The sequence below is a fragment of the Egretta garzetta genome, unplaced genomic scaffold (assembly GCF_000687185.1).
Source record: "Egretta garzetta isolate BGI_Z169 unplaced genomic scaffold, ASM68718v1 scaffold546, whole genome shotgun sequence".
Lineage (NCBI taxonomy): Eukaryota > Metazoa > Chordata > Aves > Pelecaniformes > Ardeidae > Egretta > Egretta garzetta.
In genome coordinates, this window is record NW_009259986.1 from 118,326 (window position 1) to 188,924 (window position 70,599).

General features: G+C 38.5%; 4 protein-coding genes across 4 annotated transcripts in view; 1 reads left to right on the top strand and 3 right to left on the bottom strand.

Annotated features, from left to right (window-relative positions):
- Positions 1–1,075: 1,075 nt before the first annotated feature.
- CISD2 (CDGSH iron sulfur domain 2) lies at positions 1,076–7,341 on the top strand. The gene is made up of 3 exons (XM_035896024.1): positions 1,076–1,136; positions 5,095–5,306; positions 6,349–7,341. Exons 1-3 carry the CDS (start codon positions 1,076–1,078, stop codon positions 6,436–6,438), a joined length of 363 nt encoding a protein of 120 aa, XP_035751917.1. The 3' UTR covers positions 6,439–7,341.
- A 5,621-nt stretch (positions 7,342–12,962) lies between these two features.
- Positions 12,963–29,816, bottom strand: SLC9B2 (solute carrier family 9 member B2). Its single transcript, XM_009640524.2, has 12 exons — positions 29,766–29,816; positions 26,949–27,051; positions 25,242–25,425; positions 23,583–23,753; positions 20,719–20,861; positions 19,758–19,885; positions 18,672–18,847; positions 18,051–18,157; positions 16,916–17,065; positions 14,487–14,595; positions 14,128–14,264; positions 12,963–13,202 (listed from the first exon to the last, which is right to left on the bottom strand). The coding sequence occupies exons 2-12, from the start codon at positions 27,042–27,044 to the stop codon at positions 12,963–12,965; spliced, it is 1,641 nt and encodes a 546-aa protein (XP_009638819.1). The 5' UTR covers positions 27,045–27,051; positions 29,766–29,816.
- Positions 29,817–33,676: 3,860 nt separating this feature from the next.
- Positions 33,677–43,410, bottom strand: BDH2 (3-hydroxybutyrate dehydrogenase 2). The gene is made up of 9 exons (XM_009640525.1): positions 43,339–43,410; positions 41,731–41,809; positions 38,649–38,745; positions 38,023–38,131; positions 36,577–36,637; positions 35,821–35,934; positions 34,668–34,726; positions 34,389–34,481; positions 33,677–33,730 (listed from the first exon to the last, which is right to left on the bottom strand). The coding sequence occupies exons 1-9, from the start codon at positions 43,408–43,410 to the stop codon at positions 33,677–33,679; spliced, it is 738 nt and encodes a 245-aa protein (XP_009638820.1).
- A 4,630-nt stretch (positions 43,411–48,040) lies between these two features.
- Positions 48,041–70,599, bottom strand: part of CENPE (centromere protein E) — a 36,673-nt gene continuing 14,114 nt past the window's right edge. The window contains exons 19-44 of the mRNA XM_035896025.1: positions 70,536–70,599; positions 70,044–70,178; positions 69,253–69,430; positions 68,648–68,802; positions 67,289–67,603; positions 66,142–66,453; positions 65,786–65,944; positions 64,699–64,908; positions 63,783–64,067; positions 63,512–63,670; positions 62,386–62,607; positions 61,062–61,224; positions 60,639–60,856; positions 59,472–59,609; positions 58,377–58,577; positions 58,148–58,294; positions 56,437–56,649; positions 54,889–55,098; positions 54,179–54,388; positions 52,790–53,011; positions 52,019–52,222; positions 51,339–51,451; positions 50,759–50,850; positions 50,043–50,202; positions 49,338–49,600; positions 48,041–48,438 (exon numbers count right to left, since the gene is read on the bottom strand). The exon at positions 70,536–70,599 is cut by the window's right edge and continues 59 nt beyond it. Coding sequence (XP_035751918.1) covers positions 48,341–48,438; positions 49,338–49,600; positions 50,043–50,202; positions 50,759–50,850; positions 51,339–51,451; positions 52,019–52,222; positions 52,790–53,011; positions 54,179–54,388; positions 54,889–55,098; positions 56,437–56,649; positions 58,148–58,294; positions 58,377–58,577; positions 59,472–59,609; positions 60,639–60,856; positions 61,062–61,224; positions 62,386–62,607; positions 63,512–63,670; positions 63,783–64,067; positions 64,699–64,908; positions 65,786–65,944; positions 66,142–66,453; positions 67,289–67,603; positions 68,648–68,802; positions 69,253–69,430; positions 70,044–70,178; positions 70,536–70,599 — 4,846 coding nt within the window. The 3' untranslated portion in view covers positions 48,041–48,340. The remainder of the gene's footprint in view (positions 48,439–49,337; positions 49,601–50,042; positions 50,203–50,758; positions 50,851–51,338; positions 51,452–52,018; positions 52,223–52,789; positions 53,012–54,178; positions 54,389–54,888; positions 55,099–56,436; positions 56,650–58,147; positions 58,295–58,376; positions 58,578–59,471; positions 59,610–60,638; positions 60,857–61,061; positions 61,225–62,385; positions 62,608–63,511; positions 63,671–63,782; positions 64,068–64,698; positions 64,909–65,785; positions 65,945–66,141; positions 66,454–67,288; positions 67,604–68,647; positions 68,803–69,252; positions 69,431–70,043; positions 70,179–70,535) is intronic.

The window sequence follows — 70,599 nt, forward strand, 5'->3', positions numbered from 1 at the left end:
TTGACTGGTCTTGTGCTAAACACTCTAAAAAAAGGGAAACAGAGGTACTATTAAAAATACATCACTCTAGAGACAACATTTTGACACTTCTATTGGTTTGGTTTTTTTTTTCAACAGTCAGCTGGACTAAACTAATAATCTGCTGTCATTTATCTTCCTCTCGAGGTGGATATGAATGAAAATGGAGGAAAAAACAGTAAAACTGTACAAGGTGCTTAAAGTTATGGCATAGGGTAAATGCAGTGTGCTGCATTTCAAAAGGAAATTATAGGACACCACATCCTAGGCACCTAAATTAAGAAATGATACTGTCTTAGTGCTTATAAGTAATCGAAAGTCATTGAAACCTCATTACTCATTAAAGACGTTAGTACTTACCTGCACTCAGAGCTGCTGTCAGTCTAAAGTTTCATCTGAGAAAGCCAGGTTGCTTCAGTAAATGCCCCCTCTTCTATATCGTTGTGGTGTTTGTCTGTCCTGTCCTAAAGTCATAAGCTCTAAGACCAGGGGATTCCCAGTTCTGGGGGTTATTTTGCAGCAGCAGCTTGGAGGATCATATCTATTTAATTACTATTAGTGAAAGACTATCAGACAGTAGAGAAGATTAGAGTAATATTCTGTTTGGTGTTTACTACTACTACAAATTACAGAGGAGCATATTCTTTGGCAAATGACATATCAAACATGTCAAGCATTTTTCTTCTCTTCTTTATAGAATGTGAGAATTAATACTGATCTTAAAACATTTCAAATGCATTAGTATTTGTCCTTTGGTGGGATCTACTGAACTTAGTCGGGACCAGCACTATAAACGCTTGTTAGCATAGACCTTGTTTGCAAAGGCAGGCCAGAACCCAAACCTGGAACAATGCAGTGCTTTGCTGTTAGCTCTTTTATTGCTTCTGTAAGCCTTTGTTAGCTTCTAGGCAGATGCAACTTCAGTTCCTGTAGTGCACCAGTTGTAGAAACAACAGACCAAAAGTTTGAGGAGGATCCTTTTGTGTAGGACATTGTATAGTGCGCAGATTAAAAATCTTGAGACAGCTGTTGTCTGTTGTGACCTCACTAAATCACAATGGAAAACTGCTTGCTTGGAGAGAGGAGGACTATTAACATCCAGTGCAAAACTCCTGAAGGTAAAAGCTATGAGGGAGGAAGGAAAGAATGTTTGACCTTGGGTTTGAAAGTGGATATCTAAATTGTCGCGCTGCTGCTGCTCAGAAGCCTCTTTCAGTTTCTTGTCATAGCTGCTTTACCCTTCCCTTCTCAAGTTCACTGAAATGAACAGTGTTGTCTCATGCTGGCATTGCTTTTTATCCTGGTATGTGTCATTAGAACAGCATAGACGTTTGCCTCAAAATAGCATATGGTCAGAGTTTCAAGGTTTATGTAAGAATCTAGGTGCTAGTCTTCTTTCCATAAACATGATACAGTCCTGTGTGGGCTCTTACACTTGGCCTACATGTTAAGAGGGACTTTAATGTAACAAGCTGCTGGGCAGAAGAGGACAGTTTTGTGGATCATCTTTTTACAGTAGTGAGTGGAAAGAAGGGTGATACCATGATAACAGTCTTCAGAACAGATTTCAACAATGAATTTGCCATTTGCAGAATGGCTTGCTAACCTAAAGGCTTTGGCTTTTAGTTTGTTGAAAGTGTGCTATGTCACTAAAAGGACTGTCACCTCTCTGCTTTCATACCTGCTGAATAAGCTAATAGATGTATTAAAGTGGTGTGTTTAGCCTCTGTAGCAATGTCCAGATTTCCTTTCTGTAGCAGTGAGAACACTCTTAAGAGACCCAAGCAAATGACGGAAAATAGGGTAGAACTGCTTATTAGTTCTGAAGAGAATGTAATTGAGTAAGTAATCTGAATTTGCATGAAGAATTTCATTAGTTTAGAGATTATATGATCACTGTTCCAATCTTCATTTTGACTGGTAGCTAATACTTGTTAAAATTTTGGCTTGCAGTTGAGCTGTTACTGGAAGAAGCTGCTTTTGGGTCTGCATAGGTAATTTCCACAGAAATTAGCTAAAACGTAAGTCAAAGTGAAAGGCATGGAGTAGTTGGTGAAAGGCAAGCAGGGACCACTTGCTTTGATTTGACTGTCAGCGGCTGGCCAGTCCCTTTCTGTTCACCGTGTCCGTGTTTTTTTTTTTTTTTTTTTTTTTGGACTGTTGCTTTTGACTGAAAGTTAAGACAACCTCTCCTCTAAAAATGTAACTGTGGCCTATGGTCCATGGCCTCAGCTTCTTGGAATTCTCTGGGCATTCCTATTTCAGTGATGTTCCCGATACTTTCCAGGACTTCTCTTTGGGATTGGTCTCTGTCTAACACAAGTCAAGTTTGAAGACTTAACCTCTTCGATACTCTACTCTCCATTTCTGGCTCCAAAGACTGCCTCTTCCCATGCAGCAGAATGATAAAGAATCTCCAGAATCAATGTAATTGCTGAATTCTGAGTTATCAGCTGTGAAAATAAAGTCTTGTGAATTGCCTTACATCTGCTTCAGAAAGGTATGAATGGCTTCAAAAACACAGAGCAGCTTACAGTTGTAGGACAGTATCATTGCATTAATTTGGGTGAAGCTTTTCTCCCATCTCCACCCACAGAGTCCAAAGTTCTGTGACTTTTTTACTTTGTGACAGTATCTTCTCTTATGCCCTAGAAGCGTGGTGGTGTTGATTTTTCAATCTAAAAGTATGAGCTTCTGGCAGTCTTTTGGCAACGACAAGTTAGTTTATGATTAGTGTACACATTGGTGTAACTGGGGTCTTTCCAGAGACTCCCAGATGAGAAATATGTAAAGAAATCATTGGCTAGTGAGGGTAAAACTCTTCATCAGCAGTGAGCATGATACAAATATTGAATAATAACCATGATAAATAATATCCCTGTACTTCCTATTCCTTTGGTTTCTAATTTCCTTTCTCAGAGGTTACAGCTATCATGTTCCTGTTTCATTTGAATGAATCCAACTGGATATGAGTCTCCCATAGACGTGACTACTGTTGCGATTTTTTTGTTTGTTTGTTTTTGTATCAGGAGTTTCAAGCTGTATTGAGATGCCACTTTGCTGTTTAGTTGCTGGTCTATTTTAATGATGTTTAATTCTGATGGGAGACATTTTGTGTGTCAATCTTAGCCCAGTTGTATTCATCACACACTTGTTAAGTGCCCTTCTTCTGTTTATGATGCACCTGTTGGAATGTCTGTTCTGTCTTAGAGGTCAGAGTAGCTTTGTAGAGATCCACGTCTTTGCCAGCAGTCAGGTTAGATACTCAATTTGGAAATTTTTTTCAGTGACTGAATATTTTTCCTCTCTTCTAAAGTATATTCCAAGTCAGCCTTTCATGTAGGGTCAGAAAGTGCATTTTGATTCCTATTAATGGGGTGTTCTGGAACAGTAATGATAGAAAAGACAAACAGGCACGGCTGTCCACAAAACTCAGTATTTTGTATAACTGAAAACGTTTAAATATGTCAGTTAACATATTATTTAGGGCTTACAGCTTGTTGGGGGAACTGAGGAAAGGGCAACAGAGATTAGCTTATTGCAGTGACTCTTAGCAAATTATGTCAATTGTTGTGCATAGGGACCACTGCAAGTGGAGGTGTGGAAAGTCTACTGAAAGTTCTTGCAGTGCCTTTAGCGTTTATACAGTTGTGGTGTATTCCCAGATAAATGCAGTAGTGTGGTTTTCACTTCAAAGGCTATAGAAAGCTCAAAAAACATAGAACTAGTCCCAGAAAGTATTTTCATTACATGGTGTACTTCCAGAAAATTCAAATTATTAAGAAAAAGCCACTGTGTTCTAACGGGAAAAGTATTAGCATGAACATGTGCTCAGTTATTGCAAATAGATTTAAGCTAATTTCTGAGAGCTACATCCTTAGCCTGCTCTATTGCATTTCCTTTGGTGTATATCTTAATCTCAAAAAACAAACTGTAGAACAAAATTTTGCTATGTTCTGATCCTAAATAGTTTAAAAGAGGAACTTGATTACAGTGTCTTGTCTTACAAAGTGCTTGTGCAGCTATTTGTGCTCCAGCTCATTACACTTCTTTGTTTCTCATTTTAAAATATTTTTAAACTCTCTTCCGTTTCTGGATGAGTTTTTAGATTTAATGTATTCTCCAGAAATTTAGAAAAATGCTTCCTCCTTTACTGCACCATGGTACTTTAATTACACTGGAGTATTGTCACAGCATGTTTTGCTGGAAAAGTGGATCCACCTTTAATATATATATATATCTTATGCCAGGTGCTAATGAATTTCTTAAAAAGTCCTGTAAATCCTTCTCTTACCAGTATGTCTAGACGATTTATAATGATGTAGCATGGGAGCTAAGTCTGCAGAGGGTACTTGAATCTCTTACCTGTACTTAAAGGAAGTTCCTCAGCTTGGTAAAAGGCAATTTTCTGTGGCTTGACTTACCTGATCTTGGGACTCTCTCTGTGTATTGTAGAAACTGGTTGCAGATCCCTGAGCAAACAGAGCTCTGAAAAATAAAACCAAAAAGATTGGTGAAGGTTTTGCTATTGCTTATCTAATAATCTGCATAACTTCTACTAAAAGTTTCTAAAAGAACTTGGAACAAATAAGATGAGGAAAACTTCAAGAAGCTGAAAATCTGAGATATCCAATTTAAAATTGAATTATAAAATGTACTGAATAGTTCTTCATGTGCAGCATGTTAAGGTACCAGCACTGGGCATATAATCATGCCCAGTTTGCTAGTACACAGTGCTGGTTTACTTTGGGTGAGCAGAACCCCTGTAATTTTAGGGTTCCTCATTTCAGCACATCTTTTATTTGTTTTGGATTTATTCTCTTCCATTGAGTCATCTTCTAGAGTGTTAAACTTCAGATGAATTTCAAGGATTCAGATTTTTACCTTGGCTACAGTAAAACCCAGGTTTTAATCTGAGTCTTCTTAAGACTTACCCACAGAGTCTTGTTTGCCCTCAGAGCCTTGCTGACTAAGCAACCTCATTCCCTACCTTAAGCCTAAGTCATTTGAGAGTAGCTGATGCTGCACCATTCTGAAGTGGTGTCAAGAGCCAGTCTAAATTCCACCTGTCTTTAGTTTCAGAATGGCTGCGGTTATTGCCTTTCCTGGGTGTGCTGGCCTTGCTTGGTTACCTTGCTGTTCGTCCGTTCCTCCCCAAGAAGAAACAGCAAAAGGATAGCTTGATTAACCTCAAGATCCAGAAGGAAAATCCAAAAGTAGTGAATGAAATAAACATTGAAGATCTGTGCCTCACTAAAGCTTACTGCAGGTGTTGGCGTTCTAAGACGGTAAGACACTTTGTGCTACTTTAGGATTAGAGATTGAGACTTGCGTGTTTTTATCAGTGCTTCGGTGGGGAATTGCTACATGCTGACCTGTTGCTTTTCTCTAGAGGTGGAACATGTTCCTGGTTTTTGAGAATGGCACAGTTCTTATTTTTCTCCACTGTAAACCTATCTGCATGCAGAAAGAAACTGTAGAAACTTAGAAGAAACAGAGTAGGGTTTTTCTAGAAACACTTACAGAGTCACCACCTGCGAGTAGATTAAAACCAAGCAAGCCTTGTTTAATATTTGGAAATACATTGAAACTGATTAGAAGATAACTACTCTATTTTGCAAAAACAATGCTTAGAAAGTTGTTCGTACTAGAATGAAGGTAAGGCTGGACCTGTGCTGGCGAGGGAGAGCATATCCCCATGTGGTCTAGAGCAGCCAGTAGATGACTAGTTTGGATAGTCCATATCCCCCGACTCAATGAGATGTATGTGGGCGTTTTTCATGTACCCTCAATTTCTTTTGAATGTTCTGACTGCACTCTGGTTTTGTCCTCTCTGGACTGAATGCTTTCCTATCTTAACAAAAAAATCTGCCCTGGACCTAAGAAACCCTCTGAACTATTCTCCCTTCAGAATAATGACTTCAGCAAAGTATTTCTGTTTCCCTTAAAATGGTACTTTCTGGTTGCAAATCTATTAAGAGCACTTTTACTAGTTCCATAATAAACCTTAAACCATTTGTGGCTGCGATGGCTGCTTTGCTTGCTGTTCTTTCATGGAACTCTGTGTCCAAGAGCAGCAATTTTAGGACCTCACAAACTTAGTTACCTGTTAGCAGTGGGATTTGTGGGTTTGTTGGTTTTTTGTTTTTTTTTTTTCTTAGTGACATGTCCTGTGTCTGATAGGAGACAGGGAGTTTGATGTTGAAACGGGACATAGTAGGAGGAACTAGCAATGTTATCAAAGTGCTCTTGGCATAGGAAGAAGTATAAAAATCACCATGCAATTGCTGTACAGAGTTATACTAATTCCTCATATATGTTTTCTTCCAGTTCCCTGTCTGTGATGGCTCCCACAACAAGCACAATGAATTAACAGGAGATAATGTAGGTCCACTAATACTTAAGAAGAAAGAAGTATAGCAGGCACTTAATCCACTAGATCATGACTGATAAGTCTTTTTATACTGTTGTAGTTGCAAGGGACAGCATTTTATTATGTGATGGCTATGATTTAGTCTAATGATTGCTGTAGATTTCTTTTTGGAATAAACTGTGTTTAGACAGTGCTGAATCTGCCACTGTTTTGATACTTCATTCTGAGAAGAATTATGTCTGCTTTGTAAAACTGTAAAGTAACTATCTCTGTAAATAAGTCGTTTATTTCAACAATAAAATGACTTCCTACGATTAACCCTTTTTTGTATGAACATGCAATTATAAAACAATCACTGTTTCCAAGTGACAGAAGTACACCTTTCTGTTGATTTTGTTCTGCTAAGAAGCCATGTTTTGTAATGCTTTTCAGGAACAAATTTAAGTGCACTTAAGTGGGGGAAAAAGAGGTAATAAAATTCATCCTTTGTGAATATACCTAAGTGTATCACTGAGGGCAGGCAGCATAGCGATGTTAAGTTATCTAGGTGACGGTCTGGCCTGTGCTGGGCCTAAGTGGGAAGTTTGTTAGTCTCATGCAAAGCAGCCCAGCTCAGACAAACCCCACACAGCTGGGCAGTCTCATACCATGTCCTAGGCGGAGTGCTGCAGTTCCGGACCAACTAAACTACTGAGCAGGTCAGCCACTAACATTATCCCCGGGCCCCTGTGTTGGTTGTTTATGAGCTCTTGTAAGAAAACACAAATTTGCTCCTTGCAAGTTCACTTGCACTGCAGCTGCTACTTTTTGTAGCAGGGACTTTCACGGGAGGAATTGGTTAAATGACAGAACCAAGAAAGCAGAGCTGAGCTGTATTCTTGGCTTGCTACCCATTCAGAATGATTATTTGGGCAAGTCAGAACTTTGCTGTGGTATGGCTTAATTTCAGATGCAGGTAAATAATTGCTATCTATTTAACTGTTTGAATTCTAATTAAATCTTCTGAAGTACTTTTTTCTTCAGTGAAAAACTGTATCCGTCAGTTTAAAAATATAAATTTTACCTGTGCTGCAATTTTAGACAATTGTACTAAGGCAGATTTCAACTGTTCCTTAATGGCATTTCATTTGACCCATTGTTAGGCAGGTGGGAAGCCCCAGAGCGGTCTGCCATTGCAGCTGATCACCACAGTGCTGAAACAGAAAGCAAGTCAGGAAGCAGTTCTCACATAATGGCTCTCAAAGCAGCAGTAGAACTCAGGTAGATCGTTCCTCCTGCATTTGTAACAGTTGTAGTTCTAGGTACCTAAACCTCTTGCCTTGCAGCAAAAGATGGCAGATTAGGATGTGATTGTATGTTAAATGCCTGCTTTTATAAAGCATGTAGTAGAACCATGGTACAGTCTTTAATGTTTAAATGCTTCATGGTGGTCTTACCTTGATGGATGAGCAAACCATAAACATTATAGTATGATATAACATTTATAATAGAGGAAAATCCATAATGCTACTAAGTGTCTTATACTCAGCCTTCACTTACAAATGTGGTATATTGAACACCAAGCCCCAATTCTTGGGTTTAGTGAAGAAATTACTGTGAAATGCAAAAGCTTGTCTTTAGATTTTTTTTTTTCCACCCAGGCTTTACAATCCACAGCCTAGTGTAGCAGGCTATTATTATATACAACTCTGCATGTGCTTCCAGCTTTTACCAGGATACTTTTGCATTTAAATACTTTTATTTCCTCCTAAGTTGGAGAATTAAACTACATACATAAATCATATTTTCACTTCTGTTGCTCTACTCAGACAAACCCTGTTAAAGTAATACAGCAAAATTGGTTGTTTCCTCCACAAAACTCCTCTAAAGAAGAACAGTGATGTAAGGTTTAACCTCTTGACTCCATCTCTAGCAAGGCTTGATTATGTAATTAGTTTTTTTTCTCCCTGCTCACTGTCAGATGAGATTGCTGCTAAACTATCTACAAATGTGGCTGTGCAACAAACAGGTGGGTTTGGTTTGGTGTTATTATGTCTATAAGGGAATGGAACACATTTGTAGTATGGGCCTGCAACAGCAGCACTCGGTTACAGTTCCTTTGCAGAAAGGACATTTGAGTAATTTCCACAAGATAATAAAATGAAGATCACAAGCAAGGTAAACAACCATTTCCGTGCATTTCAAAATCTGTCATGGTAATGCTGCCTCATGGCCACAGAATTTTCTACAGAAAATCTCAAATGACTTACTAATCGGTTCAAATTATCTGCCTAAAGTCTATGGGGATAGCTAGCCAAGAACTGAAGTGTCTGCAGAGCCCTGTATCTCACCAGCGATTTAGGGAGTTGAACCAATTACCTGCTAGCATGTGCTTGGTAGTATCTTGCCACTGGATGACTTTTCTAACCTAATTTGGAAGCTCCACACAAAGGAGCATGTTTACCCCTAATGCCAATAAAGACCAGGACTAAGGCAGTAGACCAGGTCTTCACAGTCTTGATGCAAAATCAAGCTGAACTTGGCCCATCGTAACATGCCTTTTCTCTCTGTGAGAACAGTAATGTTTGCCTTTCTTTTGATTATGAATTTGAGCAACAGTTATAATAGACTACAAATAAACTTGTAAAACAAGTATGTTTAGAGAAAGATGTCTAACTTGTAGCAACTACTAGACAAAGTAAATGTAATTGAGATGCAGCTGTCAAAATTTGATCTCTTACATTCTGTTTATTTAAAAAGCAAAATGAAAAAACTGTATCATTCTCTGTTTTGTGGCAGTATTACGCTGTGAGTGTTTCAGTTAATTTTAGACTTCAATCTAAATTCCCTAAAATGATCAGTTTGGCTGAAAAAGGGGGAGAAAGGAGTGATTATAATTACATTATCACTGCATTCCCTGGCTTGTGCAACTCCCTGCTTCCAGATGGCCAATTTCGGTCTTTTCCCATATGCTGCCTGCTGTAACTCTGCCTGGTGCCTGCTGCCAGGAATGCGCTGTGCTGTCAGACCCTTCTGCTGCAGAGGTTCTTCCGAACCTTCTGGAACTGCACACACATACTGTGCTCAGTACTCTTCCACATTATTTATGTGATTATGTCTGCATGACAGCAGGACTCCTCTGGTTATAGTTTACTGCACATTGTGCTCTAATTTTATTTCCTGTACATAATAGACTTGCATGGCATGAAGATTTTATTGGCTTGAATTTATGCATTATTCATGAATGATTTCATGGCATTTGGTTAAAAGGGAGGTGGTTTTAAATGTCATGACTTCATGCGCACAAACTGATAAAAAGGTGAAATCATACCTCTCAAAGTTAACTGCTATTTAAAATCAGCTGAAATTATCACAATACTTATTTAAAAAAAACCAGTCTCATAGGCTCTTAGCCCCGATAGAACATTTCTTTTCATGACAACATGCATGTGTTTTGTTCCTTTCTGGAAGGCAAGGAGAAGAGCATTATAAAGCATTAATACTTCTCATTTTAGACCTGCAGCTCCATGTAATAGCTTCAATTTGATTCTTTTTGAAGATTTAATAAAAGCTTGGAGGAAGGAGTCTTGTGAGAAACATCCACATATGGTGGGCAGGAAAGGAAAACTGATTCAATTTCTTTTAGATTAGAGAGCAAGATGACACTTTTCATTGGTATGGCTATTCAAGCACTCAGAATGGTGGGAATGACCTAATGAATAAATTGAGAGTGCACTGAGGTTAAGGGAACATGATAAATCCAATTTATGAGACACTGTTACGATGGTGAGGAAGTATAAGAGGCTATCATGAACAGGGGCTGTTTGTCAGAGGTTTGCTTGCATACTTAAGGTTGTGTTCAAATTCCCAGGGCTATAATCCTTACACATCACACTTCTGTTATTGAACAGAATCCAAATTTGTCATAGTGATCCCTCCCTGCAGGAAGATTCTACTTTTTTAAAAACATTATGGAAAAAAAATTAACTATATAAAGCTGCTACTCCCGTAAGTTTTACTCAAGTAGAATTATTTTATAGACAGTCACTGATGAACTGAACACCATATTCCCTCATCTTATCAATAAGGTTTACAGTCAATTTCCAAACACAATAAGCTCCTATTAAAACTACCCCTATTAAAGTAACAGAGTGCTTCTGTTAGCCATGCAAAGAAGGCAGAACAGGCGCAGAAGTCAATGGCTGACACAATAACCACCAAGCACAGCACCTTAACCATTCATCAGTGTGCAGTTTGAAAGCATCTTCCGCTCTGGTGAAGACAAACATGAACTGAACTGAAGATTGTACATTCCCCATGAAGGCTGAGAAAACAGCAGTGTGTAGAGCAAGAAAAACGTCAGTGTACTTGACACTGTTCGGGAAAACTTACCAAAGAATTTCCTGGTATTTTTGTCACTGTGCTGGGAATTGCAGACTATGAACCTTAAATATTTCTCAGGAAGCTTTCTTCTTGGCTTGGAGAGGAAGGCATGTACAAAGGCGCACATAACTGAGCTGTAATTAGTCGGTATACAGAGGCATACATGAACACTCTGCAAATAATACATGTTTCACATGGTTTTCTTTTAAAAGTGTGTTTGTATTCTTACTAATGCCAAAAATATCTAGACACCAAATATATTCTATAGAGTATCCTGTCAAACGAGTTCAGTGAAACGTAGTGTAGAAATCTGCAAGGAGGCATTGTCCACCTTGATTATAGGCACAATCTAACATCCTTACTAAAACATAATGAAATAAAACTTCCAGTTTCTGAAGGATGCTGTACGGACTCCATGCCTCAGAATGCAGCTGGGAGTGACCTACTCGGAGCTAGTGACTTGTATAAAACATAGCAGAGTAAAGATTTGTTGGTATCTGTAAACGTTAATACCTATTAACTGATACCAAAGCTAAAGGCAAGAGCAGGATTTTGATCAAAAGAGGAGGTTTACTTCTGGCTTTAGGACAGTCAAAGAGAAGAGAAAAGAAAGTCTGGGAATGGGAAAATCAAATGTGAACTGTGTTGCAACTGACTGTGCAGGAGGCATCTATATTAAATAAAATGAAGAAAACCACATTTGAGCTTTTTGCTCCCCCTGGTGAAATGTTTTGGCAAGATATTCAACACGAGCATTGCCAGTCATTACCATGATCCACAGACACACACAACTGCTGTTTCTGGAAGACTCACAGGACCCGTGGGTACGCGTTGAGGGTGTTAGTGCTGTGTTCTGAACACTGCTTCCTTGTGACACCTGCCTTTTCACACAGCAGTCTTTCTGAAGGTAGGTGAGGTGAGGCTCCCTTGGCTTTGTACCGTCCTGTCAGCAGTGCATTTTTAAGGCTGTTCTTTTAAAGTCTATTAGTTTTCTGCATCTATCAGAGGCAAAAAATGCCCTGCCAAACCTGAGAGGCCTCCACTCTCCACAGTCAATCCAGTCAGCCACCTCTTGGAAAAATGAGCTCTAACTGGCTACATTTTTAGCAAATACTTGTTTTTCTTTGCTGCAGTTATCCAAATGCAGATGTGAGAAGGACCTGATCGTGGCATTTTCTCCACCAGATGAGTATTAACTTAGGACAAGGCAAAGAAGATCCCATCTTACCCATGAACCTTGATTTGAGAAGAGGTCTGCTGCTATTGCAGACTTTCCCAAAAGGAGCTGAGGAAGAAAGGGACGACTCACTGCCACCTTGGCTTTGCCCTGTCAGCAAACCCCACCTGAGCTCTCCCCTCTGTCCTACGATGGCCAGCTGCCTCAGTGGCTGAAGAGCTGGCTTTCCCTCCCTTGACATCATGTTGTGTGAAGGCTGAGGTACACAGGAGAAGAAGCAGCCATCCTAATCCCTTACAACCCTTTCCCAGTCCTTATAGCCTCTCCACAACCCTCACCCCATTTTCAACCTCAGTCCTTTTTCCTACCAGCACCAGCAACTGTATTACTGCTGTCCCTGATGGACCCAGCTGTCTCTTTCAGCACATAAACACCACTTCCTGTTTCTTGCTACAACCAAAGTTGACAGTCCCTTGAAGGCACAAAGGAGTGCATGAGCTGTGAGGAAGAACAGCAATAGGAAAAGGCAAGTTTTGGAGCCCAAATGAGGAAGGAGAGGGAATCGCCAACCTGTGGCAGGACTTGTTCACTGTGTGTCAGCAGTCTCTAATTCAGAAGTTGCATTCTTTGAGCTATTGAACTCGTCATCTCACAGCCCAGTTTCAACCATCAAAGTTACTCACATTAGTCTCCTTTTTCTTCTGTTTATATTCCACCTCATGACTCCACTCCATGCCTGAACAATTCTGATCTCTCCCTGGCCCCACACCCACACGTTTCAAGTAACTGTTGACTGCTAACTTCTCAGTGACTCACTGCCTGGCCAGCCTATTCACTGTATGTTCAGCTATTTAATCTCTTAAGGCACCATCAACACATAAAAATATTTTATAAAACTCCACCAGGGCTGCTTTTAAAACAGCAGATATAACGGATGCTTGTTTTGGTTTCCTCCAGAAAGATTACAGACACGCTGTGTTTACTTAACAGGAGTGTAAGAGCTGAAGGACCGTATTCCTGTAGTTGTCTGTCTTACGAAGGTTCACAGGCCTCTGCTTCTTCTCCAACCTCAGCACCCTCCTCATCTTCCTTGCTATTCGTCTGAGCCTTCTGCAAAAGTCTGGGCCCTGCCAAGCCAATAACCAGGGCTCCAATTGGAGCAGTGATCAAGATAGCCAAGAAAGCTACTGTCAGTACATCCATCCCATACTTTTCCAGTTGCTCATCCTGGTGACTTCTTGCTGTATCCAGGGCAAGGGAACCTATTGCAGCCTGCAGGAAAGAAAACATTGCTGAGATGGATCAAGTAACCTTTAGCACTGAAAGAGGGAAAAAAAGGGACTAATCATCAGTCAACATTGAACATAAATTTGACATTTTTAGTACATTCAATCCATTCATTTCTAGGCACTACATAGAAAAGTAAATGTTGTATTACACCTATGAGAACAATTTCACTTGGCTACACTTCAAATTTCCTAAGCTCGTGAATTTGTCTGGGTGGTTCCCTCCCGTGAAGAACATTGCTTAGCTGACATTTTACCCACTTTTTTGGAGAATGTGTGATTAATGAAATGGGCCAGTATACTGCATATTGCAGCTGTTAAAATGCCACATCTTGAGAACGTGACCTGAAAGCAGGCAACTAGCAGCAGCTTCTGAAACTTTAGTTCACAAATCTTGCAATAATCCTTGCCTGTTCTGATTATTAACTTTTGTTTGCACATAATCATGCCATTGAGGTGAAGTCTTGACTTAATGATCACTGAATAAAAGGAGCTGAAATGACCACAAACTCAAAACCCATTCTGAGCCTCTGGTGTGACTGTCCCTGCAGACACTTCATGTGGTATAGGAGGGAAACACTTTCACCTTTGTTTTGAGAGTTCTCAGAATCTGTGGGTAAAGGCATAATAACCTGCAATAGCTGAGAAATAGTTAAACTTCCTATGATATATGTACAATTCACTGTCATTGTTAAGAGTATAACCCAGGATTCAAGCAACGCACCTTCACATAGAACGCTCTCAAGCTTTTCAAGCAGACTCAGGGCAGTTAAGAATATGAACTGTCTGTATACTACACTCTGCTGCTATTGAGCCTGAACCTCTCCCTGTTTACTGCTGTGCTAGTTACAAGGAGCTTTGCTAAAGACAATAGATTTAGCCTGGAATGAAAATGATGTTGGACTGTTTACCTGGACAGTGGCTTTGGGAATCCATGCCAATGAGACAAATACTTTCTCCTTGAAATTAAACCCAGCAAAACACACCATCAGGAACGTTGCTATGATTCGCACGACAAGTGCAATGCCTAATGTAGCAATGCAGAGCCCTGCAACAAAGACAAACACTTCTCAGTACTTTTGTGCACAGGTGCCTGAGGGGAATCAGCCTCCTAAAACTGTAGCTTTACAGTGGGCTTGGTTTCTTTGGGTTTTTGTGGTGTGGTTTGGGGTTTTTTTGAGTCAGCTATAGTCTGCTTTGCTTTGGATTTCTTTATAGAGATTCTCTGGAAGCTAGTAATGAAAGGTGGATAATTAGTGAATGATCTTACCAACAGTTTCAGGCCTAAGAGATGTAACAGATACTTCTGCTCCAATTAACCCAAAAAGAAAAGGTTGAAAGATATTCCATGCAACTGCGACAATTTTTTCAACTTCTCTCTGCAATCAAAAAAAGATAATCTGTAAATTTACAAAAATATGGCCAAGTTGACACAACATTTAATTAATCAAAGGACAAACTGAAAATGTATCATAAAGATTGTCCAGAATTGCTCCTCCTTCTTTGACCTAAAGATTCAAAATCAGTCACGCACCTTTTGAAGGTGAGAATCTGTTTAGCTCTGCTAGTAAATAAATGCTTGCTATCTCAAGAAGAGAAATAAAAATCACTGATATTCAAATAGTAACCAAGCAGTTTGCAGACAAGAGGAGGAAAATAAAGTATAGTTGATTTTCGGTACTTAGGAAGACGTAATTTCAACGGTTTTGCCATGAAGTTTCTGAGCCTTTGGAAACTGCATGCTCAAACATGTTCTTCCATTTGTATCTGAGCAGAGTCAGACCCTCAGAAGTTTCACTCATGGCCTACCTCCACTCGCGTTGCACTCAATCAGAGGCCTGTCTCCCAATGAGCAGGAGCAAAGTTAGACTGAGCAAGTCTGAAATCCCATACTTGCAAAAAGTGTTGAACTTCCCAGTGCGATGTACTGTATAAGGGCAAAGCCATCTTTTCTCCTTGTGTTTACACCTAACAATTTTCCTAAAACAGCTGCTGCCAGGATAAACAGGAATCTTCCACTTATGTGAAGAGGTACACGTAGCATATCTAACAGGACTTCTTTTTTAATTGAGTTCTACAATAGCAAATGAACCTTCAGGATGGTGTGTGTTGAAAATGTAAAAGTGCAGTGCTCTGTCACTTAAAAATCCAGAGCCTAGACATGTCCTGGTCTTGGTGTTCTCTCTGGGACTGATCTGGCAACATCTCTTGCTCTTCAGTCAATGGAATGGTAGATGACTGCAACACAAAAACTTACATAATCTTAAAGAGAATGAGGGGAAAATATACAGACCTCTAAACATTTTTGTTTGCCTCATTTCTTCTGCTATCTCACCCTTTTCTTTTTTGGCAAAAAAAAAAAAAAAAATCCTCTTCCCAGACGTTAGCATTATTTCAGTCTGTTTACTGCCCATTTAACTGTTCCAGCAAGAGATACAGTGTTCCTTGTTCTCTGTGGACAGTATTTGCCAAGTGACTTCCACCAGGGAGGCAGTGGCCTTTGAGAAGCTCAGCACAAAAACCTTGATAATATATTGCATGTACGGTATGCAGACATCTCTGACTGTACCTGAATAAAAGAGAGCTAAGGCATTTGAAATCAACATCCTTAAGGCTAAGAAGCTTCATTCACTGATCAAAAGAATTTAAACTAAGCTTTTATAGACTGCATATACTTTTAAGGACCTTCCTTCTGAAATGGCTTAAAAGCTTTTCAATGGAGAGCTTTATCGGTTGTAATGTCCTTACGTTGTTAAGTCCCAAGATGAGTTTTTCTTCTTTTAAAATTGGACAACAGTGTAATACTTCAAATAGAAACCATGGTTTCTTTTCATTGTTTTAACAAACCTTGAGATCTTATTGAAGTCAGGGTCTAGATGGGGATAATAAAGTGGACTCTGCTATATCTGATCCCCTTTCCTTTCTCCTCTTCTCCCCTTCTCCTACTGCATGTCGCAAGGCTACAGCTGTGGAGAGAAAGATGCTCTCAAAACATTAAGTGTAAATGGTATCAAGCAAAAGAGGCAACGAGAGATGCCAAGGTACAGAAAAGCAGCAGGGCAGCAAAAGTAAGAGGAAGCAGGCTTAGTCGTTAAGAGAAAGTGACTAAAAAGCCGTCTTTTGTATGGTTTTTGTATGGCTTGATATCACCATTCATTGTGGGCACCCTGCTCTCTAATTTATTCAGAATACACTGGCTGGGATTTGGGAAAGATGAGAGAGGATGGTTAACTACTGTTTTCCATTTCACCCCCCCCAAAACCACAGGAAACAAAACCTTGGGGTATTCAGGTCACGTGCACAAATGTATTTTGGACACCAGTTTGTAAATCTTACCATAAAGTGGCTGTGTAAGGTCACAGACGCTCACAGAGATGGGCCATAAAGCTTTGGACTCCTAGTCAAGGCCCTTGACAACTAAATCTCCTTTACAGGGCTTAAGATGTCTAAGAAAAGCTTGTGAGCATTTCTCTGTCAGTATATAAGGCTCTGTATCGATATATACTCACATACATGGTAACTTTCTGTCATGGTAAATGTTAAAGACTTCCAAAATAAACACAAAGGTTTTTTTAATCCATACACCCCCTAAAGCTTCATAAATGCACCATTACCACTCGGGACAGAAATTCAAACTCCTGTCAAGCTGTACATTCAAAGGAGTTTTGATACGATATGCTTCTTTATGTAAACATTCACCTTTTCATCAGACCATCCCACACCTGCAACAAAAGCTAAGACTAATGTGCAGAGCCCTCCTGATCCAGGGAAGCCAAAGTGGATGCTGCCAAAAACAGCAAACATGGACAGCCCAAGTACAAAATATGACCTCTTCCATGCCAGAGATGCCTGCAGTCAAGGAAAGAGACAAACAAAAAAGCAAATTTCTTTTAGAAATGGAGGGAAAAGGTTACTTCTGTTAATTTTGAAAACAGCAATTTGAAAATAACAATTACCATTAGCCATTGTGAAAGCTTCAGCTCTGTGATAACAGGATTTTCTACCTGTACAGTAAAGTACTGGAACAGTTTATCCAAGGAGAGGTGAAATTCTTGCCACTAGATGTTTTCAAGGACAAGTCATACAAATGTTTGACAGGGATAGTCTAGTTTTATTTGATCTCACAGCAGACAGTTATATCTCTGCCATTGTTCCCCATTTCTATTTACGTCTGGCTCCTGTACCACACTTCTTATGTTATTTAATAAGAGGGAAATGTCATCTTGCTGAGGGCAATAGATGCTTTGCAAAATGACTTCAGTAGTCCAGAATGTATCTGTTTTCTTCTACAGTTTTCTGTTCACTTAATTGCCCCTTGACAGTAAATTCATCTACCACTTTATGTAAGTTTAATTTTTATTGAAAGTAACACATTCTAATTAGCATTAATATGCCCAATCACTTAAAGCCTACAAACTGTCACTTTACTTGTTTTTAATCTTAGGCCTACTGGAAATATCTTATAGAAGTAAATGTGTCACACATCAATCTAACTGATGATTATTTTACTGCTTGAAATAGGTATCAGACTCTTTCTCCTTTATGTGTGGACATTTCTACCACCTTCTGTGACAGCAGGATGGTGAGTTGGGTTCCAAACTCTGCATCAGGAAGGACCATGAGATCATACCTTGCTATTGTTGCTGTAAACAATTAATCACCTATAAAACATTCCCTCACTTGATAGGCTTTGCAACCTGGAAGCTGTTAGCACTGTACACAGCTTTCCTCAAAAGCGGCTTCACATGAAGCTTGGAAATCAGTAACTTCAGAATATCATCTCTTAGCAAAGAATATTTGTTTATAAAGAGGGGTTTTTTTACTGGGTTTTTACCTGATCATGGCTTGGGAAATATCGAACAAACATTCCCAGAATCCCCCCAGCTGCTATGCCAACAGCAACCTCCAGCACTCCACGGAGCACATTGTACAGAGTAGAACCTATTAGCAAAAGAAAAACAGGTTCAGTAAGCCACACACGGACCCTTCACACACAAACCACACTGTAGACCTGTAAGGGCAATTCCAGGACAGTGTCTGCTTTAAATTACCTGGAGGTAAAGGGGCTCAGGAGGAACCTCAACCCTGAAACAACTGGTGCAAGCTCATGCCCAGGAAGTGTGCCAGAGAAGCCAGAGAAAGAGCCACTGTGAGAACATTACCATGGAAATTGGAAAGCACTTATGTTGGGCATGCAGGGACCAGACTCAGCAGCTGAGGGAGCAGACAGGGAAAAATGTTCTTTGAAAGCTGATGTGACCCACAACTCAGAGCAGACAATGTTACATCAAGACTTTTGATCATGGGTAATTTCCCTCTCAATATTCAAATCCATACATGAACTTTATAAGGAGATGTCATTAAGTTACAAACCAGTCAGTCATAACAGAGCACACATTCCTCAAAATGTCACTGTTTGTTCTGGATTTCACCACGTACAGATTAATCAACATACCGGAAGAGAAAGCCATCCCAAGGCAAGTGTTGAAGCCTGTAATAGCCAGAATGTCATCGATACTGCCAGCTGCCATTAGCAAAGTTGGGACACCTTTCTCCACCCCATATCCCCCAGCTTGTAAAATCAGCATTGAGGGAACCACCACAGCAGGGGAGACCGCACCTAGAACAAAACTGAAAACACACAGGTTCAGCCTCTCTTCAAAAGAAAGCACTGAACTAAAAAACTTCAAAATGTTCTGACCCCAATTCTTTTAAAGTATAAATAAACAGACCTTTACATAAGGTATTTTCCTCACCTTTCCCTGCTAAGTATAAGCAGGGATGCTTCTATGCAGATTTGCAATCAGCTTTTACTTCCTGTCCAACTCAGTAGTATCAGAAGTAAAGGGCTCCACAGACTAAGACTTGAGTCTACACTGCAGGCCAGTTAAACTCCCTGATATATGCCTTGACTGTCCAATTTAGGAACTTGGTCAAGGCATGCTTATGACTCAGTAGCCCAGTTCCTTCTCGTAAAAATCAGCGTGTGGCAGAGGAGGAGAAGTTCATCCATCTTGCTCCAGCATATGGGTCATACCCATATACCAATACCCCCATTTAGATAGAACTAGATGGGAAAGGTTTCCTCTGCAAGGATATTACTCCAGAATATAACATGCCATATCCTTATTCTTGACTCATGACAGGAAGACTGTTGTGCATCTCTCTACGGCAAAATTCTGAATTCCAACATGAAGATTCTCCAAATTGTGGTATCATTTTCTGTCCCTAAAAGCCCCCTGTGTTGTGGTTAAAGACTCGGGGATTGCACCATCCTTGGTTTTTCTTCTACTGCCCAGATCACAAACACAGAAGAACAATGATGCAAGTACTTCTCCACAGCCTGGAAATGTGACCTTTAATTTAGCCACAGAGCCAGACATGAATGGTAAGCAAACAACCACAGGGGCTAAGCACAACTTCCTAACCAGCATTAAATTGAGGTCTCTGCTTGGCGCAGAGAAATAAGCGCACTTGGATCATATCACTGTAGCATGAAAACAGGCACCTTTGTCATATAGGTGAAAAGAGAGTATGTTACCCCAATATAAATCCCCACTGCCATGGCAAATGCATGAACAAGTAGGCAAGAACAGCAGCTGTGCATGTTTCTGAGATGCATGGTCCGAAAGAAAGCCGTAAACAGACTGCTTTGAGTTTCTTAAGAGCCTGCAATATAAAAGTACATTCAGACATTAGTATCAGTACCTTGGCTTTAGGGAGAGGAGATACATTTGTGATCTGATGTGGTTTATTAAAAGAATCCCCTCTGAGCTGCAGTACAGGATATGACAGCTTTACATGGGCTAAGCCAGAGATAGACTCAAGCATAACTGGATTTGGATATAAAATCTTGCCTTCATTAATTTACGGAACATCACGTTTCATCGTGTGCAGAGAAAGACTTTTTTTGTTCACAGGAGCGTTATAGGCTTTATTGTGATATGAAGCATTGTTTCTGTAGTGCAGCAGGACCCATCTTTGCAATTAATATATTTGCATTAAAACATAATTGATTCCAAAAAAAAGAAAAGAAAAAAAGTAAAAGACATGCAGGTTTGGATTTTTTGGCTGGTTAGGTTTTTTTTTATTGGTGTCAACACAAGCAACATTCTTTTTCAAGGACTGGGGATCCCTTCTGTTACTTGTTTTAGTTTGTCAGGGAGCTGACAGGAAGTGTAAACCTTTCCTGACAGACCACGATGGAGCATGAGTCCTCAAGATGTTCTGCTCACAAAATTCAGGAAATTTCTTTAAGGCGAGGGGAAAAATAGTCATAAAATCAGTTTTCTTCAGGTATTTTTTGGATTGCTTGCCTACTCTACAAATCTAACTGCCAATATTAACATATGACTATACAACAGAAACTATGCTTTCTGCAACACTCTTAATTTGCAGATCCTCTAAGACGGAACAGTTCAATATTTTTAACAGAACCAATTGTTCGATTTTTCTTGAGGGCTGCTGTATACTTTGCCTCCCACAAATGGCTGGCACCATACCTTTGGATCCAGGCCAAGTCCTGCTCGGGTCAAGATAATTGAAAGAGCAATGTTCCTCAGTGCTGCAGACCAGCGGAGGTTTATCTGGACGATGTCACTAATGAATGGGGTATTTCGGATTAGGAAACCAGCAAGTAGCATTCCTTAAATGAAAGCAAATAAGCTCCTGTCAAATGATTTGCTTTTATTACACTAAAAGCTTGCACGGAATTCTTAAAAATAGACACCATGCTATGTATTTATGAGAGACAAAGAAACAATTCATATTCTGAATTATTAGCCATATTGTAATGATAGGGACTGAGGCATGGAAAGAGACATGCTTAAAGCAATGAAAGTGGCCTAAAAACACAACAGGTCACCAGTGAATAAATTTTCAGGATACTGACACATAGTTTTAGTGTGAGTCAACAGAATTCAGCTTTGTTCACCAGGTGCAGGTCATACTTACCAGAAGCAAAGACACCTCTACATCCTTAAAGGTATTTTTCCTGTTAGCTTGTTTTAACGTGAAAAGAGGAAGATTGTCTAATATCACGTATTTATCTCGGAAGTTGGAAATTGTTAAAAATCCTCTTAGGTGTAAGAAATGCGGGAATCACAGGAACCATCATGCTAAGTTCATTGGGAAATATAATCTGAAACAGCTAATCACGGACTTTTCAAATGCTCTGGCAATATGACTTTTGTAAAGAGCGGAAAAAAAAGGGGAAAATTAGGAACTTGCTCTTAACCTCTATTTGAGCTACTTGCAAGATCCAACCTTTTGCAAATATTAGCAAAACTGTCTAATCAGAGACTTTCTGCAAAGCTATTGGAACTGTAGTTCTGGAAGGGTACAGAAAAGTACAGGAAAGGGTAAGTCTACAGATCTGCAGATTCACTGTAGGTCCTGATGATTCAAAGATACATTTTTGTGGCATAATTTTATATTAGCCACATTAAGAAACAGGAAACCAAAAAAAGACAAAAAGTAAACAAACGCTGTGTTTAGGTTGGTCCCAACTTAGTGTGAGCCTTGGCTGTGGACTTGATTTGCCCTGGAATGTACTAAACTTTTGGTCATTGTTCTTCCCACCACCTCCCACAAAAAAAACAGTGGCATAATTAATCTGCAGTACCTCATGACAATTATATCAGGCTAGCATAATGATCACATGCTCTTTTGCAATGTTTGCTTGAGGTCCAAGTCACCAGAGCTACTCCAGTCTAGAAATCTACTTAAAGCAAAAAACTACACCTCAAGGGATATCTTCACTGTTCTGCTCCATGTTGCCTGCTGCAGAACCCTCTCTGCAGTGTATACCTAAAATATACTATGTGACTTTTCCTGTAGTAATTTCACTCCTTTTTCCTTCAGACAGAGGCTCACTATAAGTTGCTTAAGTGCTCAGCCTCAACTGCACTTAGCACAAATGAATTAAAGGCACGTAAGAGTACAAGATTTGTAATTTTAGTGCAAAACAATATTCAAAGTTATTGTCTTTCCCTTCTTCTGACTCATAGATTTCTTCAATTTTCCTCAAAGACGGGGGATCTGAACAATGAACTCTGCCCTAAGCAACTCTACAGACACGTGCTGTCATGCTTAAGTTTCTGTTGTTTGGTATTACCTGTCTGACAAGCAGTGTCATGCTCAACTCACAACTTTTAGATACTGATGTAATTAAAAAAAGCAGAATCCATATGGTCAGAAACGTCTTTTTTTTTTTTTTTTTTTTTTTTTTTTTTTTTTTTTTGTTAAGGGGGATGTTTACTTAGAAAGGGCAGACTCCCCATGTGTTACATTCTGTGTTCATATTATTGCAGGTATGCATGCTATATGCAAAACTTCCCTCCCTCTCATTTGAATTTTTTCTCGCTGATGAAACTAAGCAGTGCAAGAATGCGCATGCTGCCTGGACAGAGCTGCACATGAAGCTATCCAACCCTTCTGTAGGTAGTGCTACTGTGTGAGGCACAACACCAGCTATGCAGGTTACAAAATCACATCCGTGCCTTACAGGCAGATATTTATAGCCCACTCTGCCATGAAGTTTTACTGCCTGTCAACGGCTTTACTTATTTAGGCACTAAGCATAGTAAGGGGGTAGTGTATGGCTGGTAAGGGAACCTGGAGGTTCATTTTTCAGCTTTGTTGACATCACAATATTGCACTGATCTAACCAAAACTTCCTGTAGGAAAGATGCCTGGAAAAAGGTTCTGATAATGTCAAAAATTAACGTCACTTTCATCTCCCATTTCTACTCTGTATCTTTATGTAAAATAACATTGCTTTTCATAACAACATCTTATTTTATGATTGATTCAAAATAACTCTCTTCAGAAGAATTATTCCTCGTGGTGAATTTATTTTCTCAGGTTTCCGTTATCTTGAGATAAAGGAAGGAGAAGAAAGAAATTGCTTTGGATTACCAGTAGTAGGGAATTCCTGTAGTGTTTTCTTCGGAAAACATTTTCATTGTGCGAAATACATGTGAAACAGCTTAGCAATAATTTCCTTATGAATTAATTATTCTACTGTACAGGTTAAGACTCCTGTTTAGTGACATTAAACCCAAGTTTTAAGTAACTGTGAGAGAGGGGACTGAAGTACAATAACCTTTGAATCTGTAGGCATACAGTCCTCTGGCCCCCAAAGAGGAGAGCCTCAGTAACATACAGGCTATTTCACTTGAGCCAAATTGGGGAATTTTGCACCTTCTCGGAGAGGACCAGATAAAAGGCTCTTGGAAAAGCTGTAGTTTTTGAGCATGACACAGTTTGTTTGCTCCCAATCCATACATATCTAGCATGCAGATATTACTTGACAGTTTAAACACCACAAATACGCAGGAAGAAAAGAAGGAAAAAGATGTCTTACCGAGAAGAGCAGGGAGAGGGGGTAGTGTTCGTATTTTAATGAGTCCAAAAATTTTACCTCCAATGACAGCAAAAAAATAAAGAAACAGAATTCCAAACAGGTTTCCACCTGGGAGACACTCAGTCCCAGTGATGGACCAAACCACAGCCCAAACCAGGACCACAATTGCAACTGGAACAAAAAAAGATATATTCATGTTTAATCATCTCTCAGGGACAACTTTCTTTGCTATTAGATCACATTTGGTTTTCTACTAAGGAAAAAGGTACCGTGCCTTTCAGAAATAAAATCACTTACCTTAAAAATTAGTTTAATCACAAAAACGTGTCTAATTTTTTATGCTCCCTAACTGGTGTTCTGATTTTACAGATGCTAAGATGCTTTAAAAAATGGTAACAGGAACATCATTAGGGTCCAAAAAGCACTGCTCGAGCCTTGAGCCACTGTGGAAAGCACTTAACAGGCCCCAAACTTAAAGCAGACTTTCACTGCCTTATCTTGCATTTGCTTATCATCCTTCAGCTACTTCAGAACTGCAGTAAGAACCTGCTGCTGTACAGCCTGGCATAGTTTTGAGCTAATGACTGCAGCTCCAGTCTAATTTTTAAAAGAATTTAAGTATCATTTTTTTGGCTGGATGTGCTTGTGCAATACATTTCTATCCCTGGGGAAAAAATGTGAAGGAGGTCATGTCTTTGGATAGCCTGAAGTAGTACAGATACCTCCCTTGATACAGCAATCAAAAAGTGATAATACACAGGAAAAAAAAAAAAGTCCTGAAAAATATTATGAGAACATTAAGTGAAAATATTGTAAAATATGTGAAAATATTGTGCTCCTTCCAGGTTCCCAAATCTGTCCCTACAATTATTTAGAAAAACAGGCATGCATAGATATAAAAGCAGAAGTCTGAAGGAGAGGAAAAATTATGTTAAAAAATCCCCATTCTCATAATCATAAGAAAATGTATTGCATTTTCAAATTGGATTATTCTTAATCTTATTTGAGGTTGATGGGTGGGAAAGGGAAGACCAGTAGGTTTCCAAACACAAAAGCATAAGTATCCCAAGTGAGAGAGAATGGAGGCTGTGGAAGCAGTCAAAGCCACAGCAAGTACCTTTTGTTAGGAAAACTCTAAAATAACTGGTTAGCCAGGCATTCTTGTCTGTGAGCCTTCAGTGCAGGGCAAATCTTAAACAGAACGGGTCACTTTGCCTTGTAGTTAGGATTCTTGGCTTTGCAATCCTGGGGTATTAAGAAAAAGTCTCGTATTTGTTGCCTTAATTCAACAAAAAGCCATCCAGTGTGGCAAAAAATGCCACTGCGTTTATAATAATCTTAATGCTCTCGCACCAAAACACACTATCAAGATAAGAATTAGGAGGTCTTTCTTCTGATGAAAACAATTTGCAATGCAAAAACATGCCTACCGTGTTAAACACAGAAGAGAGGATGGAGGAACAAAAACTATACTTTCAAATCTTTGTTTCACCTATTTATTTTTTTTCCTGCTAAAACATTGAAAAAAAAGCATGATGTGTAAAACATAATTATTTCCCTCCATTATTTTCATGGACAATAGATAGATGTCACATCCAGAGAAACAAGTACTTCATTTGTCATTTCTCAGTTTAATTAAACTCTGTCTTTCTTACATACCATTTGTCACTGTTCGGGCCAGTAAACCCTGAGGAGGACACATAAATATTCGCCTCCAAGTTCTTGCCGGCACTGAAGACCCCGCGGTTGGTTCTGGAGGTTGCTGAGCAGAATGATTCAAGAGAGCAGTTTCTTCTGTTTGTATATTCCCATCAGTACCTTTGGCATCTACTGTTGGTCCTTCCTGAATGAGAACAATGAGACTCTCAGAAGTAGAACTGCATACATTCAAAATAGCACATTAACTACACAATTGCTGTAGGAATGGTCCAGCTTTGTAGTATATTTGGGATTTTTGGTCATGTGTTTGTGCATGGCACAAAGAATTGCGTATGAGAGACTGCAGGACATTTGCCTTCTTATCTGCAGCTGACAGGACTCCTGTCCCAATACAAATAGCACCTGATCAGCAACAACATCAGCATCTTGGATGAAGAAACAATATTACAGGCCAGGTACAGCTTGTTTTGTATATGAGCTAAATATTGATCAATATTTTTTTACAGTTCTATAGGGTTCTGCTTCCTGACTGGATTCCACAATACAGTTAACGATTAGCATCATTCCAGTGAAACAGTATCTTTAATATGACTCCTAAATAACTTCTATTGCAAAGCCTTGAACCACAGTAATAACCTACTCATGATTAGACAAAGATGAAAGAAACAGAACAGCTGGCCATTACTCACATGATCCATTGCTGGAAGGCTCAAGCTGGTAAGTCAAGGTAGAGATGGAGAAATACTACCCTGGGAGTTATTTCCTTGAAGAATGGTTCCTTGAAGCTGCTCTCTTATATGGATTCATCTACTTATCCATATTCATAGCCAAAGCACTTTTTGACCATTTTTGGATATGTGTCATTTTAGGGTCCTTATTTTTGAGAAGTTAATCATCTACCTTCCCTTATGATTATTCACCTTCATGTCAGCTCATTGTCATAGCACGGACATGGAATTCTTGCCTATACTGTGGTTTGGCCCTCCTCCAGTAATAGTTCCACATTTCCCATTATTTTTCTGTCTCATCTCTCTCTCCTTTTATATATATATAGATATATAAATATATCTGCTTTACTCAGAGTCACAGCTGGAACACAAATCTTGTGAGCTTTCAGCACGGAGTTTCTTGGTTAGCTACCCTGTGATTCTGTGATCACCAGCTACCCATGTGTATAAAGATACGCCATATGGTACTTATCTTTACAGTCAATATTATATGATTACACTAAAGTGCCTTTTATATTAGGAATTTAATTCTTGCATTTACTGCAAGTCTTTTTTAAAGCCATGGAAGTCAACACTAGAACCACTCAGATGGAAGTTTAAAACTGTGGGGGGTTTATTTTTGTTAAATAAAAAAAGGGAAGAAGCGCATGAACAGCTTTCAGCAAGTTGGTGGATAGGCACAATTTGAAAGCAAAGAAGCAATCTTAAGTCCATTTCACTCTCTTCCAAAGCTGATTGTAAAACTTACGCGGATGCCTTTTCCACTTCAAGCTGAAATTGCAACCACTGATTTCCAGCAATCCAACACACCACAGGCTTTTAAAAACTGAACATCTGTTAATTGTAAGAAATTCCCACTGAGAAGATTTCTCTTTGTATTCCCTTCAGATGCAGGGATTTTCACAGATGTAGGAAGAAAATGGAAAGGAAAAAGAGGTTTCTTCTGATTAAGACTGTACTTGAGATCCTAATTAATTACCTCGCTTTTCTCATGCATGGGAATCATGCCATTTCTCTCACATACTGATGGCTCAGAATCTTCATTGTCATTTACAATATCCTCTTTTACCATCATTGCAAACCTAAAGAAAGCAACAAAGGTAGAAAAGTTAGAGAGAAGCAAATAATATTATTTTTCTGATACAAGACTTCTCAGTGATGTTGTTTCCTTCCCCATAGATCAGGTGAAAAAACTCTCACAGGCCAATTTGGAAGTAAATTTTTGCCTTTGTGTGCTGTATAAAAGGCAGAAACTAAGAGAAGAACGGTATTAAGCTTACAAAGTCAAGCACTGAAAAAAAATTAAATTAAAACTTCTAAGTTTTAGTGATCTGTGCTAACCTGTTATTTCCTCCTTAAAAGTATGGCTGTTATATATATATATATATGTATCTATTTGTGCCTCCTATCAGCACAAGATAAAGGTTATTTGCTGTCAACACCACTTAACCAGGATCATTAATTCTGAAAGTGTCACAGGGCCTGTGTGCATGGCAGTGCAGGCGAGCATTTCATAAAGCTGAGAACAACACCTATAGTTTCTAAAGCATACACACAAGGAGACACATTTTCCTGAACTTAAGCCTGACCAGATCCAGCTTGATTTTCAGGAGAATTTTCAAGAACATAGTTCTGTTAGACATCACTATTCACAAATGCATTGACTGAATACCTAAGAAACAGAAGATGCCTGTTTGAATGAAGATCAGGATTATGCACAACTTGCACTCTATATTCAGGTGAATTATATTTATCATATTCATGATAAAACATGGCTCTTTTTTACTGCTTATGTCCCATGGAGATATTTCTCAGAGTGGGAAATAAGGTCCAAGTTGCTTGTGGATAACTCTTGTTGTATTTACTCAGTCTAACTGGTCCACTTCCTGTCCCATAGATGGTAACAAGAGATATGGAAGTGTACTGTTGTGTATATCAGAAAATTTTTGTGCAAATATTTACTGTAGTTTCACAAGCCTGAGCCAGCAAGAGTCGCACGCACATATCCGAAGACAAGGCTTGCCCATATTCTCTGTTACAGCAGAGGTGTGCATATATGCTCCACCAAATACATTTCAGTGGTAACAGCATTTCCCTGAAGTCTTTTACCTTGCTCTGGCCATATAAAACACCACTCAAGCTGAACCAGAACTTTTGAGCCAAGAAATTCCTTCCTTGCTAAATTGCTGGAAGAAACTCAGAGAGCTGATTCAAGCCTTCAGTTTATAATGAGATGTGTTTGATACTTGGGAATGATCGGTGCAACAAACAAAGACAGGGGCTATTGTAACACCCGAGGGGTTTTGTTTAATCTGTTCTGATATGAAACTGTCTTGTGACATGGCCAAGGCATAGAGGAAGAATACAGAGCCAGAGACAAACACTTTCAATCTGTTCTATGGCAACAGTTTTGCTTTCTTTCCTTTTTAAATGTAAAGCGTTCATTTACTCCCATTCCAGTACTTTTCTATCTTTAATTACTACTTGTGGAACCAAATAGTTGTGGTCTCAAAGTTTTTTTTAATGAAAGAAGTGGTATCTTGGGGTTTTTTCCACAGGTTTGTTCTTCCTTTCATTGGGGCTGGGAATCCACAAACACCAGTCTACTAACTAGAATAGAAAGTATCAGCAGCCTACCTGTGCCTCCCTCCTTCCCTTCACTAGCCCCTTCCCCAGGGTATACGTACTTAATTTTGTAATTCTGAAAGGGGTGCATGTCAGAAGGGACAGAAAGATGTTGCTCTCCCTCCAGCTTTGCATGGACAACATCCCAGTTCTTGGGGTGATGGAGTTGTTAACACGAAATATGCTAATGCTTCTGAGAAACCCAGGTCCTCCTCACAACAGCTTCAGCTCCTGAGTGCCTTGTTCACAGTAGCATAGAGGAAAGAAAAGGCTGAGTAAGCAAGGAGAAGTACTGCTTCAAGGTGTGAAGGAGGAGTCTGACAGTGGATGTGCTGTCCTTGTCTGTTTTGTGACAGGTCTTCGTGCTGGCAGGTTCCTGATAATGCTACTTTCAAGCAACAGCTGGTTGGATTAATGAGACTAAAATGAGTAAGTAGTTAGTTTACTCACACTAGTGTGGGGGTATTTTGGGGTTTTGGTTGGTTGGGTGGGTTTGGGAGGGTTTTTGATGGGGGTTTTTTTTGTTTGGTTGGGGTTTTTTTCTTTTTTTTTTTTTGTGAGTTTGCTCTGTTTTTTAAACTTCCTCCCCTATACAAACAAAATAAATGATTGAGAAATCATGGAACAAAATTCATACCACAGGGTTAAGGCCCGTACCACGGAAAACAGCCAGTAACAGACTTCAGTACGTCCCTGCCAGACATACTTCCCCTATTTTGAAGCGAGAAAGGTTTTTATTATATGTTTTTATCAGATCCTCTCATTTTACTTGATTTTAAATGGTAGGGAGGAAGAAAGAGAGGGAGAGCTGAAGAGAAGAGGTGGCGTGACGGGCAGCATGTGCATGCCTGTATTATTAGCTCTACCGCCCTGGCAACTGTCAACGTCCTGCTTTGCTCACACAGAGTACAGAAAGGAATACAAATAAAATACCACAACTGCTGCCAGAGCAAGTAACATTCAGAATAAAAACCAACAACAACAAAAAGACAACCCAAACCACTCATCCTCTACAAAAAGACGTAAGTAAACCCTGATGTAACCTCCTTCCGCGCCTCCCCCAGCAGCTTCCTGCCGGCAAAGCCAGCTAACGGTCCCCCATGTTACCTCTCCTGCCGCCTCCAGCTGCGGGGGACAGAGGTACAAGGAGAATGAAGGACAGAACACTTACCTGGGTAACGGCAGGGATCAGAGAGAAGGAACCTCGCAGGGCTAGTCCCTCAGCAGGGCGATGTGGAGGTAGAAACCCACGCCCTGCAAGAAGCAACAGCTCTGAGCCAGCTCTGGCTCCTCCTCCCCTGCTGTCGCTGCCAGTACCACACTCCCGCCTCTGAAGCCACAGCTTCACTAGACCAGCAGCAAAAACCTCAGTCTGGAACTTGAGAAGACCCAAAGGGCTTCCCAGATACCTTCCTTTCCCTTGGCACCAGGAATAGGTCACTGCTGGGCAGGCAGCAGGAGGACAGGGGCAAGGGGTGGCTATATCCGAGCTGGCAAACAGGTCAGGTTGTTTTGAGCCATGGACATGCCCTGAGCCCAGGGCACCGAGGAGGACAAGACATGAGAAGGAAGCAGAGTTGTGTGCCTCTTGCATAGCCAGCCCTCTGCTTCCCAGGTTATTTCATGGTAACTTGTACACATCAAAACGGTTGCTGGCTATGCTGCCTTTCCGTGGTGGCAGGAAGGGACAGGGGAAGCTACGCACAATCCTCTTACTCAGCCCAGAGCACTGCAGTTGGGGCTTAGGTGCGAAGAAAGGGTACAGATCTCTAGCTGATTCTGCTCTGGATGCGTGCAGAAGAATTGCATTGGGGCAGGCAGGAGAATAAAAAAAAAAAAAAAAAAAAAATTTGTTCATTTCATTTGTGGTGTTTTCACTGAGACATTTCTACTTCTTAAAGAAGAATCAAGCACATCCACCTCATCTGTAAGTGCACATCAAGGAATGAGACAGACCCTCCTCTCTCAACCTCATTTTGCAAGCTACACTGGGTGCACGTGAAAGCAGATCCAGTTGCCACATGTTGCTACTTTGCATTACAGAGAATTAAGCTGACTACAAATCCGAGGGAAAAAAGCACTGTTTTTTGATCAGATTAAATTCTCCAGAAGGACTAAGAAACAGAATTACCCTGTTCCATAAAAGCAGACCAGGGAATTAAGAGGTCACAAAAGCATTAAGAAACATTCTCCTTTAATAATTCCATCAGACTTGCTGGAAAAGCCCTAGGCATTATAACACATTGCAGAGCTGTAGCTGTTAACACATCCATGAAAAGCATTGCTAATAAGGCAAGAGACAGGAATCTCCTCTGTTTTTCTTGTTTGGTTGGTTTGGGTTTTTTTGGTCTCCCAGCTTCTCGGACTGGCACTGAAAAATATCTCTGTGCTTTTAGTGCATTGTAAAAAGCAGATGTTTTCTCCTTTTCTTGCAGGAGTGCTGTGACAGAAAACCATTTGAGTAGTATCTGTGTATTACAGTCACCAGTGAGCTTAGAGACATTAACTAATAAAGTTGAATATGCATGACGAATTTTCTCACACATTCTTAACTACATTTTCAGAATACACAGTGCAAGTTTCCCATGTTACTGCAGTGGGGAGATTCTCATTTCAAGGTAAGCCTTCTACACCTACTGCAGAGGAAGGACTTTGGCCTTCATATTAAACTCTGAAAGCATTGAAACAGTATCGTGCCAGCCTGAACTTTTAACATTTGAATTTACGTCAGTGAACATTGGTGGAGCTGTTTTGGATAAGTTTGGATTTCTGCCTCAACTTGATCCTGCTTGGCTGCCAGGGTCACTTTATTGAAATACTAGATACTCAAAACCCCATAAACAAACTACACAAGATCAAACGCTCCAACCATGATTAAAGGTGAAAGTTAACCCCATAGTGAGCCTGAGGAAGCCAACATCTGCAATACTTTCTCATTTTAAAATTGTAATACATAAATAAGAAGCCTGATTTTAACTAGACATGTTCCATTATCTTTGAATTAAAATAATTTCTATTAATGCTTCAGCTAATATTGACAAGCTTAAGAAATAATTTTAAGAACATGGCAGTCGTTACAGAAACACAAACAAAATATTGAACATTTTTTCCCCTGTGCTTTCTGATTACTGATCAATCACACTCAGTAGCATTTATTCTTTAATTCCTCCCCTCCATATATATGTATATAATATATATGAATATATATGAAATTGCATCCATCTTCACTCACAAACCAGATAAAGGGAGCTGTGTGCCATTTTTTTAAGGTAACCATATTTATAGGCAGTCAGCCCATGTCACTCATGTCAAATTTAATAGTATGTTAGCAAAACAAGTAGTTCTGGAATTGAGGTTATTCATCACCTTAGATCTCTGGGTCAGGTTCTATGGGGCTTTTTTTTCCCCCAGAGTATGAGACTTTACAATAATAGGTTTCCAATTCATAAATCAAAGCTACCATGTGCTATGACAATAAAGACATCAACACAAACTCACGTGGAAACAGTCCTTTTCAGAGAAACTTAGCCTTGTGGTTTAGCATGAACTGTATTGGTATTTGAGAATCAAGCAATAGAATACCAAAGTCTAGCATCTGGCATACAGATTTGGCAACATTTGTCCAATATTAGTACATCCCTTCGAAGATGAATATATTGGCTCTATCTGAAGTGGTAAAATCCACTTCTTTTGCTTGCGTGCCAGAAGTCAAGTGCATTCATGAAGATCCACCTGTGTATTTAAGAATACTTCTTTGACATATACCCCAGTCCATGCCTACCAGAGTCATGTCCTTGCATAACGCTTTCTGTATGTAGAAGAGAAAAGAAAAAAAAGTATAGTAATGATACTTCCAAGACCAGTTTAGGAGTGATCTATACCATTAATGAAACAGTTCTGCCCTCTACTTGTCACCTCTTTTGTACTAGTTAATGTACCCATTTTCTAACTGACTGTAACAGTACCTGTGATTTGGTGTGCTCGCTACATGTTACAAGCTTTAGTCTTAACAACCATCAGAGCAGGCTCCTCTCCACCATTTCTGCTTTATGAAGACAGAGTCTATAATCCTTATGTGCTTAAACACAAAACCCTCCCAAACTCTGCAGTGGCCAATCCTACTGCTTCTAACGGTAATCTGTTGACCTGCCTTTTGTGCTATGATCTACTGTTTTTCCAGATTTTAACAGCATAATTTGCCCAGGATCTGGAAAATGGACACTGCAGTTGCACAAACCAGCTGCACGCGTACACTGACTCTTTACTATATGTGCAGGAAGTTTCGTGTGCCCACACCCCCTGTATCTACAGTGTGTCTTACTGTCTTGCACCACCCACTTTGGATCTGTAAGCGTTGTTAGGCTTGGGACATAGTTTTTTTTCAACAATTTTGACTTTTTCCTACAGCTATTACAGTTCTAAAACATTTTGCTAATGGTAGTACAGAGCAGAAAGCTTGCTTTGTAATTTGCAAAGCAGAATGTGCTTTCAAGTACAATGTTGCAACTACTATGTTCTCTAATATAGAAACATCCATTAACAGTAACAAAAGGATTCAAATGTTCAAATCTTCAAATTTGCTGTTATTTCTGCTTTCTTCTGTTTAAACCACACTTAGTTCAGGATCCATTTAGCCGATTTAGTAGTAGTTGTTCCATTTTCTCTAGATAGTCTGTCAATGCTAGTAGGAAATCTAATGGTGAATGTTTAACTTCCAACTACTTTGCAGAATGAGAATAAAGATAGTACTTAGTGCTTTTCAACTCAGATTTGCTTAAAACACAACTCAGATTTTGTACCTTAAATATTCTTTGCCCTCTGAAATCTTAAATTGCTATTCTTTCATGTTTTTGGAGTTATCACGAAATGAAGCCACACGAAGTATGTTTTACTCCAGTCTTTCACTGTTTAGGGAAAAGTGAATCAGTAACATCAATCTATAAAGAGATCATATTGCAGTAGAAATGCACCAAATTTGTTTTGAAAGACATCATGTGAGCAATCTAAATCTCTGCAAGCTAGAAAGATGATCCTCACTTTTTGCCTTTCATAGTATGAATTTCCATTTGCAGGTATGGTCAGTCACAAGCTCCATCCTCCATCGATGATTAGTTCATTACCAGTCACGTAGGCAGACTGAAATTACATAAAAAGTAACAGTAACTTAACTAATTTTTTATGGCTATCAAGTACAGGGAAGCACTTTTTTCTTTAAATTCAAAAAAACTGCTTTCTATTTATATACACACTTTTGTTTTACAAAAATATCTGAATAAATAGACTAAAAATAAACTTAGAAGTGGAAGCCTTTCAGCTAACTCAGGGGAGCGTAGCAAAAGTATTATTAAGAGTCATTAAGATGAGAATGCATCCTGAGCATACAAATTCACATAAGCTAGACTTCGGATATCTCACCTGCGGGAATAATACCTCAGACTGTGATGTTATTAGCTCTGTACAGCTGAGCAGAATCTGACCAGGTCAGCTAAGTATTATGAAGGGGAACTAACTGAAAATTTAGATGGTGCAGAAAAGCAAGTGAAGCAACTGAGCTGTTGACACCTTCTCTCTATGTCACTACTAAGGCATACTGGAATATATTGGAAAACTGGAATTCTGTCTACACATGGTTGAAAACCCTGTGACCAGGCTGGGAAAAAAAAATAAAATCATTATTTGTTTAATGCTTCAGCTCAAAGACAACATAAGTCCTCCTAAAACAAATTCCCCCTACTGTGATGCAGCAAAGTAGCATGGGATTCTGTGACAGGAAGTTTTGTCATTCTATACTTACTTCATCAGAGGCCAAGTATACAAAGAGATGGGCCACTTCTTCAGCAGTGGCCATCCTACCAGTCTTCTGTCTGGCTAGAAAGTCTTTCAATGCCTAGGTAAGAGTATTTGGTATATTAAAAAAAAAAACCAAACAAACCAACAATTCTTCTAATCCAATTAGTCTGACATGTACAAAGCAATACTGGAAACAGGCCATAAGTCGTAATTTCCTTTTTCTTTTTTTAAGGGAGTTAAATATACTTATGCATATGATCAAACTAATAAATTGCTTTCTCACCTGTTCTGGGTTAGGCCGGGCTTGGATTCTTTCCTGTAAAGATGGTGTGTCCACAGTTCCTAAGCAAAATTTTAAATTCCCTGTTAAAAATTAACTGCAACAACAATGATGACAAAAAATGCAGTTCATTGTTTCTATTTGTATGTCTTAACACTTATGTGTAACTCCATAATATGATCAGGAGCGTGCTGGTTTTGGCTGGAATAGAGTGAATTTTCTCCACAGTATGGGTATGGGGCTGTGTTTTGGATTTGTGCTGGAAACAGTGCTGCTGAGCAGGGCTTGCACAGAGTCGAGGCCTTTTCTGCTGCTCACCCCACCCCACCAGCGAGTGGGCTGGGGGGGCACAAGAAGCTGGGAGGGGGCACAGATGGGACAGCTGACCCTGACTGACCAAGGGGATATCCCACACTGTATGACGTCATGCTTAACATGTAAAGCTGGGGGAAGAAGGAAGAAAGGGCAGGGGGACATTCGGAGTGATGGCGTTTGTCTTCCCAAGTAACCATTACATGTGATAGACCCCTATTTCCTGGAGATGGCTGAGCACCTGCCTGCCAGCGGGAAGCAGGGACTGAATTCCTTGTTTTGCTTTGCTTGCGTGTGCGGCTTTTGCTTTCCCTATTAAACTGTCTTTATCTCAACCCATGATTTTTTCCACTTTTACCCTCCCAGTTCTCTCCCCCCCCCGCCCCATCCCACTGGTAGGGAGCAAGTGGCTGTGTGGGGCTTAGTTGCCGGCTGGGGTTAAACCATGACAAGGAGAAAGACTGCAAAACTATCAACACAGCATAGGACTCTATTTCAATGAAAGGCAAGACTTTTGAGAATCAGATTCAATACTTTTGAGATGGTTAGACAATAGCTAGTCTGTTAGCTAGCCCTTGTCCACTTCTAACTTCCAGACTATGACTTTGAAAATATATATGCATGTACACAGTACATGGATGTTTAATGTGCATGTGCTGGTTTAAAAGACTGAAAATACAGCTTTACAGCTTTTCTATTTTACATCTCAGAAATGTTGTGGATCTTTTTGATTACTGGTAACTTTAGTCTCCACTTGCAAGTCTATTCTTTGTTAGTAATTTCAAACTAAATCAGTCCTTCTAGCACCTGCACCTAGTTTACAAAATGACATAAGAATACTTACCAGGACATATGCAGTTGCATCTGATGCCTTGTTCAATGAAATCAGCAGCCACAGACTTTGTTAGACCAATAACTGCTGCCTTTGAAGTACTATATACACATCTGTTCACAACTCCTAACAGCAGGTCAGTGTGAAGGCAGCGTACAAACACATTAAAAAAAAAAAAAAAAAAAAAAAAAAAAAGAGAGACTCAAGTTTATTGAATATGCACCTGCTTCTGGACTCCAGCATTTCCTGTAGTCCTGTAGGGCAGGCTAACTAGAATGCTGACTGCCAGAATTCTACTCAGGCATACATCAGAGCAAAGCACGCTATCTTTCAATAGGATAAGTTTGGGCAGTAGTCTAGAAAAGTCGAAGTAGCAAACAAAGATTTAGGAACAGCGGAGACCCATCTGTTAGCCACCATCAGGCTTCCTTGGGAAGCATAGCTGCAATGCTTAAATAACTGTCATTTCTTCATTGTTTCTCTGAAGAACATACAAGTAATTCCTTTTTAGTTAACACAAATGAGTAAAAAGGGTGCTACAAAACATTCAGGACACAGATTCAAAAGCTCAAATGCAAGGATCCTAGTGTTCCTGCAATTTCCCACCTGTGTCCTTGCATGTATGTCCGAGTTGATGCATTCACTTTTTTAATTGCATCTCTCCACAGGACTAGCAGTGTCCTCTAAATTCAAAGTTGTGCAATATTTATTTTGCATTCCCATAATTTTAAAGATTTATTATAAGGAACTTTCTAGCAAGCTACTGACCTTTAATGCTGGATGCCACAGAAGACATATTTATAATATTTCCAGATTTCTGTTTAAGCATCTGCAAAAGAATATTTATGTCATCCAAACGCAAACTATTTTGTCATCTGCAGGTTCAGCAAAATAGCCCATAACAAACTGCAGAGCAGCCTTACACGCAATTGATATGCAGGGTAACAAAACTTAATTGGTGTGAATGTCTACTTGGACTTTAGTAAAGCCTTTGACACCATTTCCCACAGCATTCTCTTGGAGAAACTGGCTGCTTATGACTTGGACAGGCATATGCTTTGGTGGGTAAAAAACTGGATGGATGGTCAGGCCCAAAGGGTGGTGGTGAATGGAGTTAAATCCATTTGGCAGCTGGTCACAAGTGGTGTTCCCCAGGGCTCAGTATCAGGGCCAGTTCTGTTTAATGTCTTTATCAATGATCTGGACAAGGGGATTGAGTGCACCCTCAGTAAGTTTTTAGATGACACCAAGCTGGGTGGGAGTGTTGATCTGCTGGCAGGTAGGAAGGGTCTACAGGGGGATCTGGACAGGCTGGATTGATGGGCTGAGGCCAACTCTATGAGATTCAACAAGGTCAAGTGCCAGGTCCTGCACTTGGGTTACAACAACCCCATACAATGCTACAGGCTTGGGGAAGAGTGGCTGGAAAGCTGCCCAGTGGAAAAGGACTTGGGGGTGTTGGTCAACAGCTGGCTGAATATGAGCCAGAAGTGTGCCCAGGTGGCCAAGAGGGCCAATAGCATCCTGGCTTGTATCAGAAATAGTGTGGCCAGCAGAAGTAGGGAAGCGATTGTCCTCTTGTACTGGGCACTGGTGAGGCTGCACCTCAAATCCTGTGTTCAGTTTCGGGCCCCTCACTACAAGAAGGACATTGAGGCGCTGGAGCACGTCCAGAGAAGGGCAACCAAACTGGTGAGGGGTCTGGAGCACAAGTCTGATGAGGAGTGGCTGAGGGAACTGGGGTTGTTCAGCCTAGAGAAAAGGAGGCTGAGGGGAAACCTTATCACCCTCTACAACTGCCTGTAAGGAGGATGTAGCGAGGTGGGTGTCGGTCTCTTCTTCCAAGTAACAAGCAGTAGGACAAGAGGAAACAGCCTCAAGTTGCACCAGGGGAGGTTTAGATTGGATATTAGGAAAAATTTCTTCCCTGAAAAGGTTGTCAAGCACTAGAATGGGCTGCCCAGGGAAGCGGTCAAGTCCCCATTCCTGGAGTTATTTAAAAGGCAGGTAGATGTGGTGCTTAGGGACACAGTTTCATAGTGGACTTGACAGTGCTAGGTTAACAGTTGGACTTGATGATCTTAAAGGTCTTTTCAAACCTAAACTTGACTTTTATCTCAAACCCTATGTTGTAACAGTGGCAACAACTTAGACCTCTCACACTTGAAACACAATCAAGGAGAGGTGAAAAATGATGGGCAACCAAAGCCTTACCTTAGGAAGGAATGTCTTGATCATTAGATACATGCTGCGAACATTGAGATTCATAGTGAAGTTCCAGTCTTGCTCCTCACACTCCAGAATGGTCCCATGATGAACAAACCTAGCATAAGGGCATGAAATGGATTTCTGTCTGTGGTTTACACTTCTATGGCTTTTAATGCATATTTTTTCATTACTATTTTGCAATACCTAACCCTTCCAACCCTGAAAAGGAGGGACAAGAGCTCTTCTGAAAAAAGCAAGCAACAGTGTATTTCTCCTGCTGAGTATCAGAGACAGAAGACAGATCTGATATTGGCAAAGGAAGGTTTGTTAACAGGGAAACTAAAAAAGTGCATTAGCAGACCATCATCTTCGCTCATTACTGTGCCAGGAGGGCCATCAGTGCAGGGCTCCCATAGAATGTGGAAAAGATAAATTCTAGAGCTGTTCTGTCTTGGCCTGGGTAATGCAGCTATGCACAAGTAGTTCAGTGTTGATGAACACACATGAAAATTTATACTAAAGATATAAAATGATTAAAACAAAAGAAATAAAATGCATTTAAGTAAAAGAAACTACTTCTGGAGGACAGGAAAAACTAGAAAAAGAAGTGGGATCAAATAGAAGCTGGTTACCCTGCAATGTTACAGAGAACATCAATCCTTTCAATCTCCTTGGCCAGATTTTCTATCTGCTCCTTTTTGGTGACATCCAGAACCCGTATTTGAATGCCTAGAAAAACATGGTATTAATTTCCATGTATTTGGTTAAGGATCAGCAGTTTATTTTTCTGAAGTGCTGAGGACTGCATCTATGATTCAAGCCAGAGGTTTTGCCAGGAACAGTCCCCTCTCAATGGTTCACCACCTCGTGGAGACTCACCAAGCAAGAGTTATGCTTAATGGTTAAATTAGTTAAATCAGAACTGCAATGGACAACATGGCATGCTATTTAAAATTTAAGAAGGGAATTAAAAAAAGATAACTGATTTGACTGTCATACAGCATCACACAAGCAGATGAGCTAGTGTCATTTACCTAGAGACATTTCCAATAAATTTGAATTGCACTGCGCTCTCAAACTGAAAAATTACAGAGCCTGTATCATCATAACAAGTTTTCATGCCTCCTATTACAGAATAATTACTTTAAACTCATTACATGTGTGACATATATTCACAAGCACATTACATGCCATCTATCCATGTGTAGTTGGAGGATATGATGAAGCAGCTTCTGTATATTTCAGCCTCTATCAGCTGTCACTGTCAGAGGTTATAGCACTGGCTGTGCCTGTGCCATACCTTCAAGAAAGCCACCGAATAAAGAAAAAAAAAATCAAAACAAAACCAAAACCGCCAACAAACCCACTTTGTATTTTATTCAGAGAAGTTATCTCTGAAAGGTTGAAAAACAAACACTGCAAAACAGGGTCAGGCTCAACTCTTCCAAACACTTTTCAATAGAATCAGCCCCTGTAACAGAAATGCTTTAGAGCCAACAACAGCCATGCCATCCCCTGGCCAGAAGTGAAGAGAGCAAGGTCAAAGAACTACTCTTCCAGATGAGCTGTAATACAATATGATATAATCTACGTGTTATTTTATCTCATTTTATTTAAGCAGCTTCCAGTAACCTAACACAAGTAGCTTCTCTCACCCATGCCAAGGCTGACTTCTTACTATGGAATAGGTGTACTTCATGACACACTTTGCCTGCACTCTCACTCCATACTGTGGGTAAAGACTGAGCTCTGTCCCTTTCTCAAATACATGAAATTTTCATCCAAAGGAAACCTGGATGAGTGGAAAAGGAGGAGTCAGGGTGTACTCCAGTAGTTCCCTTAGTGGGTACAGTCAGGCTCCCAAGGCACTAAGACTTGCCGCTGATCACCCTTTTGCCACAGCCTGGTCACAGCATATCCTGTATCTAAGATGAAGGGACATCTACAGAACACACCCGTGACCTGAACCATAGTTTTTTACAATTTATTCATGTGCAACTAGTGACACACAGTCTAATAAGTGTCTACAACTACCTGTTGGGAGACTGTAGAGAAGATGGAGCCAGATTTCTCAGAGGCCCACAGCAGAAGGGTGAAAGGCAACAGAAGGAAGTTGGAATGTGGGAAAGTCCGACTGAACATAAGATGTGTTTGGGTTTTGGTGGGGTTTTTGTTGTTTGGGGGCGGGGGGGGGATGATTTGGTTTTTTTAAATACTATTATTTTAAAACCATGAGGGCAGTTGCACTGGAACAGGGGCCCACAAAAGTTGCTGAGGAAACTCCATCATTGGAGATGTTCAGAACTTGACTCGACACAGCCCTGAGCAGCCTGCTCTAACCAGAGCCACTTTTGAGCAGTAGGCAGGACTAAATGGCCCTAGAGGTCTCATCCAAAGTACATGATTCTATGAAATACTGTAAAGTTGTCTGTAAAGCATCTGAGTGATGTCTAAATTACAGGAGAATTTGATTTGAAATGGATAAAACCTGTTTCTTTTGAAGCCTAACTGACAAGTCCATGAACAGGCTTTATATGCCTTAGTTAAATGATATGGACACTTTTGAAGATATTTGTGTCTAATGACGCAATTAGACTACAGGTTGGTGATTAACATCAGCACTGGAATTACCTTTCCTGGATAAAATTCAAAGGCCAAAATGTGCCAAGCCTTGATGAATTACAGCTTAACTAATCCTATGTCAAAAGGATGGAAATGGCTCTGAGAATATGGAAAATTACCTCTTTCCTTGTGAGCACACCAGCAGAGGGAAAAAAAAATGCCCAGTTCAAAGCATTAACGCTTCCCCGAACACCCTCAGAATGAACCTGGAAAGTCCTAAAGTTCCTAAAGAATGACAAAGGAATTGCTTTTGGTGAACTCCAGTCAGTAGAGACCAATGGTCGCTCCTTAAAGCTGTGCCAGAGAAAAGTGCTTTTGCGTATTTGACTGTCACCCTGTAATAGGAATTCATTAAATCCACTTTCTTTCATCAAAGTTGGAAGCATTTTCAGTTTTGAAATATATCCAAGTCTTATTTTTCAAGAATGAAAAAACCAATTTTTTTAATATAATGTCCTACACTTGTGTCACTTATGATTAAGAAACACAGCTATGCAAAACCTAAAAACACATAGAGTATGTTCCTGTGATATCAGTAGGAAAGCAACCTTCAGGCCTGAGTGTTTGTACAAACAGAATAGGCTTATCTAGTGTTGGTGGAATTAGTTTCTGAAGACATAGAAATTCTACTAGACAGCTATCTTTTTAACGCATTCCTTAGTAAGTATGGACCATAGAAATGCAAGACCCTAAATCTACTTTTTGTATAGCTGGATGTTAGTTCTTTTGATCAGAGAAAAGCATTCCATGCCTTTTAGAGTGCTATGTTTGACAATTAGCCTAGTGATCTCAAAAGGTAATTGGAATGGGTGCCATTCTGGGAAGCAGAAATTAACTGCTTCTGTGACACAAGAAACAAAGTTATTCCAGGTGCCTAGAATAATACTCTGATATGCTGGTGTTGCAGTATTTTACATGCTAAATCTCTGCCATTCCACACCACAGAATAAAGTAATGGAAAGTAAAGAATTAGTCTGGATATTTTCCATTTTTTCTGGCCTTTTGCAGTTTGCCCTTTCCTCAAATTATATTTCAGCCAGTCTACAACACCACTTGTGAAAGCTGAACTAATGCCTACTGTAGATCATTTACCTGGATATTTCTGCAGTTCTTGCAGTTTAGACTCATTAATGTCTGTAGCAATGACTTTGGCTCCTTCTTTAGCAAAAGCCTGAAGAAAATGAAGAGAAGTAGTTTATATTTAGATATTGCAGATCTTACAAAATCTGTTTTCTTCTCTTTTCCTTTTTGACTTGAAACAGAAGGTGGCTGAAGGCAGCTGATCTCTCACTTTTCGTTGTGGGCATGTCAGTAACAGACATCAATTACTACACATCCGGCAGGCAACTAAATAACTGTACATGATATAAGATGGATTTAAGACCTGTTCCTTAAAGTAGAATCTCATAAAGTATGAGAACAGTAACCACACTAAGACAACTGGTATTATTATTGCCCTTATTAGCTGGACGTGCACTAGCAAGCACATTACAAACATGTAGGGCTAGAATTGTCTGTATTTTTGGATTTAAATGAAGTTATGGAATTTGACAGGTAAAGGCATGAGTTGTAAAAAAGGAATGGTGGTATATAAACTTCACCAAAATCCTTTTCATCAAAATCATTGGAATAAAGCAGCATTAAAAGCATGACTTTTCTTTGATACTTAACCAGAGATATTCCTTCATTCTCAATGCTCCCCTCAAAACCTGCTTTGTCTCCATTGCGCTTATGGATAAATCAACAGCCATGCTAACAAGTAACCTCCCTGTCAAAAGTACTCTGACATCTCAGACTGTAACCCCTAATCTTCAAAATAAGTGCCTCACGTGCTGCTTAAGAGGATAGTGGCATTAAACATGCCAGCCTTCTGTGGCTTGTTGGGCTTTTACAAGGTGAAATAATCAGAAAAATTACCCTCTCTTCTGAGTGTTTTAATCTAAGTGCCAAGACCAGCAGTTTTCCGCATTCTTAACTGCATACATGAGAAACTAGTCTGGCAAAACCCCTACTTACAGGAGCTTTTCCTGGCTTGTTGATTACATTATGGAGATACTGACATAACTCTATTAGTTTCTCTATCTACTGTGGAAGAAGGAAGTAGCAGGGGAAGAACAGGTCAAAAGGAATGAAAAGTTAACTAGAAAGTTAATACATATGTTGAATTGTGTTTAACAGTAGTTAAGTAAAATTTGTAAAGGATTTCTCACTGTTGCTGATTGTGAACAACGTTGTAGCTGTGCTGTTAGCATCACATACACTTGCTTATATCAACTATTAGAGTAAATAAAACATTCTGGCTTTACTGTAGGGGATCTTCGAAGCATCCAGCCTTATAACAGAAAGTATTCCTTCTATCCTTGTTATCTTCTCCCAGAACAAAGCATCAGAGATATTGGATTAAAGGTAGAGACAGTACAACCATACATTGTTAGAAAAGCAGTTGCAGCTGTTCTCAGATCTTGCCCTTATCTTTGCCTAAGGTCACCCCTCAAAGCTGAAGACTTTCAGAAATCCAAACAGTGTAAAGCATGCATGATACAGTATAGTGACTATATTATTCCTTGAATTTTTCATTAAGTAGTTCTGGCTTCATCTATGGTTTATTAATTCAAGAACTGGTTTGGTACAGGTGTCATTGGAGAAGCTAGCATTACAGACCTAGCTTAGGTACAGGAGAACATGTATTTTCCAACTTACTATAGCAGCTGCTCGTCCAATCCCCTGTGCTGCTGCAGACAGCAGTATGATCTTCCCGTTGAGCCGACCCATACTGCTGACCTGGGTGGACAGAAGATGTCACAGAATCTTTAACAAAAAGATGAGCCACCAACACTCCCTGGGAATTGGATGCAAATGCATTCCAAAAACTAGACATGATTCAGAGTACCTCTGCCATCAAATCATATCACAGGTTGTCCCATTTGGCTGCAGTGTGACCCTGAGTCATCCAGGATTCTGGGGGGGCAGGGGGGGGGAACTGCCTCAAGTTGGTTTTGGTGTTGTGGTTTTTTTTTTTTTTTCTTTAACTACAGACCTCAAAAAGATCAAAGGGCATTTGAGCTCAAGTCAACCTTTATTATAATAGAAAATGGATGTTTGCAATCTAGTGTTTCCACCGTCCATTGTGTTCTTCAAAAGCAGGTCAGTCTTCTATTCCTCTCAAATCACAAACTCATCAAGTTCCTAGATTGCAATAAATTCCACACAATACCTTGGCCTTGGTGTCTGCTCTGAACTGTCTCAGGAATCTTCCAGTGCAGCAGGTTCCCAGCTCCAGGAGGGTGGGGGGAATGAAGCTCTGTCTTGTCTCAACTCTCAGGCCTTGCTTGCTCTCAGGGAACAACTGAGCATGCTTGGGGCAAGCAGTAGTGAACCTCTAGGAGATTCCACTTTACTCAAGGTGTAGCAGCCACAAGGCAAAACATAGCCCTCTTCTGCCCAAGCACGTGCTTTCAAGTGCTGCGTTATGTTTAAAGAAATACAGCATGTAAAAAGTAAAAACAAATGCCATCCTCTCACTCCTACGGATTCAAAAGTTTCCAGTAGGATTTTCTGTTATTTAAGGAGTAAACTACCTCAATAGGATGTTTCAAAGAACTGCCTAAAAAGTAAGGTCACTGTGTTGCAGGCAGAGCATGTGTTTGTTAACTGGGTTCCCAATAATTAAAACTTTCTGCACTTTTATAATCCACAGAGAAAAATTTGTTTATGTAGCTATGAGGGTAGAAAGGTGTCCCAAGAACCCAAAGACTTTAAATATATACATTAATTTGACATATTGAGTACTTCACTGAGGAGTTAAGATAAAGATGCCGTAATCTTTCCTAGGTTAGTAGCCAATGGCATCATCTAGAAATGCTCAAATCCATGCTGTGACTCAGATTTGAGTTGAATTTAGTGTCCTACATGTTACTTAAACCAGATTATTCATTTCTGATTTAGATCAGAAATTCTGTCTTTCTCAGCAAGTTTTCCTGACAAAAGTTACAGCAAAACTAGTGTTTCTTTGAAGATTACAGATTCAACAAAATTAGACGCCTTCTGAAGCAGTTTAACAGAAAAAAATCTTTCTGTTCTAGTATGAAAAATATCTCTTTGACTTTAAGTCAGACTGAGTTACAGACTGTGTTTTGAGACATTAAAGGTTTCATTGTCGGTTTTCCCCCCATAATTGGGACATGCATGCACACACACACAAAGAAACAAAGCACGAAGCAAAAAACCAGTCTCCTAAGCAAACAGTAACTGAGATGCGCCTTTCTAATTCGGGGAAAGCACAATACCTTAAAGTCATTTTTTAGGTTGGCTAGTAAAGAGCAGTCTCTCCAGATGCCTCTGATGGTAGGCTATATAAGGTTATACAAGAATGGGCCTGTCTTAGCATAACCTTTTTGCACTGTCAGGTGAAAAATACCAAAATAACCGAGCAGAATTAGATTGCACACACAACTAGGCTGCACTGTCTCTCTAACATACCAAGCTTTCCAAAATGCAACTCCTCAAACACAAAATCCTGGGAAAGTTCTATTAATTGTAGCAAGTCCTGAGCATCTCAACAGTAAGCTCAAAGTGCACACTCAAGGCAGAGGAAGCTCTTTCTTATTCCTTGTTGTCACAAATCTTTTCAGTGGAAAAAAACCCCAGTAAGTCCAAGTACTTCCTCAAATTACCTTAACACTTTGGAAGCAAAATGCGCTATAAATACATTTTTCAATCTAACAATCATTTTTTACAAACATTTGCCACACTGATTCTATGAAGCATTGAAAAATAAGTATTAATATAGTCACTCACCAAGAGAGCTCAAACCACTTGGTATGTTCACTGACCTTTGTACAAAAGGAAGTGTTTTTTGCTTTTTACTATTTTTGCTGTGCTTGTTGGGATTTGTAGTCTAACTGGTAAGTTTCTCTACATGAGTGTAATTTCCTGTTGAAACATTGAGACACTGCCATCTAGTGAAACTCCAGTTTTTAAGTGTAACGTTCTTCTGCACAAGAAAGGACAAAAAGGATCACCAGCATTAGTTGTCCCTAAGGAATTCAAGAAATCAACAGAATTCCCACCAAGAGAGGCCACAAACATGTTCCCAAGCAATCTCTCTTCAGCAATATAAGCCATCAAATTCCAAACTAATACAATACTTACATGACAAATTTTGTGGTTTTTTTTTTTTTTTTAAACTGGTCATTTACCAATTTATCTTTTCTTTTTTGTATCTAGTGGTTTAACTTACATTCATTAATGCAGAGTTGGTATAAACAGACAAATTAATTGAGCTGTAAGTTCACACCAGACCTAAAGCTACCCTGATAGCATTCTTTAAGAATTTGGAATCCTGCCTTAACTTCAGTTGGGCACATTTTCCCCAGAATAGCCATTTCTGTGGGTAAACTGGAACACAGAGTTCAGCAATATTAGGTTTATCTTGCCTTTCTGCTAAACTATGAGATTTCTAAAGCTTTGTAAATCAGCTCTCCAGTACACAAAATCTCTAATGACTCCATTTTCTAAAAGCATTTATCCTTCTGGCTACTGAATTCAGACACAGTTGAACCTGTTGCAATGGATTCCTGTTTTTCAGCTCAGTCACCAGAGAAATCTCCAAGTCTAGAAATGTTCCAAGCAAGCAATAATTAACAAAAAAACCCACTTGAAATTGTATATAAAAGAGGTAGATCTATATATACATACCCAGTTTCCCCCTTCTGGAAAGAAAAAGTCACTTTAATTCATTTATTAGAGCACCAAAATAGAGGGAATGAAAAAGAAGCTGGTAGCTGAAGAAAATATCTTTCAACTATAGTGGGAAATTGAAAAAACCAAACCAAACACACACACACTCCCCCAACTAGCCCTGTCCCTGCTCACTGCAGGGGGGTTGGACTAGATGACCTTTAAAGGTCCCTTCCAACCCAAACTATTCTATGATGCTATGATGGAAAACAAACCAACAAAACCTGCCACGCAAACACCAGCACTTCACACTTACCACTGTCAGGAAATAAATTGTTCCTACATACTTATGGCTGTGGTAGGAAAGGAAACATTGCAGTTCTGAACTCAGTAATGTTATTAAGAACCTGTGCATTTTTGGCTGGCAATATCTTTAAAAGCTTCCCAAAATACTTTCCAGGTCAAAGATTTAGAGATAAGTGCTCGCAATTTCTTAGTAGTTACAGTAGTTGGCAGAGTTTTCAGCTATTCTAGACAAATAGATAGTTGGTTCTTTAATAAAAGATCTCTGAATTGCCTCCATCAGGTGAATAATGCTTGTGCAGCTCTTCCAGTAACTGCTGAATGCTCACAAACATGTCAGCATAACCATTTGCTTATCAGTTTGGGTAACTCAAAATGGAATACTTAAGAGACCTACCATCACCAAGAGCCTTATTCCTATAAAATAAGGATGATGCTTTTGATGCAGGTATCTTTCTTAGGTATGACTTTCTCATCTCAGTATGATTATTTCATTCTTAATGGAGTTGATCTCAGTGCCAAAATTCCTATGTAGTTGGCAGGAGAGAGTGTGTGGGGAGGAAAGGGAGGAGGATCCATCTTTTAGACTTCAAACCTTTCCTGACAGAGGAAGATTCGGTTAGAAAGAAGAATTAAACAAAACACTGGTGACAGACTTGTGCAACAGTCAATTTCTGCACGAAGTAATTGTTGCAGAAAGTTATAGAGGACACAAACAAGAAGCGTAATAATGATGGAGCCGGTGAGATTACTATACGAGATAGTCTTTAGACAATGAATATTGTAATCAACATCCTTATTTCATAGCACAAGGGACCAGTAAAAATATTTTAAAGTATTTAACACATTAAAGTTTATTGTCAAAACAAACCTTCTTATACAAAACATACAAAAAAGTAGGTGTCTCAATGCAGATAAGCAGGCTAGTAAAATAGTCTGTGTTGCAGCCCTTGATCATCCAGTTTGTATTGCATTCACTTAGAGTAGCAGAGGTGTCAGATCCATTGCTTACTATTAAAAAAATTCCAATACCCAGCTTCAGATAGGAACTGAAAGTATATTGAAAGATGATGCAGAATACAAAGTTACTCTTGGTACCAGAATTAGCTGAGCTGCAGAAATATTGTAAGGAGTTTAAGAGGAACCCTTCATTGTGTGCCCTACAAACAGAAAATTAGCAACTTCAGTTGCAATGTCCAGATAGAGAGGTTAAAATTGTGGTGAAAATGCAGTTTCTGTGAACTCAGAGAAAGCATGGTATAAAAACCATATGCTGAAAACCAAAAAGTATTAGTTCTTCCCAACACAACAGTACTGTGAAGATACAGATACCAACCATGCAGAAGAGGGCTGTTTTAGGAATGACAGAAAAAAAAGTTTAAGATTGAGAAGTTTCACAGTAGATTAGTTTGCGATCCATTCCTGTTAACATTTTTTTCCTTTCAATGCTTTTTTTGCCATCCAAAAAACCCCCAAAGTAGAACATCATCAGATCAGCAGGTTGTGGGTAACATTACTGCTTTTCCATTTTTGTTCTTCTATTCCAGCTTTTCCAATTGTGAGAAGTAGCAACTCCAAGACAGCAATGGATTTGCAGGCCACCAGAGCTCTTCTCACAATTTGTGGAACAGGCTGATGGCTTTTGACCCGAAGCAATTATCTTTCGTATATGCAGATTCTGGCTGTAGCTGCTGCAAAAGCAGCTTACAACAGAGCACCTTCACTGGGTGGTACAATCAGGGGCTTTATCTTTTTCTGAAGTTCCAAACCAGTGCTTAAGATGTTCTTCTGTGGGCTCTATTGCTGCAGGTCGCGTATCTATATGGAAGACAAGAACATTAAAGTAACACTTAACCTTTCCCAGTCAAGCAGTCAGAGTACAGCAATTTAACCTTGACTAGTGTTTTAAATGTCAACTATCAAAGCTTGCATCTAAGGAGCTTTGAATTGTGAGGAAGTCTGTACTATTACCAAGTTGGCCATCATAAGAAACAGCAGTGAGTCATATTCTTTCTGGAAGTCTGCCACTGATCCCTTGAAAACTGGTTAACGTGTCTGCTGGGGCCTTCTGAAAGTTTTTAGAAGCAAGTGTAATGAGGACAGTAGCATTAATATACTAGCATAGGTCACTAGGATAACTCCAGAAGCCACCAGGCCAGATATAAGAAATGTTGAGTAAGGCTAAGGAACAGAAGTTATCAAAACAGCTATTACTGCAGCTGGTGTCAGGCGGACTGGCAGATTCAACAAAGACTAAAGTCTACAATCTTGAAAAAGTTTACAAAAGAGTTAACCAGCAGTTCAATTTGAATAGTTTTGCCAGAAGTCTGTACTTAACCAACATAAAGTTAAAAAGCGAAACGTTTTAGAGCATCAGCTATCTCATAAAGATATTCTGCTAATTCATTTTTTGAAGTCAGTCATCAACTTCCACTGCAGCAAAAAAAAAAAAAACCAAAAAAAACCAACTTGTATAGATCTTCAGGGGGTGAAGGATTCATTTAAGTATTTAGGTCCCATAGAGCACATAAAAGCTTCACTGTTCTAGCTGGTCAGCCCTTCAGCAGTCAGCTGACTAACATTCAGGAAAATTGTGTTATCATGCAAGTTTTGGGTCTGAATATAGAAAGTGCAGAGCATTTACCCCCAATTTACAGACCACTCCTTAAACTTTGCCTCTGCAAATCTTTATAGGACACCACCACTGTGTTACATACCTGCTAGTGTACCCAAGCTGGAATTATCAAAGAAGTTTGTTGGACAAGTCAGTGGCAGAGGCTTTGATATTTCCCGAGTCACAATTTCCTGAGAAATAGGTTCCTTGGAGGGTGAAGGCATTTGCTCTTTAAGGGAATATGACACTGTCTTCCTCGGAGATCTTGGTACTGTCTCTTGAGTGGTTTCTCGTGAAGATCGTTCTTTCCATTTTAGTGCTCGCTCCTTCCATTTTCTAAGTTCTTCTTTCAGTTGAAGCTCATTACTGAAAAGAAATAAATCCCCTAGCATTTAATTAAGAAAAACTTCAAGTAATTCCTTAAGTAAGGAAAAATTCCTGACAAGACAGTTTCTATATTTTCAAATGACATACCACAGACATGGCAATGCAAGACCCCATATCTGTATCTTGCTTTCAGAGGCAATTTTTTTTATTTTTTAAGCTAAAATTCCTTCCAACATACAATTTAAGTATATCTTCTAGCATTTAAGAGATTCATATGAAAGAAAGCAATTTAAAGTTCAAAAGCCATAAGTATGAGCAATAAATCACTATCTTAAAATAAAAGTTTATGATGCGAAAGAATCTAGAAAATATAAAATTAAGAATAATTACTTCTATAAGGTTTCTCAGAAAAACATTAATGACATGCATAGTTAAATAGCAACAAATTATTTGATGTGTTACTGATCAGCTTTGTACTTACCTTAGTAGAAGGTCATTTTGTTTCTTCAGGTGTAAGTTCTCTTTCTGTAGCTTAGCTTGTTCAGATTTTAGAACAAGTATTTGTGTGCTCTGCACAATGCCACTGCCACCACCACAAGTAAGGGGTGTTTGGGATTGCTGAGGAGCTTCTTTTTCCACCACTAGAAGACAGTTTTATACAGATGCATGCATTATTTGGACAGTTAATATATTTGTTAGCCTATTCCTCCCTATGGTCTCGTATATGAAACCTCACTAGGTTACAGGTGCCCTTACAAGAGCTATTCTTTTTTATACACAAATACACCTCCCAGTATTGACACTGCCAGAGAGATATCGAGAAACTTAAAAGATTCTTCATTGGGCCATTTAGAGTTAAAATATTTATAGTTTCAGGTATGTCATAATTATGATTAGAACTACCTATTCGTCTGTGAAGTCAGTCAAGGATAAAATGGCAACATGAGCTACTACAACTGCAGCTTATCCCACCACGAGTGCAAACGCAGCCAGAGAAATAAACACAAGAACTGCTGTGATTCAATGCAGTGTATGTGCAGCTAACTATTTTATGTTCCACCTCAACTTCCAATGCACCCAAATCCTCCTCATACCCTTTGAGGTAAAAGGCCTGCATCTCAACCTGGACTTTAATCATATAACCTTAAAACTGAACATTTAACATCAAAGAGTCCCTTATACTTATCCTGAATTTACCAGTAACATCTTGCTGTGCTCTTCTAAGTTCTTCTTTTAGCTTTCTTAACTGTTGTTCTTGGTGTTCTGCAAGAGCTTTATAATTAGCAAGTCTATATGTGGAAGGAAGGGAGGAAGAAAAAAAAAAGAAATACTCAGTTTAATCATTATTGCAATTGCAGGAGGCCTAATTTGATTTCCAAATGAGCTATCAAATGGAAAACATGACCAAGTTACACAGGTAAAACTACATAAAGCTGGTTGTCAGTTAGATTTTAGTTAAGGATCAGTAAACCAAAAGCTGGACTAGAATTATTCTCTGTGTGTCCCTTCTCTCCAGTGGACTAGAAAGTGCTTTCAATTACTGCTTTCCCCACACCTTCTTTTGTCAGAGCAGTTATTTAATTTATGGCTGAACATGGAAGTTTAGTAATCAACCCAAGATGCATATGATTTTTACTCTCTGGAATCTAGCTACAATAAAAATCTAGGACACCTAAAGCTGAATGCTCACTACTTATTCTGCAGAAAAAATAAACAGAAGAGTACAAGCTAAGAATGAAGAAGTTGAGAATTGTAACAAGGTAAAATTTGAACTTACTTCATATCAAAAGAGTTTGATTGTTTCATTCTTTCCATATCATATTTTACCAATTGTGTTTTGAGATGATCAATTTCTTCTTTGTACAGCTCAGCACCTTTATCTAATTTTGCCTGAAAAGAAAAGATTTAGTATGAAGAAAGGCTCGTTACTTAGCAATGAATTTAAGGGTTGCTTACTTTGTATCTTTACTATGATCTGCTAGATTTTGCAGGACAAGAGCGGGAGCAGGAAGTTACTTTGGAATAGGAACACCCATGTTACCAACTGCACTGTAGTACTTAGTTGGTATCCTAACTCTAGTGTATTACATGTAATCATATTTTAGCAAGTTTTGGTGACTTGCTTGCAGATATAAATCTGGGAATTTTGAACTAGTATGCAAATATATTACACAGAAAAAAACAGCTCATGCTTTAGTTTCAAAATGTAAAATTTTTTTTAGAATGTTTCAGAAATGCATCACATACAAGTTTAGCTTCTAATATCATAACACGTGTTCTAAATTTTGTCTCTGAAGGCTGCATTGGTAGAATATGAAACTGCATGCTAAAACAGGTGAGTGTTTTACTCCAAGAATGACATACATTGCCTTTAGAGAGCTACATTTCATCTACAGCTATTCTCAAGCATTCTCTCTCTGAGATCAGAGAAGGATGAGAAAAGTATTCTGCTCACACCTGAAGACTCTGATTCTCTGTTAAGGCAGTTCTGAGGCACTTCTCCGTTTCATTCAGTTTGGCTTGCAGTTGGGTGAGCTCACTTGTCTCTGTTATTATTCTTATCTGTGCTTGTAACTTATTTATCCTGTCATCTTTCTCTTTGATGTTTTTTCCTTCTTCTTTTACTACATTTTCCAACTTCTGAATTTTTACTTCCATAGCCTATTGAGAGATATCAATCAGTTATAAACAGTTATGCCAAGAGATATAACAGTAACAGCACATGGTCGTATTCCTAATAAAAATAATCAAACCTAATGACAAAAAATCCAACACTACAGGCTCTTTGGCAACTCTTGGTGTCTACCTCATTGTTTTGTGTCACCTTTTAGTATTCTGGAACAATCAAGTCTAAAAAAAAGTGCTTTGAACAAAGGTAACTGTGACAAAAAAATAGGACAGAGAAAATGAGTCCTCAATTCCTAGGATTAAAGGCAGAATTCTTCTCCAGCTTCCAGTTTGACACATACTTAAAAGGAAGTGGATTTCTAAACTGACATCTATTTGTGTACAGAAGACAGGCAATTAAAATAATCACATTACAGGCAAAAGCTCAAACTTCCACTTTGGGAACTAAAAAAGCTACAAAAATAAAGTGCACTCTGGGCCAATGTACTGCGTGGCACAGATTTACAGCTGCCATCAATCTTCATTTTCTTTTCAGTTTGAAGTACTGTCACTTAGAAAACAAGCATCAAAGAAGTTTTCCTTGGAAACAAATATTGGCACCTTTATATCTTGTTCTGCAGCCTTTAATTTGTTATGAAGCCTGTAGTTCTCTTCTTCTAATGCAAGACTGGCAGAGCCACCAGGGGCCAGTTGTTCCTTAAGAGCGTTTAGTTCCTGAAGCAACTCTTCACTTTTCTCTTTTCTCTGTTTCAATTCAACATCAGCATTTTTACAATAATCAGCAGTTCTGGCACTCAGCTCTGAAGAAAGTTCAAAGAGTATCTGAAAAGTAAGTAGTGTCATACAGATAAATTTTAAATTATTTTTGAATCAGCTAGAAATAAGGTAAGTGAAGAAACAGGAAGTATCAGCCTGTATTAATTTCACATTCTTGTTTCACTGTCCCATTTGAAGATGCTTGCTCATCAGAAATGGAATCACTAATACTCAAAAGACAGGTCCATTTCCAAAAGAGGGGGAGGCAGGAAGGGGCATAAGAGAAGATAACACATTGCAAATTTACTGGTATTTCTGCATTAACTCAAACACACACTAACATTACAGAAACAAAGGAACTATATTGGAAAGACTTCTTGAATGTCAGTAACAGAAACACAGTTATTCCATTTTTTTCTAGAATGTATGCATTGACTGAAGTAAGTGAAACCATTTGAGAGAAAACACATTGGACTGTTCTAGAAACCCATACGCTTAGTGTGCCAGATAATGAAAAACTTCACACTTGTCAGGAAATGACCAAGTTGGATGGGGCTCTGAGCAACTTGATCCAGTTAAAGGTGTCCCTGCTCACTACAGGGGGGTTGAGCTAGGTGACCTCTAAAGGTCCCTTCCAACTCAAAACATTCTATGATTATAGAGACTTTTTGTTTGTTTGGTGAAAGCTTTGATTCACATCATATGTCTGTCAGGGAATTCTTCCCAAAAAGCCTATCAACACTGTGAAGTCCTGAAGAAGTCAAGACTGGCTATTGACTCTACAGAAAAAAACTTTAAAATAGGCTAAACTTAACAGGACAGAACTGAGTCACAACACCAGGGGAAGGAAGGTGGTGAGCTCTTCATACTTCAGATCAAATTAGGCTGCCAAGTTCTGCAAGCAAAGCTATACAACAATTTCGAACCTACAGCTTCCAGAATTCAGTCTAATAAAAACGCAACCCCCCCCCCTCCCCCATTTATCGCCTAGGAAGTCTTTTACAGAGCAGGTTTCCAAGTTTGGATACATGAGGAAAGAAGTCTTTAAAAATGTAAAAATGTTCTTCTAAGTATTCCTACATCTTACAGTTAAGTATAAGTACAGTAAGTACTGATAATAATGATGATCTTTAAGTCTTTTTAATCTGATTGAAAACAAAACGCAAAAAAAGATTAGAGGCATTTACAGAGTTTTGACACAAAATAAATTTCTGATTAAAGATTTAACTTTACCTTTACTTTAGGAGTCCAGAAGTTAATGACTTGCAAAAGCCTTTCATTATCTTTCTTTAACTCTTCTTTAAGTTCCTCTGCATCACACTGAGTTCCTGAACAAGCTTCCCAGAACTGTGTTGTTTCTTTTCTAGCATTTTCTTCCTGCTGTAACTTTGTCTCTATACAGAGAAGTTCACTTTCGATTTCTGTTACATCTTTGAGAATGCTCTTTAAGAAAAAGTAATTCAAGTTTAAATATTGCTTTGATAACTACATGTCTAAAGATACATTTTGCCCTCTTAGCTATCAATATTTGCAGAAGTCTGTTTTAGAATCTAATTATCATACAAAAGCAATTTGCTATACTTAAATTGCATTACTACCCTACTGGGAAAATGAGAAGACAATCTACATTCCTGGGGCAGATGAGAAGGGGCAATGGGAAAAAACATGCATCTCAATAGAAGTCATCTTGATATCAAGTAGCATGTGTTTTATGGGGCAAATGAGTAAATAACATTCCCACTATTTTAGAACCTAATAACTTGACTTTGATCCACTTTATAAACTAAAATCTCCATATTCTAGAATCAGTAGCATGAACCCCTCCCCCTGCCTTAAGTGAAGCCTTAACAGATAAAAGCAATGCCATTAGATTAACACCACCACATTATCCCATGCCTTGAAATATGGAAGACTTTCTGCCTGAAAATTGTTTCAAAAACTACCTCTGCATCCAAGTGCAAACTCTGTAGCACTTCACTGATGTTTAACTCTTGAGAAGATATTTCATCCTGGTTAAAAATAATCTTCCTGAGACACCGAATCTGAGCTCGTAGCTGATCTTGTTTTCTCTTTTCCTCAAGCAATTCCATTTCATACTTGTTAATGGTAGTATGATGTTCTCTTTTCTTCAAGCAAACAGAACTGAACAGAAACTGTTGTAGAAGCATACAATATATCAAGTGAACATGCTTTAAAATGTCCTGCATCCAGTTGAAATTCCATATTTTATAATTCAATTTATTTACTCCCCTGGTCTATAGGTGTCCAGGACAACCACAACACAACTAAGAAAAATCAAGTTCACATGTGCTGTATAGCAATGGCATATAAGACTTTTAGCTGGGTCAGCATTTCTGAAGTATGCTATTTTTTGTAGACTCCTAAAAATGCCAAGAAGTCTAGAAGACTAGACAGCCTTACATGAATCTAGACTTTGAAAAGCAGAGTAAGAGAAAAATAATACAAAGATTAGAGTTGTGAAAGGTGCAGATGATCCACAAGAATAATATCACTGTGATGATTTAAAGATTTATTCTAGTACAGATCACTACTTAAATCTTAAATATCTTTAAAAATAAAAGTTAAAAGGCATCTGTGGAAGAAAGAAAAAGATCAAAAACTGAAAATCCTATGTGGAATAGTTATTAAACTTTTTAGCTAATGGATATTTATAGATACTACTGTCTCTTAAGGTCACGACCACTATTTCTTGTATAGTGGACATGAACCTTGCCCTCTCCCCAGGCCTGTCTCCCTACCCCCCAGCAAAAAAAAAAAAAGCAAAAAAAAAAAAAGCCAACAAAAAAACCAAACACACACAAACAAAACCAAAAACAACCACAACCAAAAAACCCAACAACCAAACCTCCCCCCCAAGACCACAAAGAAACCAAACCACAAAACCCCTTGACATTTCACAGTAAGTAAATAAACAGAAAAAAACCCTTTATCTTTTACTATACTTTATCATTTACTGCATATGATAACATGAATTCTTTCCCAATTGCCCTTAACTTTTTTTGAGAATTGGAATCAATTTCTCCACTGAATTACAAACTGGGGAAGGTCTGCAAGGCCACAGAAATTATCAAACTACTTGGGCAGTTTTGCAGAATAAACGTACATGTCCAAGACATCTTGCATGTCTCCCCTCCCCCCCCCAATAAAATACATACTTAAGTGGTCCATAATTTGATTTGTGGAGTACAGAAAGAAATCCCCCCCCATTAAAATGGATTAATATTAATGAAATAATACTGTGCAAAGCAGCTGAACTACAGTAAAAAACTAAGGTTGAATAACTTAACTAAATAGTTGCAGTTTTCCAGTATTAAAGCATTCACTGTTAATTTATTTTCCAAAAGATATGGATTCATAAAAAATCAAAGCTAGAGTATACAGAATCCTAGTTGTTAATATTGAGAGCTTATTAAAAAACCCAAACCAAAGCAATTTGAAGCATCCACCTATTCAGCATTTTAAGTTGGTACCTTCAGTTTGTTCAATAAACTCTGGAGATGATTGTTTATTTTCCCATTTTCAGTTTGAAGTCTTTCAACTTGTTTACTCTGTTCCGACGAAAGCTGAGTCAGCATCACAGCTATCAGTGCTTTCCGACTATTTAGTTCATTCTTTAGATTAAGAGACGCTGTAGAGAAACATTCATACCTCTTCCCCATATCTGGGAATTTCTCAAGAAGCTCCTAAACACAAGTGAAACAAATTCATTCAGTCACAATAAGGAAAAAGAGTGATTAGCTATAAACAGAAGCTTAAAATAAATTGTCAGACTCCAGGACTAACTCCTACAGCATGTATAGGTTTTACAACAGAAAAGTTAATAAGACTAAGACTTCAGTTTTGACTTGCCATAGGAATATGACAAAAATACTAAGCCAGGCACAAAAGCAGCGAATTTCTTAGATTTCCAGAAAATCATTTCACAACCTCAAATTATTTTCATGATTTAGATTGGCCACATCAAGACCTGTAGATCATGTCTGAAATTAAATTGTTGCCTGTTCACAAGTTTGCCAGCTGGGCTGCCCTCAGGGTGAGCTCCCAATTTGCCCTACTTGGTCCTTTGTTGAAAGAAAGGGATCATGAAATGGTTCCTAGCACTCTGCCATAAAGAGGAAGATGTGATCAAGCAGTAAGCAGGCTGAGAAACGCAACAGATGTCAAGGCACTCCCAGTAAACCGCAATTCAAATACCACATGTGAAGCTAGGTTATACATTTTAAAGCATACTTCCAAGGCATACTGCCTCCATCTTTGGCTCTTAGTTGAAAGAAGCAGGATTCACCAGGCTTTATGAAACTCTTTGCCCCACAGTCAAAACATCAGAACTAATACATGCTCTGCATCCAACAGGAGCAAGTACAAGATACTTGAGAAAACTGCACAAGAGGCAGACAAGATCTTGCTTATTACAAAAGTCAGAAGGGGAAGTGCCATTGAAAGGAATCAACTGATGTTTGGTTCCCTAATTATTAGCTGCCTATTGCTGATGTAGGACAGAAAGACTGTGAATGGAGAAAGCTACACATAACTGATTTTTGCAATTTGGTCCTTTACTGCTTTTGGTGTTAACTGCAGAAGTACTCTGGGCTTTTCTAGCACGTATAGAATGATGTCTGAATCTGCTGCACAGACATACAGACTGCAGTACAATGGTACTCTTCCAAGTGTTTCATACGTATTCATAGATCCTGGCTTATTTTGGCTTTCAATAGGTTAGTAGTACTTCTCACATCTGTGAGAAAGTATACTCAAGACAGTTAATTAACAAAAGCTCTGAGGAAATTCAGGAGCTTCCTATTTTGAGGAGAGAAGCTATTTAATGAATTTATTTGAAACCAATTTATTTTTGATAGGGAGAAATGGAAGCGAGGATTGGGAAGGCTGCTAAAACAAAATGTTGAAGCACTTCTACACGACTATTTATTTTCATTGGAATGGCGGGACAGTAATGAAATGAAGTGAGAGGTCTCAACTGAGAAGTTCAATTTAACCTTCTCAGAAAGATATGCACGGTCAGTGAACGGCAACAGCAAATCAGCTGATCCCATGATTTGCAGCATCTTAGCAAGATATGCAAGCAATTTTGTACATTATACACAGGAGCAAGGTTTATGTTCCAGAACAATCGGTATTGAGGTTTTACATGCATCCTTAAAATAAGCAGAGAAGTAAGCTTACCTTAATCTCCAAGGTTTTTTCCTTCAGGCTGTTATCAACCATCTGCTCTGCATTATCCAGTACGTTCACCTGAACGGACATGTCATTCAGGTTTCTCTGCTTCAGTTGGTCTAGAGCACATTCCAGTTTTGCATTTGTTTCAACACACTAAAATAAAAGTATACATATTTAAGTACCATTCAAGAAGAAAAGTTATGAATAACTTAGGTATGCAATTTGCAACACCAACCATCTCAGAATTCTGTTGCAATTCTATCTTTAGCTGGTCCCGCTCAGACCTGACATCCTGGAGAAGTTTTTGTAGCTCATCTTTCTCTCGATTAATTGACGAGATTTGTTCTTCAAGTTGGAAACAGTGACTAGTTCTTTCAGCCAGTAACTGGTCTTTTTCACATGATACACTACTTAGCGTCTCAGTTAACTGTTGAATCTATAAAAAAATAGAGGAGAAAAAGCAAGAATTATGATTTGGTTCTGGTCTGTATACTCCCCTATGAAGTACACAAATCAGTTGTGTCAAATACAGAGAACAAAATTTCCAATAACTTTAAAACTCACACTAACAGCAAGAGAAGTTTAAAAATAATTTGTGTTCTAATCACTCAGAAAAAGAAATTAAAAAGTAGAGGAATAGCACGACACCCCGAGAACTCTAGTCAGCCTCAGTCTTCAATAAAGCAAGAGAAAACAAACAAGGAGGCAGTCAACATATGTCTATATCACAAGAAAATGAAAAGAAATAGAAGATTAGCATAAGAAACGGGCAATGGAGTTGTCTTTATACCTGCTCTATTGAATAGAAAAGTAACACATTTGCTAATTTGAAGGAATCCTCAATTATACTATTTGATCTACAGATGAAGAGTTTGACAGGTAAAAAGTGAAGAACTGAAAACTGCAAAAATACTGAGTTGGCAAGAGCTAAGTGCAAGACTTTCTGAATAACAGATCTAGTTTGAAAGTGTGCAAAGCACCAAGGATTCCAATCCCACTTAGGTTCATACTGTCTACACAGTGCCTTTTAAATTCTAAATAAATATACGTACACTTACTGACCATTTTATTAAGCCTCACACACACGGAATAAGTTGGCATGCATTCTAATGGAGTGACCAACCTAACTGGTTATGAGGCCGAGACAAGTTAAGGATGCTGTTTCTAAACATCACTAAAGAAACTTGTACAAAATTCTTTGCCCATGTTCATGCTTGTTTAGCACCCATAAGAATGGTGCACTGAGAATTAAAAATTAAATAGGATTTGTCTTGAGCACAAATTTAGCACATCAGAAGACAGAATAGCTACTAAAACCAAAACTATTCACCTTATTTGTTAGGCTGTCCTCCAAAATCTCTGAACGCCTCTGAACCTTTAACAAATGTTCTTCCCTTTCTTCAGCTTTGATCTTCTCATTCTTGAGGAGTTCTTGTTGCCACTTCAATTCATTTTCAGTTTCAAGGATCTAGAGTAAAAATAGAGCAATAAATATAAAATTAAGTTCTGAGATAGCACACGAATCCACCTCACACACCAGGCATTCAATATTTCATAGGAGTCAAAATACTTGGCACCAAAAAAAACCCACCTGCTTTAGTTTGAGTAAAAGAAACTTCAAGTTTAATCTTTGAAAGTTTCTCCTTTCACTAAGCAAAGCCTGACAACTAGCATACTCATAAATCCTTAGTAATGTAAAGAAATAGACAAAGTATGCTATAAACGTGTTTGGACAAATTTTCTGCAATCCCTGCTTACACGGATGAGTAACACAAAGTAGAAGTGTAATTTGAGTAGGATTCACATCAAAAACTATCTAGAACTATTACTTAATACAATTTTATGAATTAGACTGTTGTCAGAGTGCTGTTAAATTATCTTTGATAATTTATTATAGAACTAGCATTCCCTTCATTAAACCTCTGCATTTCCAGTGAAGTTGAAGTTTTACAGCAAGACAACAGATACTCAAAATCAGGTGAATTGGAAGATATTGGTAGCAAGAGTAAGAAGATTCTTCTCCCACCATAGATTTGAATTAACTACAGATATCTGAAGTGATTACTCAGCATCTGACCAAGGACTGCCACTCAATGGATACCACCCAATTCACTTGCCTTCACTGTTGTAAAGACATGCCTCATCCAGAAGAGAAATAAAAGTATCAGAATTGTCAGCTTTAGCTTCAAAACTTTGGAGCTTAACTACGAGACATACCATTGAATCAAATTCATTAAAAAAATGCCAATTAAGTGTTTTGGTAGTGAAACCCATGTATTTTCCGGTTCCTCATTTATTCCTAAGTAAAGCAGCCTCAGATAACATTTTCAAAAGAATTTACACACACCTTTAACTATCATTCCACAAGACAGAAGTTAAAGGATGCTGATATTATTGAGTCTGGTTATATAGCATTAATAGTCGTAAGATATTTTTCAAGACAGCTTCAAGGTACCAAGTGTTTTTAGTTATTATACTTTAATAAAAGATATAGCACCTTATCAACACTCTCCTGTAGGTTAATCTCCAGTTTGTTGTTCTCTGCTCGAATACCTTCCAGCGTTTCCTGGAGCCGGTCTCTCTCCTGTCCTAAGAAATCACACTGTTTCTCCAGCTGTTGAAGTTTACTGCTTTCACTCTCAGTCTTTTCCTTCAGTTCTCCCAGCAGCTGGTGCCTTTCCTCAGTTACCAAATTTAACTCCTCATTCAACTGGACTACCTATTAAAAATATTTTAAAAAGTATAAAATCAACACAACTATTAGCAAAAACTCCTCTTCATTTGCGATGTTACATTATCATGACACCATCTATTGGACCAATAAGACAGCACAAATTATCCTGGGTAAATACCTCTTACTCTAATGAGTCCTTGAGGGGACATCCTCTAAATTACTTCTAAGAGTTTCTTGTTACTATACTTGCCTTTTCTTTCAGTTTGCTTATTTCTTCATTTAGTTTTTCTTCAGTGTTTTGCAATTTCTCTTCTCCAGTTGCTAGCATGTTCTTCTGGATATCAGCTTGCTCTTTCTGATGCCTTAGCTCTTCCTGTAGATGTTCCAATTCCGTCAGAACTTTTAAAGACTGCAGAACAAGGTATTACAGGGATGTTCACTCAGTATGACTAAGTTTTGCTTATCAGGAGTTAAGAATAAGTCAAAGCATTTGAATTTCTAGGAGAGAACTATCAGAATAAACAGTCTTTTACTTTAGGGAAAAAATCCTCAGTTGTCATTCCCCCATTGCCTACTTTAAGAACTCCAAAGGAAGACAGTCTTTAGAAATAGTCTTTATCAGTTAAAAAAAAAATAGTAGGCAGAAGTAAAGAGGAAAGGTAAAAATGTTGGGGGGGAGCAGATTACGTAGATGACTATTTAAAAACAAAAACACACCCCACCATGAAAGACACTCTTATTCTTGTGGCAACTGCCACCAGTTACACAAACAATTTGTCCAATTGTTTAGTACGAAGATGTAAATCTAAAATTAAAGATTTGATAATCCTAGCTTTAATTTTTAAATTAGCTGGTTTATACATACTTAAATGAGATCAATAGTTCTACCTAAAGCTTGCTAAAATTCATATGAAAGCTTTTACATTTCTTAAAACAATTTGCAGAGCTTCTCTTAGGAAAAAAAGTATTCGCTAGACTTTTTAACTTTAGAAATTATCAGCTTGCTTTTTGTTAGCTACATATCAGAATGAATTTGTCCAAAATAGTGTGTCAGCATACTTTTCATGCAAGCACTTTGAATATTGAAGTCACTAATCCGCTAGGAAATGAGACATCAGGAAGGAAAAATAGGATAGCTAACCAGTTTCTTTTCTGTGCTTAGCTTTCTCTTCATCAATCCAGAATGAGCTGAAGTGGTAGGAGAATTAAGCCCTTAGGTATCAGTAAGCATGGATTACCTCTACTGTTCAGTGCTAAATGCAAAGGCACTGTAGAGGAAAGATTTAACAGGAACTTGCAGAGCTGTTTGCCCAGCAGGTGGCAGACAACTGTGCTTAAACCCAGTGCAGCACAGTGACTGAAAGGGCAGGAAGGAGATAGGGGGAAGAAAAAAAAAGTGAGACAGATTTCAAAGTCCAGATTGGTTTAGTAAACTAAGTTTTTCATTTACTGCTGCTATGAACAAGTGAAAGGAGAAGAACTACCGAATAGCAGATGGCTTCATGACTAAAATAATTGAGAGGGGTAAAACCTGCCTTTAAAACAATTATCTAAGAGATTTTATACATACTCTCTCCTTGCTCTCCTGACAGTCAGCCTCTAACTGGTGTCTTTCTGCTTTACAAGTCTCTACCATTTGCTGTAGCTCATCTTTCTCCTGATTCAGTAAAGTGATTTTCTCAAGCTGCTGACAGATACGCTCATTCACTGTTCTTTCAATTTGTTCTTTTTCTGACAGTAGCTTGCTGTATTCAGAAGAGACATGAGTCAGGTTTTCAGTTACTTCAGTGAGCTGAAAGAACAAAAAAGAACCAGTATTAACATTTCTAATAATCTATAGTACAGGTAGAAGTAATATGATAGACAGTTTGGAGAACCCCCCCCCCCCCAGTATCATTCTAATTTATTAAATTTTGTTGTCCCAGTAATCAGGTTGTGATTTAAGAGTGTTATTGGATCACATTTCACAAGCACTATCTGTACATATGGGTTATTATAACTGGATTATTTTACAGAAGACACCTCTTAGTTCACTGCTATAGTAAGCAAAGAAAGATGTATGTAACAATTTTGTGTAAGAGCCAATCAAATTTCAGTGCTTCTGTCTCATTTGGTAGACAAAAATGAAATGTGTAAAGACCTACAGGTCATTTTAAATCCATAAAAATTATTCCATTGCTGTATCCACAGCAGATAAGCTTGATTCTAACAAGCGTTAATGTCTTCTAAAAGCCACGATAGCTTCAGACATGAAAATAGTAAGTAGATAAGAAATTTATAATAGTGCAGCAAGTTAAAGAATGAGCTAAAGAGCCTTTTAGTTGCTCAAGTATCTTCAGAGTTATGTAGCTAAAAGGCATATTATTAGAATTTTAAAAGTTTTAAGACTTGGAAAATGCAGAGGTCAAAGAGCAGTATTGATTCCAAATTATATTCCATCATTCAGCACTCAGGCATGTTTAGTTATAAGTAAGGGTTGTAGCTTGCAGGTCAAGTTGCATTTGATCATCTTTTCACTGCCTCTGTTCTAAAGAATTCTTTTGAGAAGCGGTACAGAGAAAAAAAACAGAAGGGGAAAACTTTTAATTAAGTTTCGTTATTACGTTTACTGAACCCTTACAAACTGAAGTCTGCAGAGGACATGGCTCGCCAATCATGATAGAATTTTTAGTTTAATTGACAAAACTGCATCTGACCTTCTGCTGCAGGTCATCTGTTGTTTCCTTCAATGCCTCTTGCGCTTTCACGAGTTGATTTTCTTTCTCTGAAATACTTCCTTTCAGCTCCACAATAGTCTCCTGATGTTGTTCGAGAGAGTTATGAACACGTCTCAGCTCTTCCTGCATCTCTGAATTCTTTGGACACACCACAGTTAAAGTACATTAAAGCCTGAACAACACTGCCAAATTTTAAAGACAGAAGGTTACTAAAGCCATTATCTTAAAGGAAAAAGACTATTTTTCTTACCATGCTAATTGTCTTCTGTATAGTTTCTCTTAGCTGGTCTCTCTCGTTTTGGAGATTCTCCAGTTGCATTTCAAGATCACCATCTCCTCTTTCTGTCAGAGTGCTCACTTCTTTACAGTCATGCAATTTTGGAATAAAATCTGTTCTCCCCATTTTTCCAGATTCTCTTTGAGGTTCATTGGCCTTCACTTCCTCCATTTCATGCAATTTCCTTTGGGCCTGGCTCAGCTCTTCTCTCAGAAGAAATAATTCTTGCTCAAGAGATTTTTCTCGATTCTGTGGTGTCTATTTTATGCAGAGATAAAAGTCAACACATGTGGGGAAGTAGCTTTAAGAGAAACATATCTGACCTTTGACAGGTTGACTACATAAACCAAACAGAAGCAATGTTTTAGGGATTTGTATTTTTTTTTTTTTTTCAGAATAATAAGACTTGACTGAACTCAATGTGCAATTCAAGTTTCTCAAAATAAGACATGGAAAAGTAAAATCTGAAGTGAGGACTTCTGAAACAAGTTACCAGAAGTAGAATTGGCTGCAATGTCCCTTTCACTGCCAGGAACAAAAAGTCACTTCTATCTATGCTTTGAAAAAGCAGAACCACCCTTTCCAGCAATTTTTAGCTTCAACTACTTAATTATAGAACCACATCTCTGTGTGGATCAACTCAGAACATTATCATCCTATATAAAGTTACAATTCTATTTACAGAAAAATTCTTGTCATATGCTACTACTAGTTGTCTATATATAACAATATGGGTGGGATATATTTCAAGTAAACAATAATAATCCTGGTGTTTAATGGTCTGCAGTCAAACAGCAGGACCCTTTTCTCCTGTTTGTTTTGCAGATTATTTTCGCTCAAGTGAAAGTTTAAGTAAGCAGGCTTTTCATTACAGCCTTCGCATAATTACCAAAGTTTCTTCCCCATACTCTTCTTTTTTCAAGTGCAAACTGTCCAGCTTATCCTGCAGTGATTTGTTCTCTTGTGTAAGGAGAAAGATTTGTTCCTTTAGCGCCTGAAGCTGATCGCTTTCTCTACAGTTGTTATCTTCTGATTTTTCCTCGGCAAGCTGGTCTCTCTCTGATGCGATGATTTTTATTTCCTCCGTCATTTGTGATATCTATAAGAAGTGTGCAAAGACAGTATTTCCATCAATTCAAAAGCAAAATTAAATGCAAAAGTTGTTTGATTCACTCTGCTACAGTATTTTTAACATCAAACCACTGTAACCAAACTGGCTAAACCTCCTGAGTCTTAGGCTTTTGTCACCTGTTCTGTTTTAAATGCAGCCTCCTTTTAGTAGTCTTTTCCACAATATTGGCCAGACTTTTACCTGGAAAAAGTCTGAGAAGCAGCAGCCAAATAAGAAATACCTGTTAATTATTTTTATGCACCTGTTCCAAAACATGCAAATGCTGAGTTGGCACCCATTGACTTACTGGGTCAGGCAGTTGATAAATGTCAAGGAAAAAAAAAAAAAATCCTATCTCTCATACTACAGGTTCTTCCTCCAGAGAAACCGTGCCACTGAAACAACTGTGTAACATATTCTCAGCACCCTTCTTTGTCAGTTGTTGAACACACAGGCACAAAATCCATTAGATCAGCCTTCTACTGTATGTTGGGAACTGAGCTGCCATGTGTTACCCTTCTCATTGGGACCGAGTGTTATAAACCATTAGCCTCATTCCTACCCCTTATCTCTTCTTCCATTTCCCACCTAATGCCACCACTCAAATTGACAACCATGTGGCACGCTAGTTAAGCAAAGGTTTATTAGTGTTCATTACAGCCTGAAGTTCTACATAAATACATCAGCAAATGGTAAAGACTTGGATCAGGCAGTACTACTTTCTTGCCCACTTTCTACCAAAGGCCTAGAAATTTTTTTAAGGTCAAGCAGAAGAGACTATAAGCAGACTAACTAGGCTTGTTTTCACAGTGTTGGAAAAGACATTAAAACTATTTTTATTTTGAATTATTACATAACATTTTACCCGTATTTCAAGTTCTTTAATGGTTTTCCTTAGTGCCTCTTCAACACTCAGAATCTGAGCTTCTTTTTCAGAAATACTTTTTTCCAACTTCTTGACAGTGTTCTGGGTTTGCTTGAGAGAACTTTGTGCATTTCTCAGTTCTTCGTGTGCCAAAATGTTCTTTAGAATAAAAGAAAGAAAATCCACAAAAGAAAATACAAGTATTTTGCAATGTTAGTAAGCACTCCTCGATTAAAAAAGCCCCCACGACCCCCACAAAAACCCACTCCCCTACATATTTCAATATAATTTATAAGCGTTCTTACACCCTTCCCCTTAACATGTATGGTCCATTTCTACAAAGGCAGAAGTCCTACCATTGAAACAGTGTCCTTTATATCTTCTTTGAGTTGGTCTGTCTCAGCTTGGAGAGACTCTTCTTTTTGCTTCAGGAAATCTCTTTCCTGGATTAGAATTTTTATTTCTTCCTGGCATTCAGTAAGCTGCTGAAGAACTTCCTGTATCTCCAAATCCTTGGCCTCCAGTCTCAACTCCATAATCTTTTCTTGCTCTTTTAGTTGCTCCATTTCATTTAACTTCTGCTGAGTCCGAATAAAATCTTCTCTTACCTCAAGAAGTTGTTTGTGTTCTGCTGTCTTTTCTTCTAGTTCCTTGATTTTGCTAGAGAGCTTTAGTTTGAAAAGGAAAATTTTCATTGTAACGCAAAACTGCATAATGTGTACATGTTCTCACACAATCTCATATTAGCTTAGAAAAGGCAAGAGATGCCAGCTTTCAACAGGAGAATAAGTTGTTCATCATTTCACTTTAAGTCACTGCTTATATTCTTGCCCACATTAAATAAGCATTGTTTATGGAACCTTCCTGTGGTTTCTCCTTAGCAGCAAAAGTCTTACTAATATAACACCACATATGAAACTGTAGCATAGCTTAAGAATTATCAAATTAGGAGCTATCAAATCCATAGCTAGAATATGACAGCCATATCAGTGCCAAAAACCTTGTCAAAAATATGCATCTTCAGTTCCTTTTTCTTAAATATTTTTTCCTTTCCAAGTGCCAATTTATGTGGTGATTCTGGTTTGAAAGATCTTCTGTTCTACACAGACTCCAGTTCACGATGAGGAAACTGTTTTTATGACTTTAGTAGATAGAGTAGGTTATAGCAGCATATTTAAAAAAATATTTGCATAATAAAGATATAACTTAAGAGTGGCAAAATAAAAATTAAAAGGTCAAGTACAGAAAGAGAATATATGTCCTGGCACAACATTTACATTTCTTTGCCTATGAACAAAGAGCCCATTGAACTGTGTAATCCTGCAGCCTTATACACCTGGCATAGAGTAAGTAATATCCACTCATGCTAGAGGAATTTCAATGATAGTGTTATTTATTTATACCTTTAAGGCTACTTCTCCGAGAGTTGTCTTTTTTTTTTTTTTAAGACTAAGAATTAATTCCTCATGTCTTATCTGTAAAAAGGAACAAGCTAACACTGACCTCTAATTTCACTTCATCCAAAGTTGTTTTAGACTCTCGTGCTTCTTCAGATAGAATACCTATTTGGAGCTTCATTTGTTCATTGTTTTCTGATGCAGCTACATATTTTTGCTCTAGTTCTTCATGGAGCTGTTTAAGTGCTACATACTCCTGATCAGACTTTATGTATTTAAGTTGTGCATCTGCTAGATCATCTTTTGATTTTCCAATTTCTTCAGTCATATGTTTAAGTCTCATTTCATTATCAGCTACTTCAGAAAGCAGCTTTTCTCTTTCCAATTTTAATAAGTGTAGCTCCTCACTTTTTTCAAGAATCTGCCAACAGAAAAACAATATTAATAGTATTTTCTAAATCACTATTTGCCATAGCTGCATAATAAAAATCACATTCATATTCAGATCATAGGAAATGAAGTACAGGCAAAGACACAGCACAAGCACAGTACATTGGGTTTTGCTTTGTTGGGAGGGAGCTGTCTGGCAAACAAGCCATCAAACAGAAGCAAGACAGACAAGCCCCTTCTAAAACCTTGAAACATCTCCTCTCACTCTTTAGATGTTCTTTAAATATTTCCCGTTTCCTACATTTCAGCTAGGACTGGACTGATACTCCTAGCTATAGCTCCTAAACTGAATATTTAGATCTATCAATACTTTCTTCATGACACGGAGTTTCTCAAGTTGTTAACTTCTAATTAGATTTTGTTTAGTAGTGGAAGTAGACCACTGGAAGGGTTTGGAACTTTTTGCAAAGCATTCACAAGTTTGTGAGGTTACTTGCCCTCAATAACTTTCACTGCACATACTTAGTAGCAGTTATTTAAGGATAAAGAAAGTATTTGCAAACAAACCCTTTAGGACACATTTATAGTAAACTTAGTCTACTAAGGCCTGACCTGCCAGGAAACAGAAAGACCTCCTTAAAAGTTTTCCAGAATTTGCAATTTAAAGCTCTGACTTCTCAAGCAGCATTTCAGCTAAGAGGTCTTGAAATTCTTTGCCCAGTTAGACAAAAATTCAGTTTTAGAACAGTAAACCAGGATCAATCACCATGATACACATATACACAGTTTTCAATGGTGACCATGGCAAATAAGCAGGCAAGTGTTGGACTAGAAATTCCTGACTAATCATTGTAGACAGTGACTAAACATGTGATCTTAAATTTATTCCTAGGTGCAAATATGAAATACTTCAGGAACGATAGTTTAATGAGCTTAGTTGTGTTGAATCAAATAACCTGAGATTTTACAAGTTTTAGCTTTAAAACTTCATATCCAATAGGCCTCCATTAATATATTACCAGTCAAGTACAACATAAAAAAAAACAAGGACAAAGTTAAATTTTTTTTTGTTTACCTCTTTCTGCTGTATCTCAACAGTACTTGGTAGAGATTGAAACTCTGATAGCTCATTTACTTGTTTTTGTAGAAGGGCATTCTCTTTCAATGATTTTTCTAGTTGTTCTTTTAAGCCAGCTGCCTTTTTTTCCAGCTCCACAAGAGAGAGCAGATCTAGAGAATTAACAGTTTAGATTAATAAATGAGTGTGAGAGAAGAAAAGCGTTTTTTAAATTATGCAGAAAATTTATAATGCATTCTGGATGTCATGTCAATATATTTCTAGAAAAGTATATTTTACAGTGGATGACAATTAAGAGATGAAAATACTGGTCTGAATTTAGTCATCACTTGTTAAGGTTGACATCCAGTTTATTTTAGATTCTCTCCAACAGCCTTAGTTAACTTAACTATCTTTGTCAAATACAAAATATTCTCTAAGTTGTAGTTTTCCAAATAGTTCAAAAGAGTGCTAAAGCAGTTACTGTATGCCAGCAGTACTCTAAAATTTTATATTGACAGAAACTCCAGGTATTCAAGAAAACAAGAGCCAAAGTCTTCCCTATCACTCCACCATTATGGGGAAAAAAAGTGAGGGAAGAAAAGCACCACCTGAAACAGTACCTTTTGGAACTTTACCCTCCATCAGTGAAGTTAGCCTTGAGTTTTCTTGAAATGCAGCCTGCAACTCTTTCTGCAAGTCAGCTTGCATTTTTTTGTAATTGGCTTTTCCAGCTTCTATTTGGCTTTGATATAATTGAACATCCTTCTCCATTTGCTTGTAGTTATTTAAGAGTTCATTCTTCAGGAAAACAAAACAATATGCAATTCACACACAAAGGAAAAGTCTACTTGCTTAACATTTAGATATTTTATCTGTTACATTTCCTGTTGACACTCTGAACAACTTTGGCCTTAACAAATATAGCAGAATAAAGCCACAATTTAACAATTGCATTCCTGTCAGAGTCCTATAACGAAACATACCTTACTTTAGAGGTCAGGGCCATAACTGCTTCTACTATTTTGTCTTTACTCGTTCAAAGCTCAAAGTAAGCTCCTTCCGACTTATGAGTTCACATCTTTTATTCTCTAGTAAAATCAGGTTTGGAGTCTGATGTCCTAGTAACTCCCAAAGGACTGTTCATTTGCTCACTCTCTCTGCCGGTAAACCTAAACCTAACCACCCATTCCTGTGGAAGCCACCTCTATTTTATTTTTATCTTTCTCCTAAACACTCATTTTCCATTAATTCCATAATAAAAAAATATTACTTGGAGCATGAGTCTTTAGCTTTCTCCAAATACTCTATATCACATCTTGTCTTTATTGATTATCTTCCTCAATAGTGTGGGAGCAGAGAGGCCCTTAACAGCACTTTGTACAGCTAGAAATGCAGTTTAACAAGTACTTGCCATCTTCTCCTTCAGCTCCAAATTTTCAGTTCTGAGAAAAGCAGATTCTTTTTTGGCATCCAAGGCTATGGTTTCACTATCTAAGAGAGATTTATTCAGCTGCTGAATTTCCTCAATCAGCTTATCAGAGTCTCCCTGAAAAAGACAGATAAATACTCAAAGAAATAAAAAAATACATAGCCATAATAAAGCAAATGTGTTCATTATAGTGTGGTTAAAATGTAAACAGAAGCTCAGAACACTTGGTAAGTTTACTCCAAAAGGAACAGTAGCAGGGTCATTTGAGAGATGGGATAAAAAGCAGCATTTACCATAACTTTATTTCAGAGTACTACTGTATGATAATATAGTAATTAGTATATTAAGCTTCATAAATAAATTCTTAGATCTGTAGGGAAGCATATTTCAATTATACCAAGGTTACACCTAAATTTAACCCACCTTCAGCAAAACCAAAACCATCTCTCAACCCAGCAGAAAACTCAAATTTACCATTGAAAAAGATGTGTCCTTTTTTTCCGCTCCTGCTTTCTGCAATTCTTCCACACGATTCTGT

What these genes read in the sequence shown, in the direction of transcription:
- CISD2 (XM_035896024.1), top strand. Translation starts at nt 1,076, where the DNA reads ATGGAAAACTGCTTGCTTGGAGAGAGGAGGACTATTAACATCCAGTGC. An exon ending in CCAGTGCAAAACTCCTGAAG is followed by an intron (nt 1,137 to 5,094) that starts GTAAAAGCTATG and finishes ACCTGTCTTTAG; the next exon opens with TTTCAGAATGGCTGCGGTTA. An exon ending in GGTGTTGGCGTTCTAAGACG is followed by an intron (nt 5,307 to 6,348) that starts GTAAGACACTTT and finishes GTTTTCTTCCAG; the next exon opens with TTCCCTGTCTGTGATGGCTC.
- SLC9B2 (XM_009640524.2), bottom strand. Translation starts at nt 27,044, where the DNA reads ATGATGGTAAAAGAGGATATTGTAAATGACAATGAAGATTCTGAGCCA. An exon ending in GGCCCGAACAGTGACAAATG is followed by an intron (nt 23,754 to 25,241) that starts GTATGTAAGAAA and finishes TTTTTGTTCCAG; the next exon opens with TTGCAATTGTGGTCCTGGTT. An exon ending in TGGGATGGTCTGATGAAAAG is followed by an intron (nt 14,596 to 16,915) that starts GTGAATGTTTAC and finishes TTTTGATTGCAG; the next exon opens with AGAGAAGTTGAAAAAATTGT.
- BDH2 (XM_009640525.1), bottom strand. Translation starts at nt 43,410, where the DNA reads ATGGGTCGGCTCAACGGGAAGATCATACTGCTGTCTGCAGCAGCACAG. An exon ending in GTTCTCTGTAACATTGCAGG is followed by an intron (nt 38,132 to 38,648) that starts GTAACCAGCTTC and finishes CCCTTATGCTAG; the next exon opens with GTTTGTTCATCATGGGACCA. An exon ending in CCCGGCCTAACCCAGAACAG is followed by an intron (nt 34,482 to 34,667) that starts GTGAGAAAGCAA and finishes ACTCTTACCTAG; the next exon opens with GCATTGAAAGACTTTCTAGC.